Source organism: Amphiura filiformis, chromosome 7 (genome assembly GCF_039555335.1).
Source record: "Amphiura filiformis chromosome 7, Afil_fr2py, whole genome shotgun sequence".
Taxonomy (NCBI): Eukaryota; Metazoa; Echinodermata; class Ophiuroidea; order Amphilepidida; family Amphiuridae; genus Amphiura; species Amphiura filiformis.
In genome coordinates this window covers 67,784,555-67,856,643 of record NC_092634.1, presented here as the reverse complement: position 1 = coordinate 67,856,643, position 72,089 = coordinate 67,784,555, and the positions used below count along the sequence as shown (strand labels likewise).

At 34.9% G+C, this 72,089-nt stretch overlaps 2 protein-coding genes and 1 pseudogene across 6 annotated transcripts; 2 read left to right on the top strand and 1 right to left on the bottom strand.

The window, feature by feature from the left end:
- LOC140158033 (ATP-binding cassette sub-family C member 9-like) overlaps positions 1-4,786 on the top strand; it is a 46,746-nt pseudogene extending 41,960 nt beyond the window's left edge.
- Positions 4,787-17,956: 13,170 nt separating this feature from the next.
- On the bottom strand, positions 17,957-32,438 carry LOC140157534 (uncharacterized). 5 transcript variants are annotated; one of them, XM_072180752.1, is made up of 6 exons: positions 32,341-32,368; positions 31,491-31,581; positions 31,187-31,263; positions 25,465-25,617; positions 23,402-23,587; positions 17,957-18,075 (listed from the first exon to the last, which is right to left on the bottom strand). In XM_072180752.1, the coding sequence occupies exons 3-6, from the start codon at positions 31,239-31,241 to the stop codon at positions 18,029-18,031; spliced, it is 441 nt and encodes a 146-aa protein (XP_072036853.1). In that variant the 5' UTR covers positions 31,242-31,263; positions 31,491-31,581; positions 32,341-32,368; the 3' UTR covers positions 17,957-18,028. The 5 variants fall into 5 exon arrangements, with proteins under 5 accessions (XP_072036853.1, XP_072036856.1, XP_072036854.1 ...); XM_072180755.1 differs by having other exon boundaries at positions 25,465-25,572; positions 32,341-32,365; XM_072180754.1 differs by lacking the exon at positions 17,957-18,075 and adding an exon at positions 18,248-18,458 and having other exon boundaries at positions 32,341-32,371.
- A 69-nt stretch (positions 32,439-32,507) lies between these two features.
- LOC140157531 (ATP-binding cassette sub-family C member 9-like) lies at positions 32,508-55,572 on the top strand. Its single transcript, XM_072180751.1, has 11 exons — positions 32,508-32,663; positions 37,985-38,087; positions 39,287-39,397; positions 41,053-41,164; positions 41,796-41,923; positions 44,541-44,619; positions 46,078-46,186; positions 47,126-47,229; positions 53,394-53,527; positions 54,341-54,403; positions 55,194-55,572. Exons 3-11 carry the CDS (start codon positions 39,290-39,292, stop codon positions 55,329-55,331), a joined length of 975 nt encoding a protein of 324 aa, XP_072036852.1. The 5' UTR covers positions 32,508-32,663; positions 37,985-38,087; positions 39,287-39,289; the 3' UTR covers positions 55,332-55,572.
- Positions 55,573-72,089: the final 16,517 nt, after the last annotated feature.

Below are 72,089 nucleotides of genomic sequence, written 5' to 3'. Positions count from 1 at the left end.
TTGGCGTTTTATCCGATCGCCAATGATCGCTGTTACCACAACCGCGTATGTTGTATATGCACTGATTCAAATCTGCCACTGCACGAATTTCAGTATAGCTTACTCTCAGCTTGAAACAAGACGCACTCTATACATAAAGACCCATTCAGTGATCCCAGCGCAAGTGTAAAAAAAATTAAAATTGTTTATAAATTGCTTAAAAGTGAAAGATAAGTCATTCAAATTGTCATTTGATATTTTTGAAATGAAGAATTTGGCAAAAAACAACAACAAAGGAAACGGCAGTATTGATAAAGTAGAAACCCCATTCAAATACATGTAGCTAATTTATATACTGACAGTATGAGGTGACATGTGTTTACATTTGATACGCCCTCTGTTGGTCTGTGATCAAAACTGTCAGGCAAAAAACACTATAGTTTACATGGAAGAAGTTGATTTGTATTCATTAACTTTGGTTTCAAAGCAAATAATACAAAAAATGTTATCAATCTTGTTTATAAATGCATCAAGCTATATACATTATTATCACACAAAACTTCAAAGGTTTTTAAAAGTTGAGTTTTAAAGAGATTTATGTGGTCTGTCATAGACACTTCTGTGTTATTTTGCCTGACTTGAAACAACAGAGGGCGGTCTGAATGTAAACATGTGACATCATAGGTCACCTTATCTATAAATTACAGATTAACTGTTTTATTTTACACGGCTTTCGGCTGAACCACTGGCAGGTTTATATGTTAGCACATATATGACAATGACAAAGGTATCAAAATCCGAATTTTGATAATTTTCACGATCGTCCGGTTGAGCAAATCACTGAATGGGCCTTTAACAGAGCCGATTATTCATATTGCATTAATTTATCTCAAGCAATTGTCTTCATTTTCTCAACATTGGTTCAGCGCTGATTTATATTCATCGTAGGTGCTTATTTCGCTGGTCGCAGGAAGACAAGATTCGGCCATTCCAGTTGAAATCCACTCACCCCTATGGAAGACATGACTTAATTTCCCACACGGGGAACGTGATTTACAAATGGGGTTACCTGAATGGATGATTCCATTTGCAATCTACACCCGATGTGTAGGAGATTAAGGTTATGTCTCTCATAGTGGGTGTAACAGGGGCGTAGCCAGCTTTCTTGGTCGGGGGGGGGGGGGCAAAACAGCTGAAAAAAATTGCAGTTGCAACATGAATTTTTTGTTTTTAGAGAGACTGTACATGTTTTCGAGCTTCTAAAAATGCTTTATTGGGGCGATATGCGCGCGTAGCGCGTAACATTTTTTGAATTTGACACTATTTTTGCCCATGATCGAGACGAAAATTGCTTTATTGTGACAATGTGCGCGCGCAGTACAAACAAAAGCAAGCACCCCCTCTTCGTAGTTCGTGTTGCAAAATATAATGTAGTTCAAAGATGTAGTCGCACGGATTCAACTCTTCGTCTGATGCCAGTGATAGGTAAAGCCACACCAATATTTTGGCCAGCAAAGACCCCCATTGTATGAAGTTCCTACCATGTGGTTCCGATAATTATGACAATAATGAGGGAAATCTATGTCATTTTGACTAAACAAATGGAAATGTTTAAATTTTTAAAAGTACCCGGGTATATTTTCAATAGTTTTACATAAATATTATTATAAATCCAGGTGACATTTCTAGAGAATTATATAAAGATGAAGATGTTGATGTTGCTAGGCAACTTACCCACCTGTAAAACATTCTCCATATTTTGTGCTCAGGCATCGGGCGACAGTTTGGTATTTACGACAAGTGTTCTACTTGTATTGAGTATTCTACTTGAATAGCAAGCTGTATTATTATTTTTAACACATGTACCAATTGTCATGATAGTGAAAAAACTTTTCATATTTCAGTTATAAATATGGATGGATTTGTTCGATATATACGAATAATTTGTGCTTGAAAGTTGTGTTGATAATGTTCTTTTCTAATTGCTTTAGATAGCTTTAGTAGCTGTAGGGTCTTTTGGGAAAATGCCAAATATGCATGCAAAATTGTACGATTGGTTTATTGGTTATTGGAATAGCTTTTGATCTTTTAAGAAAATATCTCAAAGCTTTTTATGTTTAAGCCTGTGACTAGCATGTAGAGCATTAACCGCTAACTTCCCCCCCCCCCCAACCCGCCAAGATAATAGAGGCATTATTAGGGATACCCACATTGTGTATATCCTTGATACTCAGCCCTTTAATAGGTTAATAAAATGGTATTGCTTATTAAGAGTCTAATTGTACAAAATAATGCCCGCGTACTGGAATGTTGATGCGTCTAATGCACGAGCTCCGGAGGGGGAGTGGATTAGACGCATCAACGTATCAGTACACGTGCACTATTAAGTACAATTTCTCGAGCAACAACTAATACGCATTTATTAACCTATTTCATACACGAAAACAAACAAACAAAAAAACCCGTGATTTTGCTATTTTTAAAACAAAATTGTCCCAAAAATGTTGGAAAATACGAGCTAATATGAATGCATCAACCAACAAGAGCAAGCACTGCTTGAGTACGCATCCGTGCAATTATACACAATTTTGTTGTACTCCTGGGATTGTTCTAACGTTTGGTCTGATTGGTTCTCAATATGTAAAAGAGTATGAAATACAACTTAAGAGGGTACTACACCCCTGCCCAATTTTGTGCCTATTTTTGCATTTTTCACAGAAATTATAGCGCATTGGTGACAAGTAAGATATGTATATTATAGGGGCAAGGACTACAACTACTGCACTGGAAATTTTATTTCAACGCAGACAACAGTTGTGGAGTTACAGTCAAAAATGAGGGAAAACCAATATTTGATCAATAAATCAATAACTGCTTGCCTTGAGTTGCTGAATTTACAGTGCAGTAGTTGTAGTCCTTGCCCCTATAATATACATATCTTACTTGTCACCAATCCGCTATAATTTTTGAGAAAAATGCAAAAATATGCACAAAATTGGCCAAGGGTGTAGTACCCCCTTAAAAAAGTCTTGCTTTGTATTTCTTAGATGTTTATGCTAATCTCGTTGTAATTCCTTTTGATTATTGTTACAGATAGTCCCGTGTCTGAAGGTGGTGAGAATTTTAGTGTTGGTCAGAGGCAGCTATTTTGTCTCGCTCGAGCCTTCCTACGGAACTCACGTGTACTTATTATGGACGAGGCAACAGCGTCTATAGACTATTACACCGTATGTTAATCGTTTGTCTTCTTCGAAATTATTATTAAATAATTTTTGCTTAAATGGTGCCTTAGTATGTTATCAAATGTGAGGTAAATAACAACTAAACAATAGATTGGACCTATTGGGTCGTTTTAGCTTTCCCGTAAGTCAACGACATTCAATAATTTCTCATGTTTCTCATTCGATTACATCACATATAACATTTTTTGCAATAAATTGATATAAATTAGTTAAAGCTAATCTCAAAACAAGAGGGTTTTTGCCTTTGAATTTGAATCAATTGGACTCGCCAACCAAAAGTTTCATTTGCATTAAAATGAGGAAACGGAAAATGTTGTTATTAATGTAATATGAAAAACCTGAAACATCTCATAATAATGTTGGAGACATTTGAACAAATGGCATTTCATAATTTTGTTTATTTCAGGAAAAGATTCTTCAAGAGGTTGTGAGCACCGTCTTCAAAGACAAGACAGTTCTTACAATAGCGGTAAACCAGCTAATTATTGTTAATTTCACTTCCATTATGTCCCATTACACTACAGGTCCTATAAATGCTCTGTGTGCTGGGAGAGATTTAAGATTGTTTTCCCAAAATATCAAGAGCTATACCAATACCAGGCTTGTTTGTACTCATTTTACTACATTTTTCATGTTGATTCCAAAAATGGTCATGAAAATTCTGACATTTTTAAATTAAAAAAAATCAAGAATAAACTTGTCGTCTGCATTGCAGTCGACACCCGCGTTGAGAGAGTTAGGGTTTCATCAATTCGTTCTGCTAGGTTTAGTTTCTAAAGGAATTCTTTCCTTGCCCCTGATATGACAAGTTTACAAGTCATACAGCCAAAGGCAGTATATGACCCAAATGGAGAATTAGTTGCTGGGTGATCCTGGGCAGTCCAGCTTTCCAGAATGTGACCTTCTCCTTAGACAAAATGATTGAAAGTGTTGGTATTATAAAGAGGGACCATGCTGACAGCATTTCCCCAAAAGTCCATTATAGTTGAATGAGTTATTATCCCTCTTTTCAAAAGTTGGTGAAATATTTCTTTACTGTTTAAGACATCTTAAGCGTGATTGATCCATCTGACCATTGCGTAATGTTTTCGTCTGTCTGTTTGTGTACCATTGGCCGTCTTGAATTGTTTTTATGAGAAACAAACTGAAGAAAGACTGTGTCAAGAGCAGTTTGACCAATGGATTATCTGCCAGGAATCATGCATGGGTATAACATCATAGAGCAACATTCTTCATAAATATTGTGTTAACTTTCCGCTTGTAATCTGCATGTTAGTATATTTAATTTAATTTAATTAAGAATTTTTTATTAGATAAATGTGATATTATGTGAGTAAAACGCCTTTTATATTATAATTTCGAAATTATATTGATTTTGTTATTTTGTTTTTATATTTTAGCATCGGGTATCAACCATAATGAACTCGGATACGATATGGGTCCTATCAGACGGTGAGATTGTTGAGTGTGATACACCCGAGAATTTACTGGCTGACGTGCACAGTATATTTTATAATATGGTACAGTCAAACAAGTAGAGTGATTTGATATGTTAGGTGGCCCTTTCTGCATAACCTGGACAAAAATGAAATATTTCTAGACATTTGCTGTTTCTTATGTCAGCATCGTGTCTGCTCCATGGGGGCCAAAGGATGCATTTTTGAAAATTTATTTACTACAATCATTACCTTTTACAAACATGAGGCTATTATATACTGAAAACACCAAAGGTCTAGCATACTTGGTACAAAAGTTATGAAGTTTTGTTTCGTCTGTTTTCTTATGTATTTTATTGTTTTTTTACCTCCATATTTTTGTCTTTACCTCAATTTCAATTTTGCCGCCTTTGGCCCCCATGGACCAGATTGTGTCACATATGAACTCGGATACGATATGGGTCCAGTCAGACGGGGAGATTATTAAGTGTGATATACCAGAGAATTTACTGGCTGACGTGCAAACACAGTAGTTTGAGGAGTGTGTACAAGAAGGGTCCCATCTGCAATAGCAGGTGTCACGTATATACAATATAGAATACCGTTCTTCTAAAATGTCCGTAGGGACTTGTTGCACTGCGTCATTGGGCGGGGAAAATTTCATTGTGTAATTTCAAAGATCAAAAGTAAAGCAAAACCTTATAATGTAGCAAACAGGGCCAATAATATAAAACCTCATATCGATTTAATTGTTCGAAATTAATAGGATTAATAAGATTTGGTCATTTACGGGTACCTATGTAGTATGCAGTGGAAAGGGAAGTATTAGTGTATTGGGGGCATTTTTCTCTAGTTGACACATTAAGAAAAAAAAAGAAGAAGAAGAAGGAAGAAAGAAAGAAAGAAAGAAAGAAAGAAAGAAAGAAAGAAAAAGAAAGAAAGAAAGAAAGAAAGAAAGAAAGAAAGAAAGAAAGAAAGAAAGAAAGAAAGAAAGAAAGAAAGAAAGAAAGAAAGAAAGAAAGAAAGAAAGAAAGAAAGAAAGAAAGAACGAAAAAAAGAAAGAAAGAAAGAAAGAAAGAAAGAAAGAAAGAAAGAACGAAAGAAAGAAAGAAAGAAAGAAAGAAAGAAAGAAAGAAAGAAAGAAAGAAAGAAAGAACGAAAGAAAAAAGAAAACAAAAGGAGGAAAAAGAAGAAGAATTTGACCCAAATCGCACAGGCGATGTTTATATATTAAGTTTGGGCCCACTTTTCACATATGAGGTTTTTGCACTTGATCTTTGGAATTATATATGAGGTTTCCCGCGAAGTGATACATTGGACACCTCGATATTTTATAATATGGCACACTCAAAATTTTTTTATCAATGAAAAAAGACTTTATTGATATAAATTATATATAGCAATATCAGTAAAGGATAGTTTATGTAGTACAATATACAATATAAATAATCGAAATCTATATTGAGGCCAATTTTAAAATCTAAGAGCTAAGCTTGAAATTCTTTGCCAGTGTGGACGGTATACTGTAAACAAGCGCAAAGTTGGCACTTGCCTGTTATGCAATGTTGAAGTGAGTGGTTAAATAAACTAATACGAATGAATCATCAACATTAATAATACTATAATACTCATAAATTTGCAAAGTACGATTGTGTCCATATTTCATGTGACATGCATGTGGTTTAATAATTACAGCATCAAAATACATGACAAAATGCCGAATATCGATTCACCTCTTTGTTAAACGCATCATGGCTTCCCTGGAATTATAGAACAGTGATCACACGATAGCGAGCCAGAGGGAAGTATATCAATTATTTAACGGTTATATAGCGTGATATGTGAGCAAATGAGGGCGGTATACAGTGTTTGCTAGCGTACTGCGCCTGCTGAGCCTGAGGAAGATAATTATCCTACTATGATAATTTATGTTTAACGTGAATTTTACAAAGAGACGAATCAATATAAGATGCTCTTTCACATTCATTTATAAAGAACGCGCGTTGAGGACATACGAACTCCAGAACATACAATAAATATATTAATGTAACAACTTTTGTAAGCCTAAGGCAGCAGTGGTCACATCGTCACAATATTTGTATCCAAAATTACAGAATTTAAACAAAATACTTGACTAAAAGATGACAAAAGATGTGGGTTGGGTGGGCGTGGTTAATCAACAGTACTGAAGAAGAAAGCATTGTGTAAATGCATTAAACATTTAACTGCTATAATGTCGTGTAATTTCGTACGTCAATTTTAACGTCTACACGACAGCCATTTAATCAGTTTCCAAGCCAATGGCTTTGTGTTAATCTGGATAATGTTCTTATTCATCGCTATTCAGTATTCATTTATGCAAATTTATCTCTACATGTATAATGTAATAGGTACACACATACGTGCAGCACTTCAGGTAAGTGAAAACTCTATCCAAGAAGAGACGTTTATGGAATGAAAAACCAAAGTCATATCCGCAGTAGCGTACCGTGGTCAGTCCGTGCAGAAAAATTAAATTGTGCTGCATCCTTCATCAACAGCCCGAAAGGGTTAACATAATTTTTTTTTTAAATTCTCAATAACTTTTTATAATTAGTAACTATTTTTACATTCACAGTATTATATAGCAAAACCAGGTATAGTTTCATTTCAGAATTTGTGAAACCTTTTGTAATTAACGATTCTTCTTGCAGCCCATTCTACCCATCCTTTTTTTCTTTAATAATTCTTCTTGCCGCCGCATTGGTACCAATGACGATACACTTTGAACAAGATTTTAGTATTTTTATGCCAAGCAGTCCGTAGCAGGAGGTCAAATGTGACCGTACAGCTCGAATGAGTCGTAAATTCCCTAAATTGTATTCTGAGTTACAGTGTAAAATGTGTATGCAGGTCGTATTCATCGGCATCTCTAGCTGGCGCGACATCTATCTCATTTTGATAGTCAAACACCAATCAATAATCCTATTATTGAAGAGGATAATAAGCTTCTACCTTAGATGGCAATAGAATTTTTTAATAGCTCTGGTCTTTGTTTGCTTTGGCTAAATCCTGTTCAAGTGGTGGGTTACCAGGCATTGTATTTTGTATAGGTATGTATAACCAACAATTAACAATGAGAGAACTTTCTTGAACCTCGTTGACTTGGGGATGATTTGATATGACCGCCAATTATGACTGTTTGATATTTGTTGCCAGCAATGTGGAAAAAGAGACACACGTAGAAACGAAAAAAGCTACCATTTTGTTGAAGGAGCAAGGTTCAACAAACCATAACCCCGCTACTGGATATCGTTTGAAGTCAAATAATATACCATTTTAAAGCTTATGATGATATTTTCTAAACACAAAATAAAACAAATTTGACCGGGGGAGGAATTTACGGCAGGTCACAAATTAGCTGCCGTCGAATATGACTTGGAATACCATCTGCAACTTTTAACAGAATAATTCGTTTAGACTTGCGATTTCTTCCCTATTAGATGATAAGAAGACATCAACTTCAGCAAGCAGATTTCCAACGTCGCACTGTGTTTTGTCAATGGCTCTTTGCCCGTCCTCTACGTTTCCTGGAAGATTTCATCAATGGCGATGAATCAGGGTTTGCATTAAATGTTTTCACAAGTCTTCCTATAGACCTTGATGAATTTCAAAGACGCATAATTGCACAAGTTGACATTCTCAGGCATGACAGACCTCTCATTAGACGTTGATAGAGAGGAATTGTGGCCATGTGGAAGACTAAGACTAAAACTGTCAATAACTGTAAACGGTAAAGAAAGTAGTGAGACTTTCTTGTGTTTTGTATGTTGTTTTGATTTTAATTGACTTCGCGTAACTGCTTTTTGTAATCGGTTCACAAATGTAGCTCCTAAATCCTTATTAATAGTCACACGCCAGTAATTTTTCTGCTGCAGCAAAACAAGATGTTGATTGAGTTATCAGATAGAGGCATTTTTCAAACTGTATACTTTATTTTGATACACCCTGTATAGAATCCTGTCATCCGATTGGTTAAAGGTGGGAGCATTGTTTTATCTATGCCCTGTATTTGCGAGAATTTTATCAAACGAACTATTGACCGGTCATGGAAATGAACTATTGACCGGTCACGTGCGTCCCGATCAAACTGCGCAATCGCACATCAACGTACATCCATTCGGTATACAGAGCTTTATATTCGGGTTATGGTTAAAATTATAGCCCCGTGGTGATCTCAAAACCATGCTATGACCCTCACCTGCGCTTCGGGTCATAGCATGGTTTTGAAATCACCTCCTTGGAGCTATAATTTTAACCATGCCCCTCATAGCAGTCAATATTTGTATATTATTGTGTTGTTATAGAAAGACCGTACGGGTATTATTTCCTCAATATTAGCCAAGCTATTGTTGACTGTGGAACATAGCAATAACCTTTATGATCAAGTTTTCTACAAACACCCCGTGAAATAATGGACTAACCCTTGCAAAAATCTCATATTTGTGTCACCATAATCATGTAGTTTAGAGTGATAATCAAAATGCAGAAATTTTGAGCATTGATAAGGAAGTAATAAGTTTTAAGTAAAGCAAATGCTTCATTTGACTAATTGTTAACAGTGCCCTGAATTGGTGGACATGTAAAATACTAAAGAAGTCTCAATGTTTTGTAAATATCAATAGTGGGGTTAATTAATGACCAACAAAATACACACAAAAAAGATATGAAGGTGTTTATTTTTTCCCTACAAAATAATGGGTATTTTCAACATTTTAAAAATACGAGAAAATAATCTCGTGCCAAGAATGGAACAGTCCAAAAATATTTTAAAGCTTGCTATGCATTTTTATATTCTGCAAATATGTAATATTACATGACAGAAAAAATTAAGTGATAAACTATTGTGTTAATATTACATGACAGAAAAAAATTAAGTGATAAACTATTGTGTTGTATTGAAATATGTCATCTAAACATATGTGCCAAATTCAATATTTTCAAAATTATCAGGGGTTAGCAGAAGCCAATTTTAGGGGGGTCTGGTATCTTGCTCAGTGGGGATATGAGATTTTTTCATCACGCAATGGTTATGGGTACGGATACGGGTCCCTAGCCTTGAGTACGGGTACGAGTCCGAACCCCATATGTGAGTACGGGTACGGGTATGGGTATGGAAATTGTGACGGGTATGGGTTCCAGTATGGGTACATGTACGGGCCAGGGGGGTACGGAAATTGGGACTATAATACTTGTATGTGTCCCATCATGTACATGTATAAACATAGCTATTGTTATTTGGTGTAACATTAATTTATTGGCAAATATACATTTCTGTAAATACACCTTTTGATGTCATTTATACCACAACAAATAATAAAACTACATTCTGCACCAAAAAAAATTAGAGAAAATTATTATGTCATAATCATAATTATACAACATACATTTTAAGTTGTTTATGTGTGCCATGAGTTGCTGAGACATGTTTATTTGCTGAGAAGTACTCTCATTTACAGAAAATTGTAGAACTGGTTTTGTGGAATTAAACAAGTACAAGAAAAGATGCAATATCGGTGGTCTTGGTGAATCTAGCTTAAAGGTGGCATATTTTGGAATGCAAGTGAAAAAAAACATGTCTGTGTATGGTCACACAAACTGCGCAATACTAATTGCATTATTAATTTAGCAGTCAAGTAGGACCTCAAATTTGATCCAAAATTTGTAGACTTAAGGGAAGGGGTATGAACGTTTGGACAGTATTTATTGTGGGACATTAGAGCACATCAGACATATCGAATTGCATTCTGAATACGAAGAATGTCCTTCTGATATCAAATAATTTTGATTTTTGAAATTGCAATGTAATACACATTTTATGGCAAATCATTAAAATTGATATTTTTGATATTTAACAGTACTCGAAGTAAACATTGTAAATCTGATAACTTAAAGTGTATGTAGGTGGGATGAAAAGCCGACGATCAATTGAAAAATTTGACCTTTCGTATTGAAGATATGGATTTTTTTCCAAAACACCAAAAAAAAAATTAGGTCTTTTTGGGGGAAAAAATCCATATCTTCAATATGAAAGGTTGAAATTTTCAATTGATCGTCGGCTTTTCTTCCCAGCTACATACACTTTAAGAATATATCATTAGATTTATAAAATTTACTTCGAGGACTGTTATATATCAAAAATTTGAAAAATATCAATTTTTATAATTTGTCATAAAATTTGTATTATTTATATCGTGATTTTCAAAAATGTAAATTATTTGATATCAGATATACATGCTTCGTATTCAGAATGCAATTCGATACGTCTGAGGTGCTCTCATGTCCTCTAAAAATACTGTCGAAACGCTCAAAACGCTCATTCCAGATCTCTTAAATTAATTGTCAATTTTCCAAATAAGTGGAGCCTGTCAAGCACATCCACACAAGTTTTATTAATAAGATCATATAAATCCTTAATTTCTGTAAACGTGGTACGGTAAAGGAATTCTCTATTCATTTGACTCAGATGCACACGCCCAAATACTAGTACTAGTTAAGAGCTCTTGAACATAATTTTTTTTTTTTTTTTCTATACCTCAAAAAAAAGATTTTTCGGATATTTTGTGCAATGATGCATGTTAGGGTGTTGAAACGGCCAAAACCCAGATTCTGTCATTTTGGGCCAAATTGGCAGTGAAATTAGTTAAAAAACATGTTATTTCAAGTGTTCGCTGCAACTAAGCCATATAATGCTGGTACATTACATTAAGTTTTTGTAAAAGAACATCTATTCATCTGATGATCAGCATATTTAGAGGTCAATGAGTTATTCTTAAGGGTACGTGCAGAGCCCATCTGTCAGGTGTATTTTCACTTTTTCATAAAATGTCATTTTAGCACCTAAAATATCATCATGAAAATCAACAACCCGGTGTTGCCAGGATTTTGTCCATTCTACTGTGGGTAGTACAAGCTAGGTACTTTACATTTTAGTAAAAATTAGCTTGGGCAAATGTTACTTCTAAGTACAGTGTTGCCAGAAAAAACCGGTATTTTTGCAAATTGACATTTTGTCAAATTACGCCTTTTTGTCACAATTATGTGCATTTTGACAAATATTTTCCTTCAAGGTGAATCCAAACAACACTTTTTCGTCTTTGTAAATATCTAAATACTGAAAATTCAAAATTAGTGTTGCCAAAATTCTTGATAAAACACCCAATATTAGTATTTTACTGATAGTATGATTTGTTGTTGATGGTTTGGTTGGGAAATGATTATTTCTAATTTTCATACATCGAATGTACATAGTATAGATTGTTATATGAATGTTTAAACACCTGAGCACAAAGTAAGTGTTGCCAGAATTCTTGATAAAACACCCAAAATCATAATGCCACGATCCAATCCTCTCACGCTAAAGTTGACAACGTCACAATTTGGTTTACTATCATCAATAGCTTGTCCTAAAAAGCGTTTTCAAATTTTGACAACCCCACGGTTCTAGTATTATCTAGTGCAAAGTTATAGTCAGGGTAATTATGGGTATTAATGTTGTTCTTTGTTTTCTATTGAATTTTGAACTGGTCACTCAAGCCTAACTGGACTGGATCAATAATAATCAAAAATATTGATATCAATTTCAGCAATAATAAAAAAATCAAAAATATCGTTATCAATAATAAACAAATATATTATCATCAATATCAAAAATATTAACATCAATAATATCAATAATAATCAATAAACATCAATATCAATAATAATCAAAAATATTAATATTAATATCAATAATAATCAAAAATATTAATATTAATATCAAAAATAATCAAAAATATAAATATCAATTTCAATTTCAATAATAATCAAGAATATTAATATCAATAATAATCAAAAATATTAATATCAATATCAATAATAATCAAATAATATTAATATCGATATCAATAATAATGAGAAATATTAAACTCAAAATCAATAATGATCAAATATGTTAACATCAATATCAATAATAATCAAAAATATTAAGATCGATATCAATAATATCAAAAATATTAATATGAATAATGATCAAAAATATTAATATGAATAATAATCAAAAATATAAATATCAATATCAATAATAATCAAAAATATCAATATCAATAATAATTAAAAATATTGATATCAATTTCAGTAATAATTTAAAAAAATATAAATATCGTTATCAATAATAATCAAAAATATTAACATCAATATCAATAATTATCAAAAATATTAATATTAATATCAAAAATAATCAAAACTATAAATATCAATTTAAATAATAATCAAGAATATTAATATCAATATCAATAATAATCCAAAATATTAATATCATATCAATAATAATCAAAATATTAATATCGATATCAATAATAATGAGAAATATTAATATCAAAATCAATAATGATCAAATATATTAACATCAATATCAATAATAATCTAAAATATTAATATCGATATCAATAATAATTAAAAATATTAATATGAATATGAATAATAATCGAAAATATAAATATCAATATCAATAATAATCAAAAATATATATTAATATCAATATCAATAATAATCAAAAATATTAATATAAATATCAATTTTAAAATATTAAGATAGTTTTGATTATTGTTGATATTGAAATTAATATTTTTGATTATTATTGATATTAATATTTTGCTTATTATTGATATTAATATTGATATTTTGCTTATCATTGATATTGATATAAACATTTGTGATTGTTATTGATATTGATGTTAATATTTTTTATTATTGTTGATATTGATAGTTTTGATTATTAGTGTTATTGATATTGGTATTAATATTTTTAAATATTATTGATATTGATGTGAATATTTTTGATTATTATCGATATTGATAGTTTTGATTATTAGTGTTATTGATATTAATATTTTGAATATTATTGATATCGATGTTAATATTTTTGATTATTATTGATATTAACCCTATAACTACGAAGTACCACCCCAAGATTTCTTATCCGTCATAAAAAAAAATGTACGCATTTACGCTCCGACCTAAACTAATCGTAGATCCATTCTTTGCGCTCATATTAGTGTAAAAATGTTTACCAGCACCTTACCTGGGGGTAGGACTGACTGTCAAAGATAACCATAGAGGGGGGTGTTGGTGAGGGCCACCAATGGTTTCTACAGTAAAATAAATTATTTTCATTTCGCTCATGTAAAATTATTATAAGCTATTGACTTTTTACTTGTTAGTCTGAGGAGAAAATTCAGTCATTTTTTGTAGAATTTTTAGCCGAAAATCAATTTTGCCAATACGTTTGTACATAGCTGAAATTTTCCAAATTTGCATGGGCGCCCTCACATTATGACGTCATAGCGATATTATGAGAGGAATGTTTGTACTTATTGGTGTCACTGGGGTAGAGGAGACCCGTAGCTATACATTGATTCCAAATATAACGGTATATGACGTTTATAAGTGAAAATTAGGGGTTTGCAACCCCCCTTCGTAGTCCGTGTTACAAAATATGGCTCAGTAGTTCTACGGTTGATGTTAATATTTTTGATGATTGTTGATAATGATGTTAATATATTTGATATTATTATTAATATTATTGATGATAGTAAACCAAATTGATGTCAATACTTTTGATTATTATTTATATTGATATTAATATTTTTGATTATTACTGATAATGATGTTAATAGGCCAATAGGCATACATTGATATTATTATTAATATTGATGATAGTAAAAAAAAATGATGTTGATCGTTGACGTTGATCGTGGCACATATAAATATATATATATGTATGATTTTGGGTGTTTTATCAAGAATTCTGGCAACATTTACTTTGTGCTCAGGTGTTTAAACATTCATATAACAATCTATACTATGTGCATTCGATGTATGAAAATTAAAAATAAGCATTTCCTAACCAAACCATCAACACAAAATCACTAAAATGCTAATATTGGGTGTCTTATCAAGAATTCTGGCAACACTACTTTTGAATTTTCAGTGTTTAGATATTTACAAAGACGAAAAAGTGTTGTTTGGATTCACCTTGAAGGAAAATATTTGTCAAAATGCACAAAATTTTGACAAAAAGGCGTAATTTGACAAATTGTCAATTTGCAAAAATACCGTTTTTTCTGGCAACACTGTATTTAGAAGTAACATTTGCCCAAGCTGATTTTTATTAAAATATAAAGTACCTAGCTTGTACTACCCACACTAGAATGGATAAAATCCTGGGAACACTGGGTTGTTGATTTTCATGATGATATTTTAGGTGCTAAAATGACATTTTATGACAAAGTGAAAATACACCTGACAGATGAGCTCTGCGCGTACCCTTAAGAATAACTTATTGACCTCTAAATATGCTGATCATCAAATGAATAGATGTCCTTTCACAAGAACTTCGTGTAATGTTCCAGCATTATATGGCTTAGTTGCAGCGAACACTTGAAATAACATGTTTTTTTAACTAATTCCACTGCCAATTTGGCCCAAAATGACAGAATCTGGGTTTTGGCCGTTTCCATGGCAACGAGCCAATTTTTGAATTTTTTTTAGTCACACAAGTAGTCAACACCCTAACATGCATTATTGCACAAAATATCAGAAAAATCTATTTTTTGAGGTATAGAGCCACTTCTAAAAAATTATGTTCAAGAGCTCTTAAGTGCTCATACCATGCACATTAAGCTACATTATATTACCATGTAGTCCTCAATGTTTGCACTTGTGCATGGAGTGTATTCGGATGGGGAATATTACAATGATGAATAAAAGCTGTCATGATAATATTGATATTAAATATGATAACTTGAAATTCACCAAAAAAAAAGAAAATATTTTGAAATGTTTTCCCAGTTTACTGCTTTTTTCGTCAGTGTGTGCATGCGACATGTAGCATACATGTATACTGCACCAAAAAATATCCTTACACTTGGAAGCAAATCCTAATTTTAAAACTTAACCAAATTTGGAAAAAATTATTTGTTAAATAGATGAACTCATTCTGCACAATCTGACACCCCATTGAATCCAATGTGACACCCCATTGAATCCAATCTGACACCCCATTGAATCCAATGTGACTTCAAGAAGCAAAGTTACAAGCATTTGATTAGACGAAGGTCTAGATCCATGCGTTACTCCCCACCAAACCCCATCCATGTAACATATTTGTTTTGAGTACGATAGTGCATCTATTAAAAAACAAATACAAGGTGCCCCATAAAAAGGTTACATGTAGAAAATGAACCGCATTTTGTGATGGCTCAACATAACAATCTCATTTTGTCAGATATTATTTATTCATCCTTTTTCTAATTGTCTGCTAAGTTTCAACTATGTATCTTAAAAACAACTTAACTTATGAGCGCAAGATGACAGGGATGTCAAGAGTGCCTAACCATCAAAATATCGCACAACGAAAGTTGAAAACAAGCACAGATTTGTTCTCACATTTTTTCTTTATTACCTTTTATTTTAATTTGATTTTTCATGGTTCAACTTATTGCACAAAAGAAAGAAATTGAAAAAATAAATATTGCACAGTTAAAATAAATCAGTTTTAAAACTTCTAGACTCTTGGTGGTAACACCTAAAGGAAGATGATCATTAGAGAAGAACACGTTTTTGCTGAATGTGTTTTCGTTGAATTTAGGCTTTGTTGAGTTGAAATTACTGCTGTTTTATATGCTCTAAGAATATTCTACATTTCTGACTGAACTCTTGAATTAAAATTTAATGAGTTTTATTCTCTGTTCATCAGAATAAAACACTGAATGCATCAGTCATGCTATGGCTGGGCCTACTCCACAGTTGTTTGATGGGATCATTTATTAGTTTTTCAAACAAAACATCATGTACAACCAAATCTTAGGCTTAAACAGCTAAAAGTGATATCATGCTAATGTGTACAGATGCTTTTGAGTAATTCTCAACTTTAATTTCCCCTAATATTTACTTATATCGTATTTTTAAAGCTTTTTCGGATATAAAATGTATCTATTAATGACAAAATTGGTGGAGCTATTTAGTTACTGGAAATTACTCTTTCAAGCTTTTAATACAAATAATTCCTTTATTGATTGATAAAATATGTTTATAAAATTTCCTTGTTGATTGTTTCACCTATTCCAGCTGTTTTAATTGCAATATTAATCACCTAACCCTTGCAAATAAAGAAATATGATTCAAGATAAATAGCGCCATCTATAGTTTGCATTTAGTTAATAATGAAGCCAATTCTATATAAATCAAACAACCGTGACTCAAATGCTCCGCCAAAGGCACGGTGGCTGTGACGGTGGTTATGAGCCTCGTGTTGTATTATGTCATGTAAACAGCTTGCTCCGGAATGCGTGGAATGCAAATACACAAGTTGTGAACTTGACATTCACAGGGGTACTAGTAGAGGGTACATAAATTATGTCATGAAAGGGAAATTTATATTTTGTTAACATTAAGTTTTGGAATTGTGATTATTTATCCATATGTAAGGATACTTTTTGGCGCAGTATACATCTATATGGATGCCATAAAGTTTGCACAGGCTGGAGGCTGTATTTACATTGTATAGATATCTACATGTGTGTAGCACACAGGTACATTTTGTGTAGCCATGGGAAGATGTAACTTTTTCAGGGCTCTAGGCCAGGCTTAAATCTAGGGCACTTGCTATCTAGATCCATGTGTTACTCCCCACCAAGCCCCATCCATGTAACATATTTGTTTTGATTAAGATCAGAGTACTCACAGTGGAAATCATGAGTGGAGTTAACATTCATCTGGGAAGTGAGAGTAGAGCTACTCTCACTTTCCTACATGCCTGTTCTGTTTGGTACCCGTACCCATGGGTACGGGTACCTACTTACCCTTGCGTGACCTTTGACTCGGAACATGTCACATATCATGTTACATATTGGACAGTGATGCTTGTGACTAACTTTGATCAAAATCGGCCTGTTGCCAGAAGAGGGAAGAAAGAATCAGAAAAAGAAGAAAGAAACAGAGGCAGAAAACCCAAAAGCCCACAAATTTCCACTATTTACATAAATTTTGTGCAAAATTTTGTGTTTTGTCCTTTGAAATTCACCCCCCCCCCCGAAAAAAAATCCCGGAAAAAAATCCCTGGTGCCGCCACTGGCGCATAGACGATATGGGCATTGGCATCTTGGGACCAAACATAAAGGCTTATGGGATTTACCGAAAATGTGAATTACATGTTTGGTTTACAATATTAAACCATCAATCTTAAAAGATGATAAAAATACAAGAACTCGTAACCACGTCTCTATTTTACTTTTTTAATCTTATTTTTTTTAAATTTGTATCATTAGCTATAAATCACACGAAAAGCGGCACTCAGCCATAAAAAATTGCTTCGGCGAATGAGTCGTTGTACAAAAAATCTGAAATACAAGCGGAGATATTCAAATTAATATCAAAGTTTCAAACATTATTATGATATAATTAGGTTTTCACTGATACATGTCCCGGGGTACATGTATTGAATCTGCGGTTGGAATTTGTGGGAATGCCAAGATTTAAATTATCAGCATATCAGCAATAAAACGCAGAGCATACCCATCCAAACTTTAAAATAGCTGAGTACATCTCTCCTTGGGAAGAGACGCGTTGTTATGTCCACAAATCGTCCCCTCTTTCTGATATATTCACGAGGTATATGGAAGCAAACCGAACATAACATTTCACTTTTATCCAACGTCTCGAGTTTTATCCACGTCTGGTCATAACATCACCATTAACATTCACTATCATTAAAGTACATCACCTACATTACAGGAAAATATTACAAAATCAAAAAAAAAGAGCATATCAGAAACAATGTTTATGTACAAAGATTATACAGAAAAGGAATAATATTACAAACTGTTGATGGCAAAAAATAGCAAAATTATGATGATATGGTGCATGCATAGAGCCAACAATAAAAACCAGAATGAGAATGTGAATGTATAAAAACCTAAGCAAAACACTAACTTACCGAGAGGAGAGATGTAAAATAATTATGTGTGGTGGTGAAATGCTGTATGATAAGACAAAGATCAATATGGAACAAAAAGAGAGACAAAAGCAGCGCGAAAAGGGAACAAGGGCGTAAAAGGCAGAGACCTAAAGTGAGGGCGGAATTACGAAAAATGTCCGAAGCTGAAAAAACTGGAGGCACCGGAGTACCGACGCGTTATAAAAAACAAAATTGGTATGCCTATATTTATGATTCGGCGTTGATACCGTGCGGTTTTAAGGTGTGGAGTCGTCATCAATGAATCTGACTCACGATCCTTCCAGGGGTTTGGTGGGCAAGAAGTCTGGCTTCAAGAGCGCCCATAGATAAGTTGGCCGCAGAGGGTGCCCATCCGTATACAAGTGCCCATCCGTATGCCAAGGTTCTGGTTGTAGAATTGACTATTGAATCTAAAACGGTTGAGGGTCATGACTAGTTCCAGGAGACGGATTAGGTCTACTTTAGGAGGGGATTTGTTAGGACGGGTACTGAGGTATTGTTTGCAGCCCGGGGGGGCCACTCACATATTTGGTCTGTACGCATGCGTGACCAAAAAAACAAGGAAAAGGGGGTGTTTTTTTAGGCAAGGCAAGTTACGCGAGTGACGCATTTAGGGTCTAAAAACACTGATTTTCAAGAATAAGGGTAGTTTTCTGAAAGTGAACAACTTGTTTAGGGTACCTTTTCAAATTTTTGGTAAATTACGAGTCCGAAAGGGGTACATTTTTTCATTTTTACTGGCCAAAAAACTCATTAGGGGGTAAATTCTATATTAAATTACCTTATTAAGGGGCTAAATTTGCTGGTAGGGTAAAACTCGTTTAGGGGGTGTTTGAAAAAAATTTGGTCACGCATGCGTACAATGTCATATTTGAGTGATCCCCCCGGGGTTTGCAGGCACGAAGAGCTTCATTATGGTTGATGTTTGTGTAAAGAGCTGTGACATCCGCAGAAACTAAAAGGGTGTTGTCTGTGAGGGGAGCATTTTCATTGAGGGAGATGATGTGTTTAATGAAGTCCGTAGTGTCTTGTATGTATGAGGGAAGAGATTCAACGAGGGGGCGTAAATGATAATCGACGAAGCGGGAGACTTGTTTAGTGGGACAAGAACATCCACTAACAATCGGGCAACCAGGATTGTTGGTTTTATAGACTTTAGGAAGCATGTAAAATTGAGGGCATTTCACGTTCCTGGAATCTGGAGTACTAACGGGGAGCACTTGATCGTTAAGATAGCGTTTTGCGTTGTCATGATATGTTTTGATCACATGACTGACTAGCGGGTATTTCACATTATCACATCGTCGTCGTGTTTTATTATTACGGTAAGCTATCTAATTCCTATTAGTAGGCATGTCCACTAAAAATTGAAGTACTTTTAAATTGATTCAGACCTAACTTATTGGCTTGGAATTGATGAAAGAAACATTTTGGCGTTTAAATAATCTTAATCGGACGTTTCATTCCAGAGATATGGCCTTTCGAGTGTCACGGTTTTATAAAGGGCTGCTAGAACATGTTAAAAAGTTAAAGTCCAAAAAGGAATACTAACAGAAAGTGCAACTTTAAGGTACTTTTTCTTAATGTATTTATTAACTAGCGTTATCTGGAACATTATATTTGCTTATAACAACAAGAAAATAAGATCATCCTGAAAATTTAATCGATTTTGTTGACATACAACAAAAAATATAAGACCTCAAAACCCATGGTTTGTTTGGTGAAACCTCAAGCATGATCATAGATGGCTGCCATGGAAAATATCTCCATAGAGGAGATGAACAATAAGTGCATTATTTCAAATGAATAGCGGTAGTCTTAAACATTGTTCAATCTTTTAAGGTCAGCACATTTTATCTTCAAAAATTATTATATTTCATCATGGCATAAGTTTGGTAACATTAATCACTACCAATTTTGAGAAATTTGCTCCAACTCAAAGGTTATCTTTACTACATTGAGCAATACACTGTGTGTGCATGTGCCCACTATGGTTTCCGAGAGTGTGTGGTTCCCAGTAGTTTCTCTCCCTATGGATATAGGTACACGGTCTGTAACACAGACTAGGTAGTGAGTAGTGCACGGGGAAGTAAAAGATTTGAGATGGGCCGCGGTAGGCTTAAACATTCTTAAATTTCTTAAGGGCTGGGGTATGAGCGACCTTGAAGTTCCGGTATCTGAAGAGCGGAAGCAATGAGTTACCCCAAATCACAGCGGCAGGTAGTGACTGGGCCGCCGAGTGCTAATATATATTTATTTTGGAAGGTTCGTGTTTGTTTTAAATTTTGGGGCGTTTTTCCAAAATTTGATATTTTTGGTCATATTTCAAAAAGCGACATGCCAAAGACAACTCTTTGGGCACATAGTTTGTTATTGTTATTGCAGTTCTTTTCCACATACCTACGTTAACATTCGATTGGGTGATTTACTAATATTATATATTTTATGACTGCAATTTGGCGTTTTCAATGCGTTTTACACGTATCATGAAATTAACGCAAATATCTAGTCACGCTGCTTTTAGAATTTTTACCTGATCGTCGGCTTTTGCAGGCAACAGAATGCAGATTGGCTCACGATAGATGTCGTATTCCTCTATGTGGTTCACTCATTGATAAAATGAGTTTGCATTCCTTGTAACAACACACACATTGCCGTCTGGAAACCGGGTCTGGTACTGATTTTGGGACAGCCAATAGACTTCAGCGCCGTATCAAATCTCATAAAACCACACGATTGACGACTATGTGTTTATGTTTCCCGCACGAAAGCTTGTGTCTACATCTATTACTATACTTCTTTGGAAACGTTGACCTTTGACCATTCTTTGTATAACGCCCTGATATGACCTTGATATGTTCGCTTGATTGGGTACGTTATAGCATCCATTTCATTGAGGTGTTAGGACTTGGTCAGTACAATACTTGCAGGGATACAATAGTTTAACATGGTGTGTGAGCATGGTGAAAGACTTATTATTGATTAGGCGCGGACATATTAAAGGCACAGGTCCTTTGCGTGTATAGCAGAAAATTATAATAGAATGTGTGAATAGAATGTTTGGAATTTTGCAACTAAAATACTAACTGCATTCTGCATTCTGTATTTATTTATTTAGGCCTATGCCTATTTATTTATTTACTGACTTATTTATTTATTTTATTTATTTGGTATATTATTAGTTAGTTAGGCCTAGTTAGTAATATTCCATGATAGGCCTACGTCGGTTTATTATTGATTGTTGATAACTTGACAACTTGATTGATTGATCGATTGATAGTCATTTCACATTATATTCCTAGTTTATAGGCCAATTTGAATAACATCGTACATTAGATAAATAGACCTATCAGTATTGATTTATTCTATTCAGATCAAGGATTACTATCAAACTTCTCATAGCTGATTGTCAGTTGGCTCAGTGGTAACGCAGTAGGTTTTACAACACTGAGGTCCCGGGTTCGATTCCCACCTCTGTCTATTTTTTGCAAGGCTGAGAAAAAAATGAAATTTCTGGACTGCAAACTTATTTGGCGCGCGATCTGAGCTGGTCCTTTTCTGGTGGCTGTGTCTGTTACAGGCACACTCCCTCTGCATCCAAACCAGGTTCACGCTCATTACACCTCCCTTAACATCCTGCACATTTTGTCTTCAAAAATAGTTAAATTTTTATGAGTATGTAAGTTTGCTTGTCTGATTCACTCCAAATTCGGAGATAATTGCGTTTGAACACCTGATGCACGGAATGGTGTCACTTCAACCTGTTGTAGTTCTCATCTCATTAAATTTTTCATTAAAAAAGTTGATCTCTTCATGAAGGAAGGTCCTCTCTATTTACTGACCAAACAGGAAAAAGTTTGGTTAATGTTTTCTGGTGGAATCAGGAATTTCTTGAAACACCCTGATATAGGCCTACATTTGGATCAAAACAAGTATGTACGCCATTTAACAGGCCTGGGATTTCTTGTATCGATCACTTTCTCCATAGACAATACGTGTGTGAGTGCACGCACACAGTAAATGAAAAATCGTTCTAGTGGAAACTGTATTAACAGTGGTCATCCCTACTATTAGTTGATCAATTTCATGCCGGTTACTGTGTATCGCTAGTCACCGCTTTATAATTATGATGAGGTATCATGTAGTGTATTTTCAAGGTTATTTATATCATCTCGCTATACACTGTTTTGGCTTGTTAATTTCTTTGTCATCATAGTACCCCTCCAGTAAATGTATCCGTTCTAACTTGCAGGTTGTAATGCCTGTAATGCGATCGCCCGTTTGCATCGTCCTTCTTGCGCTTTAGAACGGACCCACTTGCCAATTTTCATTTTTTGCGTATATTTTTATGTTTTTGCCTTGTTTTCTTATTCCTTGTTCATTTGCCTGTCTTTTATTTTATAGTTTGTACTGTTTGTACTGTTTTAAGTATCATCTTTATGTGTTTTTTTATTTTATCCGCGGGATTTTATCTATAGTGGAGCACAGAGCACTATCGAAGATAATATTTAATGATATAAAAATTATTTGAACGTTTTCATATTATATTTGTCTTTTTTTCTGCGAAATATTAATAAATAGGAGTGTTTTTATCCTAAAAGATTTGTGAAATGAGATGCAAAAGCGGGTGTTTTCCGCGGATACACGGAGTGCCGGAACCAGAGATGAGTATTAAACTCCCTGGGATTAAACTCAACCATTTCACTCACCTAGACCAACAACAACCGTTATTGTGAAAGCACATTGACATTCAGCACTCCCACCGATCGCTTTATAATATAAATACATTCTGGTTACGCCAACTGTAAAATATGGTGGTCCATATTTACGTCCGCCGTTGAATTGGAATCCTGTGGGGGGATTATTAACTAGCCGATGTAATAGATGTTCAGCAGCTACGATGTAAAACAAAGAAGAAGAGCCTTGAAAATGTACATGAAATGACGTATAGGCTACAGTGTGGTCTTTGTGGAGGTTGGGTTGACTCCCCTACTGAGTTGGTTTGCTAACTCAAGCCCCAATGAAAATTTCAACCCCCTCATTCAGTGAATAATACAAGTAAACCTCTGTTCTTCCATGAGGCCCATGATGGATCACAGCAATAAAAAAAACCATCCAAATACATTATAACATAAAATTACAATGTAAAATAAAAACAGATATAAAGTACCTTGCGATGTTATATTAATCATATGTGGCCGTACACTACGAATGAGCTGTATAAACGTCGGCAAATTGTATTCTGAGTTACAGTGTAAATTGTGCGTGAAGGTCGTATTCATAGGCACCTCAATTTGGTGCGAAATGTTTCTGATTTGATAGCGCGAGTCAAACACCGTTTAAACCAATCAATAATCCAATTGCTGAAGAGGATAATCGTCTTCTACCTATTTCTATCGAATCATTAAATAGCATTAGTCTTTGTTTGCTTTGGCTAAATCCTGTTCAAGTGATGGGTTACAAAGCATTGTATTTTGTCTAGGTATGTATAACCAACAATTAACAATGAGAGGACTTTCCTGAACCTCGTTGACTTGGGGATGATTTGAAATGACCGCCAATTATGACTGTTTGATATTCATGATATTTATTACTAGCAATGTGGAAAAAGAGACAAATGTAGAACCGAAAAAGTACCATTCTGTTGAAGGAGCAGAGTTCAACAAACCATAATCCCGCTTCTGGATATCGTTTGAAGTCAAATGATATACCATTTTAAAGCTCATGCTATATATTTTCTAAACACGAAATAAAATAAAAATGACCGGGCCAACTTTACGGCTGATTCGTGGTGTACATTCACATATTCATATCCATTCTGCAATGAACATGTGGCTTTCAGTATTGTCTATGCATGATGGATTTTGGGGTTAGAGTTCCAGGTCCGTCAATATTGTTTTGGATTCTTGTTTCGTATTCCATGTGGAATGGGCTTTGGCTCGAATTTTTGGCTTTTCTCCCAAAAACAAAGTGCCTCTAATGATGTTATACTTGCATGTGATAGGGCCTATATTCTACACAGTGATAGTGGAATGTGTTTTCCTTCAAAATGTTAACTTGTTTGGCCTCGGATCAACCTTCAGGTACAAATGATACATGGTGGAATATGCTGATTTCCAGACATTTTCGGAGGTAAAATTTCGCGTTAGAAAAACGGAAATATCTTCGCATTATACGAGTTTCACCTACACACTATTCCACACATAGGTGGGTATAATCATCGTTAATATCATTTTTAAAATTTAAATTTAAAACATGATAAAGTGGGTTTTTTCTACTTGTCTGAAATTATCAAGTCTGTAGCTTAGTTTTAAACAAAAAACACGATAAGATTTTTTTTTTTTTTAAAGTTTTTGTGTGACTTTTTTGCTAAGTAACACGATCACTGGCTCCGTTCTGCCTGCTATCACAGTTACATAAAATAGTATTCAAGTTATAACTAATCGATATTAAAACATTATTTAAATCAAAATTACAACACGTTTTAAAGAATACCTGCACTGAGATATCTATAATACCGCTAGCAAAAAATAAATTGGACATTAATTTTCAAATCATAAACTCTATCATTTAGATCAACAATTAGTGTAATCATCCTAGACGATTGAGATAAAATATACCAAATTGAATAAAGTTTCAATGAACTATCAATTTGCCAATTGACAGCTCCGTTCGTGAAATATAGAAATTTGACGAAACTACCTTATTTTCAATCACACAAAAATAAGTTTCCTACTAAAAGTTCTTTCAGAGACACCCTGTATGTACTTACAGTAAGCTGCACTGTGTGATTCAGAAGTCACTGTCAGTATTATGTTATTCGCAGGACACCCATCACTACAAAGTGGCACCGACGAATCTTCTACTTTAATTTCATCACCTATATTCAATTTTGAAATCATGTCACAGTTTTCATTCTGACAATCTATGAGACATCAACAAAATTATGAAGAGCTTTACATTAGCAACAATGAGTTGTAACATCAACAAGCTATTATTTACCACAACAATGTTGCTTAACAATATGATATGCAGACTATTGTTCTCATTTGGGAAATAAATGCCTCACACAGTATTGTTACTGTGCATCCAACCACTGTTTGCTTTGTAATGGTGCATCCAACTGAAATTACTACACCTATAGCATCACAGCCTATTGCAATATCGCACAGGTAAATCAGAAACATGTGTTTGTGGACTTGTGGTTTGGAAACAAGCTCTTCATATACAGGGTGATTTAAAATGAACTGTACCCAACTTTAAAAAAAATTACTTACCAACATTTAAATAATTTGTGTTTGTAAGCTATAAGAAGATAGTATGTTTCCTATTATTGGTGAAAAAATCGTGTCTTTACCTCTAATGGTTTGAAGAAAAGTACATACTTAGAAAACATACCATGATGCACTCATGTCTACAGTAGAATTCACCACGACCTTTGCAGGACTTTTATTAAACCAAGATAACACTCATTGAAAACAGCTCAATTGATTAAATCAGATCTTCTTTGGTTGTACACATGTGTCTGTTTTTATCTGTGCGGTATCGCAATGAGCTGGTATTATAGTTTCAGTTGGGTAACCGATTATAAAAGAAACGAAAGGTAACAATGGTATGTGGACCTTTGTTCACGAAATGAGACAAAACTCTGCTTATTGTTAACCAACATTCTTGAAAATGAGCAACATAATGATTGTTGACTTATCACGGTTTGGAAATAATTTCTTCATATTTTTTGGTGTTATCTGTCGTTTACATATCCTTCCTAAAACATAAAAGTACGAACACTTCCAAACACCTAGATTAGCTAAACATTTAGGACATGTTACAAAACTATATTTTCTAGAATTTCAGAGAATACTTTAAATGTAGCCTATACCGTTTTTTTGTAGCATTCTTCAGAAGTGAGCGGTCCGTTATCAACATTTTCGGTCAAATCTCCATTCAATTAACACGGGCTAGTTGGCTAGCTATGCCTTGCCCTCACTCATATTTTACCAAAGTGCGAATATTTCTGAACATCTAACATAGCTCTAATTTTAGGTCATGTTAGAGAAATATATTTGCTAGAAGTTTGGAGAATACTTTAAATATTAGCCGGTTATTTTTCACACAGTGATGTTAACTAGGTAAATGCATATACTTCTAACATACGCTATTTGTAAAGGTCGCGCGTCAATGGTGAGAGCACTGCGTATTGTGTATAGGAAAACGGACAGTAACTGCAGTATGCCCAAAACGATGTTGCACACGGATACTATCTATTCTACAGCATTTTGCTCACTCAACTGAGCTCAAACACTTTCAGTTCAACAAAAATTGCGCGTGTTTATTTAAAATTGAAAATAAAATGAATTGATGAATAAATACAATTAAAATTAAATACTTACCGACATTTAAATAAGTTAATTTTACAAGCTGTAATAGGGTAGTAGGCTATGTTTCCTATTATTGGTGAAAAAATCAGGTCTCAAAATCAGTGTATGGATTGCACCAGCACCCTTTCTATTTGAATTCAAATTTCCCTCTAAAATTTCGAGTCAACGGGTCCTTTGTTCTACATGTATTATTTAACATGTTATCTTTGAAAACCTGACATTGTAACTGAATATCAATATTATTGATTTAATAATGCGAAATAACATTAATTTGTCTCGGTTTTGCTGTACATGTACGTAGTCACGGTAGTTGCATTTTGTTACTGCGGTAGAGAACACGGATAAACTTACTTCCGTGTGTTTGTCTAAAAATGGGGTGATAACTTGAAAATGCGATTTCTTCTGACTAAAACCACTTATTATCAAAATTAAAATTTTTTACTACAGAACACTTATCACTGCTTTCTATGATAGTTTTTTGATATGTACAATCTCCGCAAGGACATATTCTGAGCCTTTAATTAAAAGAACAGTGAAAAAAGACCACTTTCAATAATTTTGCTCTTAGATAGACCATGGAATAGGATATTCTTACTCCATCTGTCGTTTTATCTTTTCTGTTTCGGGAGCTCTATTGTTCAGAAACGAAAACGCAAGGGATTAAGTCAGATGGTGTGTAATTTGACTTCATTGTTTACGTTTGGGGCATCATGCTTCTCATTTCAAGAGGTGCTGTCAATCACACTTATATCTGTCAAAAAAGGTTGGATAAGTCAATTATATGCAACACTGGTGCTTCAACTTCAAGTGGGCAATCTTACTCATGTCTCTCATTTAACTAGGCAGGATAGGCCTACATCAGGTCCGAACGCAAATTGGATGTCATTCTGGTCTATATTACTGTGACATTTAAAAAAAGGACCCCTGCCTCTTCTCCTCTCGCTTTCTTCTCTTTCTAGTCTGTCTGTCTCTCCCTCTCCCAAACTCTGAAAAAAGACCACTTTCAATAATTTTGCTCTTAGATAGACCATGGAATAGGATATTCTTACTCCATCTGTCGTTTTATCTTTTCTGTTTCAGGGAGCTCTATTGTTCAGAAACGAAAACGCAAGGGATTAAGTCAGATGGTGTGTAATTTGACTTCATTGTTTACGTTTGGGGCATCATGCTTCTCATTTCAAGAGGTGCTGTCAATCACACTTATATCTGTCAAAAAAGGTTGGATAAGTCAATTATATGCAACACTGGTGCTTCAACTTCAAGTGGGCAATCTTACTCATGTCTCTCATTTAACTAGGCAGGATAGGCCTACATCAGGTCCGAACGCAAATTGGATGTCATTCTGGTCTATATTACTGTGACATTTAAAAAAAGGACCCCTGCCTCTTCTCCTCTCGCTTTCTTCTCTTTCTAGTCTGTCTGTCTCTCCCTCTCCCAAACTCTCACCTGTGTCATCTTTTGAATTATGTGGATATCTGAATTATATTGGATGTTGTATTTCCTTTACCCTTCAACGTGGAAAAATTAAAATAAACGGAATAAACTCATCCCTGCATGCTCTACTCGCCATCCTCTCTTCTCTTCTCTTCTCTTCTCTCCTCTCCTCTCCTCTCCTCTCCTCTCCTCTCCTCTCCTCTCCTCTCCTCTCCTCTCCTTGTCTCATCATCCCCACCACTCTCTCATTTCCCCTGCTTCGCAATTTGCAATCTTTAATCTGTTTAACCTGGTCAATGAATGACACCTAATATACAGGGTGTCCCAGAAAAAAATACCGAGTGAATAAAATTTAACGTAAGTCGAGAAATAGACATCAAAATCAAATAATTTAAAATGTAGCTTATTTTGTTGTGCATCACATACAAAAATTTTATTTTATTTTGTTGATTGGTTGCGAAGAAATGATCGATTATATAATGCGTGCATCAATTCAGTTCATTCCAAGTTTGATTAACAGGCGCTTTTTTCATACTCACTCACCGCTTCCCAAAGTTTGTGTATCTCATTAAATTTTGTCCACATCACACTATCTATTTTATAATCGGACGTTGTTATGTCATTCATGCTTTCACTTAAGATAAATAACAGTTTGTCCGAGAAAACTTTGATTTCTGCAATTGGAAGCTTTCCAGCTGCAATTCTTTATATTGTGCAAATTTGTAATGCTGTGTATTTTAACATTCCAAAGAACATTTGAGCCAAGAATAACAATGAACAAGTGCTCACAGCTTTACGTGTGATTTTTGATACCATCCCAGCAAACACAAAACGTTTTCGACATCATTCGCAAAAGGTTATAAAATGTTGTCAGAAAACTTTTAAATTTCGTGTTATATAAAGGGTATATTAAGGGTATAAAACGTTTTCATAACATTGAAAAACATTTTTTGATAATCTACAGACCAGCAAACACAAAATGTTTTACAGAAAACGTTTAAATGTCGGGTTATATAAAGCCTATGAAAACGTTTTAATAACATTCCAAAAACATTCTTGAAAACCTGATACAAAACATTCTAAACAGAATGTTATTTTTGGGTTGAAAAAATGTTGTGCGAAAAATGTTTGCCCAAAATATTTGCAATAACGTTTTAAATACGTTTTTATGACCTTTATATAACCCGACATTTAAATGTTATTAAAACGTTTTGAAGAAAACATTGTAAGAACATTTCTGTGTTTGCTGGGGGCAAATATTTTAACATGTTATTTAAGTGATGACAAAATATTTGGCAAGAAATGTTTGCAAAAATAGTTTACAATAACATTTTTGAAAACATTTTAGAAATATTGTTGTAGTGTGTTTTCATACAAAACGTTTTAAAACGTTTTCATGACCTTTATATAACCCGACATTTTAATGTTATTAAAACGTTTTACCTAAACCAAAAGCCAAAATATAACTTATTTAAAACGTTTTTGTGTTTGCTGGGATGTAACATTATTATGTTGAAGTTTTTAAAGATTTTTAAAGATTTAAACTAATGTGTGTGAGAATGTTTTAAGCCAGCTGGAATTCTTTATGCAATTATTCTTTATGCAACCTTTATATCAACATTAATGAAAAAATATATTTACAAGTACCGAGCATCATCTTATATGCAAGCTTTCGTGCAGGTTTTCAATTTTGAACAAAATCTAATTAAATGTTTTGCAAGAAACAGGTTGAAAGGATTTTACAGAACAAAATATGAAGCTCATTGACAGTTAACCACCAGTGTGCATTGTGTTGAATGATCTCTCTTTCAAAATTTGGAATGAAGTGAATTGATGCATGCGTTATGTAATCACTCATTTCTTCGCGATCAGTCAACGATTCCAGTAAATTTGACGTATAAGATGCAGAATAAGATGGGCTACACGCTAATGTTTAGATTTTTGGATTCTGATGTCTATTTCTCGACTTACATCAAAATTCATTCGCCCGGTATTTTTTTTCTGGGACACCCTGTACATTTAAAATAGATTTAAGTCTGGCAATTTAGCCTGAAGCAATTATTAGATTACCAATTCCAATGAAAGTAATCCAATTAGTTTCACTTCAACACACTTATTTGATGTTGCATATTACCAAGCTTTAAGGTGTATTTGGGACGAAAATAATTCCCCGTTTCATCTCTACATAATCATATGACCGATTTTTGCGCGATTGCACGAGCAAGTATACGTAATTCTTGGCAACACTGATTACTAGTGATTAATGTATATTTCTACGCTGTGCTATTTTCACGAGACACTCCCGCCTAGGCTGAAGTACCTATACACCCAACGCAAGTAAATTGAAGCCGTACAATTTATCGCGAATTTATGACCGTAAAATTTAGACACTTCTTTTGTCTAGATTGGCATCAACCCTATCATCTCACGTTTTTCATGTCAGAAATTAACATAACTCCCGAAACCGAAACAGAAGTTATCTTCGTTCAACTTTTCTGTAGGCAACAAAAGACTAGAATAAAAGGATTGTTCACATGTACCATGCTAACACTTCAAAATAACAATGAAAAACTGAAACCGAAACTGAAACAGAAAAGATAAAACGACGGCATGTCTCAATGCAAAAGGCATTTCGAGTAGTATATTTCCTCACATTACAATTTTTGTGAAGTCTCTACTTACCTCTAACCTCATAGGCAATAGCAGCCATCAAAACTAAAAGCACACGTTTGTTCATGTTGATTGATTGATTGCACACGCTGGTTTAAAATAAGATAAAGGTCACAAATGAAATATAATCATACGGTACCATATACCAATCAAGTAGCAAATGACAAACACAAACCAATACACAAACGTTTGGTTGAATTTCATGCAGTGTTTCTTTTTCCCCACCGCCGATAAAGCTTAAGCACCGAATTTAACCAAATTAAATATTGCGTAAGCCTATAGTGAAAGGCAAGCCACACATTTACATATAGCATACCATAGGTTCGAACTACCGGAGCTTGAAACGTAGAATATGTCAGAAATACAGAGTCTGGGCTAAGGCATCAATGCCGCTACATGGCTTCCATCTGGAGTGCAGCGATTGTGTCATACGTTACAAAGTGACAATGGATGATTATAACATGTCTGGCTACTTAAAGGATCTAAAATGAGCGTTTATGGCGTTTCGACAGTATTTTTTGTGGGACATGAGAGCACCTCAGACCTATCGAATTGCATTCGGAATACGAAGCATGTCTTTCTGATATCAAATAATTTTCATTTTTTGAAAATCACAATATAATACAAATTTTATGACAAATTATAAAAAATATTTTTCAAATTTTTATATATAACAGTCCTCGAAGTAAATTATATAAATCTAATGTTATATTCTTAAAGAGTATGTAGCATGAAGGAAAAGCCGACGGTCAATTGAAAATTTTGACCTTTCATATTGAAGATATGGATTTTTTCCAAAAAGACCTAATTTTTTTGGGTGTTTTGGGAAAAAAAATCCATATCTTCAATACGAAATGTCAAAATTTTCAATTGATCGTCGGCTTTTCATCCCACCTACATACACTTTAAGTATAAATCATCAGATTTATAAAGTTTACTTCAAGTACTGTTAAATATCAAAAATATCAATTTTAATGATTTGCCATAAAATGTGTATTAAATTGCGAATTTCAAAAATCAAAATTATTTGATATCAGAATGACATTCATCGTATTCAGAATGCAATTCGATATGTCTGATGTGCTCTAATGTCCCAAAATAAATACTGTCCAAACGTTCATACCCCAGCCCTTAAACAATATGAATAAATATAACACACAACTTACTTTGAAACTGGTTGTTAATAATTTCGCCGAGAAGCAAGCAAAATCCGTGTGTCTCGGAACGAAGTGATTGCTACATTACAATCAGGTCTGAATTATATAGTTTCTACAGAGCTCCATAATATTATAATTATTTTCTGTCAGTTGTGAACACGAAAGCGAATGGGTGGAGTATTTGGACATGCGCCAATTATGTAAACTAGGAGTAAAAATATTTTGCTTGCCATAACTCGACAGAGACCAACAGACCACAATTTTGAAGAACAAATACTGTTAAAATGAATACAACCCCTATGGATGTTAGTTGAGACAAAATATTTGAACATGTAAGTATAATAACATGTAACATATAATAACACTAATAATAATAATAATAATAATAATAATAATAATAATAATAATAATAATAATAATAATAATGATAATAATAATAATAATAATAATAATAATAATAATAATAATAATAATAATAATAATAATAATAATAGTAATAATGCATACATTTTTTTTTCTTTTTCTTTTCTTTTTTTTCTCTTCTCTTTTTATTTTTAATATTATTTTTAGCCTTAAACTAGTGGGGCTATAATAGAACGATTATACGGGTAGTTGAATGAAATGAAATAGCAACAATGTAAATCACGTGGGCTTACCCATTGAAATGCATAAATATGCACACATTTCAAAAGTACATTAAGTTTTCAACATGAACATTATTTCCAATAAATATCCTTGGTGGTATACTAGATTCTTAGCAAAGCAAAATTATGAAACACAATCGTCCTCCATCACGTTGTCTTTTGTTACTGTCTAACTCATCTGATATTATATTTACATACTGAAAAGATAGATATAGGGTGGCCTATCAACTTTATGCAAGGAAACGTGTGAAATACAGACAGAATGTGTTAAACAACTAATGTCATAAATGTAGGCACAAAAGTGGGTAAATTTTGATAGCCACAAATTACCACATACTGCAGTTACTGTTCATTTTCCTATACACAATACACAGTACTCTCACCAAATTTGCTGTGTAAATCGAATGCATCTTTTACTGACTATCATTCGCTTGTGTACCGCTCTCTTGCGAAGGGCGTTAAAGCTAAACCACTTGACGGATATTTTTTGTACTTGATGTCAATCATGAATAATGAATACATTACATGTAGGTTAAAAACTGAGTAGGTTGGGCATCTGCAAATGGTCGTACCTCCCTGATATGTAAATGACAGATAACACAAAAAAAAAATTAAGAAATTATTTCCAAACCGTGTTGAGTCTACAAGCATTATGTTTCTCATTTTCAAGAATGCTGGTTAACAATATGCAGACTATTGTCTCATTTGGGAAACAAAGGCCCACACAGTATTGTTACCTTGCCTTGTTTTATAATAGTTCTCCCAACTAAAACTATAATGCCAGCTCATTGCAATAAGGCACAGGTAAAACAGAAACATGTGTAGTGTGGATTTAACCAGAGAAGATCTGATTTAACATAGTTGCGCTGTTTTCAATGAGTGTTATCTTGGTTTAATAGCTTTTAATGGGGTTTAAGTCCTGACAAGGTCGTGGTGAATTCTACTGTAGACATAACCGCATCATGAATTTAAGGCCCACGGAAATCTTATGTAAAAAAAAGTAACAGCGACCAAACAAGAATGAATTTAACTGTAGAGTGAAAAAGAGTGAATTGGTGAAAAAAGGTTACCTACAGACCACTCTATTGTATTGAAATAACTAGAGTGATAAGTTAGCGAGTGAATAGTGTGTGCATTTGAGTTTCAAGAGACTGAAATTTCACTCCCTGATTGGAGAAGGAGCGAGTTATAAATACAATCCCCAAAGACAATCCATAGTTACTTTGCAAGCGGTGTAATACTAAATTTAATAAAACTTTCTTATCGTCAGCCTGTTACGCTAATTGTAAATTTGAGAACAAAGTACAAAATATGGTTCAAGCATGCATTTAAACATATTTATTCATATATCTTTGCACAAGAACAAATGATAATGATACAAATGAAAGGGAATAATTCGAAATAATTATAGTGTGATTACGTAACTGATGCATGCTTGAACCACAATTTGTTCTTTGTTCTCAAAATTACAAACAAAAATGACTTAGGCAATTAGTGTAGTAGGCTGACGTTATATCGATGTATGTAGATATTTTTATTGATCTCTAGAAGAGAAAACCATATTCTTTATTGCTGCCGAGATCGTATTTGGCGTTTCTTAGTTCATAAGCTTTCATTTGGTAGGGGTTTTCACCTTTTTAATTAACCCGAATATGCTCATTATGAAGGTCAAAGGTCATGGTCAATCATTAAAGGGGGTTGGTAGATGTTTGTTATAAAGGATAATAATATATTCTTCTTCTCCAACATTTTCAGCATATTTTAATTGTAATGTTCAACATACTCTACATGTATATATTTCAATACGATATCTTTCAATTGTTCAAACATTGTATTTTTCAATTGTTAAAACATTGTATTTTCAAAGCCCCTTTTGATTAAAGGGGGTTGGTAGATGTTTGTTATAAAGGATAATAATATATTCTTCTCATCCAACATTTGCAGCATATTTTAATTGTAATGTTCAATATACTTTAAATGTATATATTTCAATACGATATTTTCAATTGTTCAAACATTGTATTTTCAAAGGCTCACTTTGATCCACAACATGCTCATCCATCAGGAGAACAGTTCTTAAACCCAATACATTTGTACATTCATTTAATGACCTTTGAAGATTTGGGTACAAAACTCATACTCTGCAACTTGAGCTCAAATTTTGCACTATGATTGTGTAATTGAGGTTATTGGACCATGCCACTGGAATGAGGCTCTTGTGGTCCATAGCAGCTTCACATTGGGTTTCATTGTTTATGTGGATAATGCTGAATTAACTTTCTTCAAACAGCTGCATTCGTTCTATAGTTTACAGTCAAGTATCCCTTCAATATAGATGATATGTGTACTCTCTAAGCAACAAATTTCCTCGAATTCTAAGTTATAGGCATATGCCTGATTCCAAAAATCACAAACAAAACATACGTAATATCAACGTTTTATATTGTGGAATATCCATTCAGTTTGTATCTATTGCACTTTGCATCGTCGCTAAAAACTGTTAAAAAAATATTAAAATGAAACATACAAAGAAGCAAACAGTACAAACAATACAAAATGGAAATTTATTTGCTACTATCATTTTAGTACACTTGGAACTGCGATTTATCAAAGAATGTGGGTATATTCTAACACAAGTATAACAAACACAATAGAGAAGATATTAACATTTGTTTTTCTTACTTCTTTTACAACCAAGAAAAAAGGACAACAGTGTTGTTTTTTGTTGGTTTTCTAACACATTATAAAAAAGGAGAAACGTGGAAAAAACAATTAATTAAAAGCTGCTGTTTCTGTGTCTTTCGTAAAAACAATGCATATGTGGCGTCACTTTGTGACTTTGCTTGTGGGAGAAGAAGCAGATTGACAGAAAGAAAGAAAAATCTAGAAATTTTGCGGTCTTGTAAGACCACGAAGTCCAGATGAAATGACCTCTGATGACTTTGACTTGACTTTGAAAAAACATGTCTTTTCGTGAAAAATGTAGGTACTAAGTTTAATAAGCAATCTACCTAAAATAATTTGACCTTTGTTGACCTCCGATGACCTTGAAATAATTTCCATCACGTTTTGAATCAAATCAACATTACATAATTATACTAATCTTCATTTAAATTGGACAAAGAAGAGGAAGAGGAGGAAAAGGAAGAAGAAGAAGAAGTAGTAGTTCGGCTGGACTAATTTCTATATGTCTAGTTAGCGGGGCTAATCTCCAAAGTCTGCTTCAAAGACAGGAGGTCCAAATAATGCTCCATCAAAAGTTCTAAAAGAATTTGTCTACGAACTCAGTAAGCCTGTTGCAGATATTATTAATGCTTCTCTAAGGCAAGTTCTCTCTCAGTGGAAGGAAGCAAAGCAGGCCTCTTTCCATGTCAAACTAAGGCCAATTTCTCTTGCAGCAGGTCTTGCCAAGGTTGCTGATCGATGGGGTGCTTGATGCTATTCCGCCTTACATTGATCACAACCAATATGGTAATCAGAAGGGAATGTCAACCACCCACTGCCTCATTGATGATTACCATCATATGGTTTCTGGAACAGAAAAGGCTGGTGATGTTAGCACTCTTGTCCTTACGGACTATACCTAAACCTTTGACATGATTGACAACACAATTGCTGTCATCAGTTTGTTGAAGATGGGTGTCTTCCCTGCAGTTGTAGAGTGGGTGGTCGACTTCCTTACCTCCCGTAATCAAAGAGTTAATACAAGCAATCCTTTTCTGAATGGGTTACTCTCTCTGGAGGTGTTCCACAAGGTACCAAATCGGGTCCTATAACCTTTCTTGCCATGATCAACTATGCATTGAATGATGTCCAGAATACAAGTAATAGAGTTTGGAAATTCGTTGATGACCTGGCAATAGGAGAACATCGGGCATATACATGTAGTGATGACAGTGCAATCCAGGAGAATCTTGATGGCCTATATGAGTGGTCTATTAAGAACAAGATGAAGTTGAAGTTGAAGTTGAACCCCCCCCAAATGTTATGCCGTGCAGGTAGGTCTTTCCATTGATGATAATAAATTTGCTGTTGTTGAGAAGGATATACTCCTGGGTGTATAAAACAATTTATGTTGGAACATGCTGCTTCACTTTGGCATTCTGGTCTCACTAGTAACATGAGTAACCAGGTGGCACAGCTTGAGAAAATTCAGAGACGTGTTTGCAAATCCATCCTTGTGTTACAATTGGGCCATAATCTGTTTACGTAGCTTGAAATTTTAACGACACTGATGTTTCAATGAATGCCAGCCAACATTATTTGCTCGAGAAAGTATACTACCTAAGCAGATTACTAAGCTACCCTCCAACTTCAAACGTTGTCTGAGATGATACAAATCATCTGCAAGGAATTGGCCCATAAAGCAAGCACAAGCACAACTGTGAGGTTCTCATCCTGGTTCCCATCAAGTGAGTATAGATCCCACATGACCCTCAGAAGACCACCAAAATTCGGCTTGTTTAGATGAAGGACCAACTGATTTCAATCTAGTCCCTCACCCTTTCTCACCAACCTCCTTTAGCAACTTTTTTTTTTTTTTTTTTTGCCAGTCATTTTTGATATTGTTCCAAGTGCAATTCTTAGTGTGTTTATATTTATTCTCATGGGTTCTTTTTTTTTTTTTATGTCTGAGTGTTTTTTAAAAATAAATTTGAAAATATGATGGTTCTCTCTAGTTTTAATGTAAAATGTTTTGCAAATCAGCTATTGGCTGCTATGTGATTTTTTTTAAATATAAATATACATTATATACAATAAACGCATTAAATTTCGAAGAATAATGTAATCTATAAACTCAATAGTCTGAATGTAAACAAGAACTGTCTTTAAAAAAGACATGGATGAAGATTATGTTTCATAATTTTGCATTGACAAATACTTGGAATGCTAGTATTTTTTGTGCTTGACATAACTAAAAATACGTCGAATATCCGTTGAAATGTGTGTATGGATTTATCGCTCATTCAGTTCAAAGAAACTTTTTATATTCTTCTTTTTCTACAAAGGGACCAGAAACGATTTTTCGCCAGAATACTGCAGAAAATCGATACCAACAATGCGGCCTTTTTATATCTTCAAGCGAGTTAAGCTTGGCTGGGCGTGCAGTTGGTGAGATAATATAGTAATATCAATTGTTTTTTCCGTCTTTATATTCACTTGTCTTTATGTTCTTTGCTTTCGCCCTCGTACTGTGTATTCAAATTTATTTGTCATAACCATGAATGCATGATTTTTGTACTGCCAAATTTCCACAAAAGCATATGTTTTTCTCTGCGTATGTCACGTGTTTTTGTTAGTCACATAATATGTGTGTAACCTTCGATTCAATAATAAGCTCCATGTTCTTTTGACACTCGTACAAACATGCGGGCCACCTTTTTGCGTGCTAGAGCATTTGCAAAATGGAGGTTTCACGCCGGATATAATACCGCATTAATTAAAAACATAGTTACTGTAATGAAAAAAAAGGTGTAGGTGCGATAAAGTAGATAAAGTTCTTAGTATCTGATCCAGAAATTTCACTTACTTGTGTACGTTTCAACAAGACCTGTTGTCTTTATCAACACTTGATGAGTAGTGACTGCTATTGGCTGGCAACCGACACTTGAAGTAGTTCCAGCGTTGATCTTGGAATTGCCAGTTGGTTTTCCTCCAAGGGATTTTAAGATTCCTGTTTCAGAAACTCATCAAATATGTGAGATAATTGATATTGTCCTATCTCACATATTTGACGATGACGAGTTTCTGAAACAGGAATCTAAAAAATCCCTTGGAGGAAAACCAACAGGCAACTCCAAGATCAACGCTGGAACTACGTCGGTTGCCAATAGCAGTCACTACTCATCAAGTGTTGGTAAAGACAACAGGTCTTGTTGAAAGGTACACAAGTAAGTGAACTTTCTGGATCAGATACTAAGAACTTTATCTACTGAACTTTACAACGATTACACGATTTTAATAGATTGTGTGCTTTCTAAATGCACCATTAAAATATTGCCAAGTATGCCACTTAGCACCAGAAACAAATTTGTTCGATCTTTGGATCGACCGTCGATGCTGCTTCGATGCTTGTTATTAATGAAATAGCAACTAATTAATCAGAATTAATGCTAAATTTATACTTTTCAATATCAATACAGGTAAATATTTGTATGTTATCATAATTAACAATGGTCAATTAATTACATAATAAGGATCGACCAAGCATCGATGGTCGATCGAAAGATCGAACCAATTTGTCTCTATGGCCTTACTGTACTTTTGCATTCTGTCGACTTTTTATATTCGTACTTTTACTTAAATATCAGAGTATGTGCGGAGCTGTCATCGTATTGACTGTGGGCATCACAACTTCAATGGCATTAAATGGCGTACTGGATTCAAGTCTGGTTGGTCTAGCTATGTCCTATATGCTGATGGTACGTATGTATTTTACAGAATGGTGAACAACAGTTTTATAAAGCGCGAGTATTGATCAAGGCAAAAAGTCACTGTTAAAAAATTGACAGCGTCGCCCTCTGTTGACATAATAAAACAATGTTTATACTTGGATACTATTAAATTGGTCGATATGACGTGATCACATTAAGAAACCTTTTTTTTTTGTCAAGTCAGTATTCTGACACTCTTTCGTAATAGAGTAGCTTAGAGTATACAATGCCTCATTTCAAATATATAGTTTTAGTTTTGGTTTTGGTTTTGGTCACGTGGTTTCCTATTGTCCTGCCTAAACACTTGAATCACAAGATATCGAACTCTTTGTTTCTACCTTTTGTTTAAAACTAAACATTTGTGACAGGTAGTTTCGGTTTTGGTTTCAGTTTCTTATAAGTGGTGTGACGAATAAAATTACAGGATTTTCGAGTTACCTGATCTAAGTATACAAAAGAAATGTTTAAATTTCGCAGTGCAATATTCACGAGCAGAGAAGTCGAACAAAACAGTCTACATTTGAAAGCATTGATTTAGTTTGAAAGCATTGGCTTGAGACTACGAAATAGCCTAAGCTGATTTCACTGTGAAAATATATAGACCATCGAAATATTTGCATTCGACATTACAGAAGGGGCTACTACTGTAATTGTATAGGTGCTATAAACAAAATCGATTCATGTCCTTAATCCCATGTACCAGAATCGATGGAAGGCCATTATATGACCTCTAATAACCTAATGACTTTTACTGAAGCAATTTTTACTGCAAAAAGTAGAAGATAGAGGGGGGAAGATTGGGGTGTGTGTGTGGGGGGGGTGGGAGGGCAAGGGGGATATGGGCCGGAAGAGAGAGAAACATATGAGAGAGAGCATTGGAAGTGAAAGAGAAGGGGAGGAGAGCTCGAGATGAAGATATCGAATGTAGGGGAGGAGGAGGGGAAAGGGGTAATTTAGGAAAGAGGTGGTTATATAGGGAGGGAGCCCCCTCTTAAAGAGGTATGGGTTGTGCTTCCCGGGGATAATAAACTAATTCATAATCAAATCATCTCCATGCATCGTTTATGTTTCATACAAACAAACAAATTCCCCCCCCCCACCCCATCCTTCAGTATACGCGCATGTATATGATTTCTAGGCCTAGAACTCGTGAGTGTAATATGCCACCTACCTTCGACAGAGAGCATCAACTGTCGTCCGCGGGATAGATTTCCGATATCAATCATGATAATAATTATGTTAGCACAATAGGCTATTGTATACTTCTGGTTATATACCCTATACTGGGTCCTCCCAGCATAATAGTGTTATGATTGCAGATCAGATCAGCTCTACTTTTTAATCCCTTGATTTTTGGTTTCTGAACAAAAGAGAAACCAAAACTATATATTTGAAATGAGGGAGTGGCTATACGTTACACCCTGATCGGTACGGGCTGTAATGGCTGTGTCATGTGATCTGGATGTGACTCAAATGCATTCTTGCAAAGTATAAAATTTGTACTGAATCGAGGATTGAAACCTATTGAAATTTTAAATATAATATGAAGAGATTTCAATATAATATTTTGTGTTTGTAAATTGTTAAACTTAATATACATCATTGCTAGTTGGCCCTGTGTCTCATTCATTGTTTCTTCTCAGATCGCGTTACAATTATACAACCTAATTCGTTTCGGTGCAGACACTGAGATGCAGATGAATCCTGTAGAAAGAGTAATACATTATTCTCAAATACCGACCGAGAACTACGAAGGTATTCCTTTATTTTCTTTATCATCACGGTTTTTGTTGTCATCAACATCTCGTCATCATCCTTGTCGCCACCATCATCGTCATCATCATCGTCATCATCTTTGACCATAATCGTAATCGTCGTAGTCGTCGTCATCGTGACCATCACCATCAACGTCCTCGTCATCGTCATCGGCAACATCATTGTTGTGGCCATCATCATCATCATCATTATCATCATCGTCGTCATCTTCATTATCATCATCATCATCATCATCATCATCATCATTATCATTATCATTATCATTATCATTATCATTATCATTATCATTATCATCGTCATTATCATCATCATCAGCATCATCATCATCATCATCATCATCATCATCATCATCATCATCATTCATCATTCATCATCAATCCCTAATTCAACGTCCTCGTCCTCGTCATGGGTCGCCGTCATCATCATCCTAATTATCATTACCATGTCATCATATTGGTCATTATCTTCATCTTCATCTTCATCATCTTCATCATCATCATCATCATCATCATCATCATCATCATCATCACCATCAACATCGTCGTCATCGTCGTCATTGTCATTATCATGGAATTTTAAAAAAATCTAGTCTGTTTTGTATTTTTTTAAGGTAATGAGCCAACAGCAGACTGGCCGTCCCGTGGTGAAATGTGCATGGAAAGAATAGCAATACGATACGCTGAGCATCTACCACCAGTAATAGATGGTGTTACACTTTACATAAAACCAGGAGAAAAGGTCAAAAAGGCGCAAAAAGATTCCAACAAGCGTAACAAAGAGACTTCAGTTTCTTCAATGAAGCTTTATTTAAAGTAGTTTTTATTTAAGTTTTTACTTCTCTGTACTTTTCAGAACTTTCATTTTATTTGTCAGTTCTTTTGTTTCTGTTTTCTTTTGTTCCTTTTGTTTTTAAACATTCACCACTCTCAAACCAGATGTCTGGACCGTGGGGTTTTGAATAGGCCAGTTTGTCACCAGTAAAAACTGGACCTTCATCTAATCAAATGCTTGTAGCTTTGCTTCTTAAAGTCACATTTGATTCAATGGGGTGTCATAATGTGCCGGATAAAGTTCATATATTAAATAAATAACTTGACCCAAATATGCTTTAGTTTTAAAATTAGGATCTTTCTTTCAAGTGTAAGGATACTTTTTGGAGCAGTATATAATAATTTTGTAGGGGAAATTAGTTATCGTTACAGAAGAAACATTTCAGTGAATAACAAGCCTGTTAGCTAATAAGAGGAGGATTAATAAGAAGAAGGATTTTCTTTTGCCAATGTACCCAGCAAACACAGAACATTTTATAGAAAAAGTTTTATTGTCGGGTTATAACGTTGTAATAACGTTCAAAGCGATTTTTGAAACATAATATTATTTAAGACAAAGCAACAATATTTGTCTACAATATCTTACGATAACATAGTGACAACATGCAATGCTTTTTCACATAAAACGTTGTAAAAACGTTTTTGTATGACCTTTATAGAACTGTTTTAGCCGAAAATCAATCTTGCCTATAGTTTTGTACATAGCCAGAATTTCCCAAATTTGCATGGGCGCCCTCACATTATGACGTCATATTGACATTATGTGGTGAATGTTGGAATGTACTTCGTCGTCAGAGTGCTACACTATCGTAAGTGACATTTTTGGCCAAAATGAGATTTTGACGAATTATGGAAGGCCGTATAAAAACGCACATTTTAAACCAGGTTTTAAGTTTCAAAATTGCTTAATTATTTTTTAATTAATAAAATAAAATATCGTTAGTGCAATGCAATTTTAATTAATGCATGCAACACTATCGTATGTGCCACTTACGATAGTCTTGCACGCTAATTTTGTTTTTCATTTGCTGCAAGACCATCGTATGTGCCACATACGCTACTTTATTGAGCCTAAACAGCAAAATTACGGAATGCTACACCATCGTAAGTGCAACACAGTCTCTAACACATCACTGGCTGTGACGCTGCACTGCAAAAACAAGTGTTTATATTTAAACACCATATTGTGTTTATCAGAGCAACACTTAATAAACACATAATTCATGTTAATGGTCTAACACTAATGTTCATAAATTAACACTTGGTGTTATATTACAAACACTAATGTTTGTAATATAACACCAAGTGTTAATTTATGAACATTAGTGTTAGAACCATTAACATTAGTGTTAGACCATTAACATGAATTATGTGTTTATTAAGTGTTGCTCTGATAAACACAATATGGTGTTTAAATATAAACACTTGTTTTTGCAGTGTGACGGCTGTATGCGTTGTCATCATGCTGGCTAAGTTCATAGCTCCTGTGACTGGTAATACAGGCGATAAATCCGGTGTTTTTAGTTTTAGATTCATTAATAAACCTTGAGAGATAACATTACGGCAAAAGGTGTCTTGCTATTGTAAGTCTTATGTGCCAAAATAAATTAACACTTGTTAAGAAACATAAAATGACAAAATATTGGATATTTGAGCCCATATTACGCATATCCTAATTTAGCAATGAATACTACACTATCGTATGTGGCACATACGATAGTGTTGCACTCTACACTTGCAACACTATCGTATGTGGCACATACGATAGTGTTGCACTCTACACGCATTTCAATTTGAGTGTAACACTATCGTATATATGTGGTACTTACGACATCTAAATCAGTCAATAATTCATCGATTTATTAACTTTAACACCATTTATATAGTTTATATTATTAAAATCAAATTGCTTTAAATTCCCATGTCATTTTATGGCTACTTGGAAACAAACGGCTACGCAAAACACAAATATGCTTCTCCTGTAAAACTGTCCAAACTGCACTTACGATAGTGTAACACTCTGCCGACGACTTATTTTGGTATCACTGGATAGAAGAAACTCATAGCTATAACGGTATAATTATGACGTTTGTACAAAGATTTACGTTTATACGTGTTACAAAATATGGCTCAGTTGTTGTAGGGTTAAACTGTTTTGAATAAACCCAAAAACGTGTTTATAGCACATTTGCAACGTTTTAATAAAAATTTTGTGTTTGCTGTGTATGTGCCATACAAAAAGACAGTAAAATAGCTTTAATAGCTTTGCATGTTAGAAATTGTTAACCTTAATCATGACAAAAGGACGTCATTATAGTGTAGTGATGTAAATAAAAGTTCACCGCATTTTTACCATTCAAGCTCACCCTGTCATCTTTCAAGGGGAGTAAGAAAAGCGGCGAAAAGGACGAGGGAAGAAAGGATGACAATTTCTTATAAATTAGTTTTTAATACGTAAAAGATATACGGAAAGTATAACTAAGTCGATGATTGATACATTATCATTTTTTATATTTATAACGTAGGTTGGAATATGCGGCAGAACCGGAAGTGGAAAATCTTCACTTACTTTAGCTTTATTCAGACTGATACAAACATTTAAAGGTATACGCAAGTCTGTATGATAATAACTATAAGCAAGTGTTTGAAGTAATCTGTGTAAGAGACGTTTACCTGTGGCTATAATTTGTTTATATCCGCACCCCGGGTACTACTTAAGCAAGGGTTTTACAAATTAGGACTTAACGCAGCTGCGCTACTACACATAGAGTAAATCTTTGAATCACGACCAGTACAAATGTACAGGCTGAGTCAAAAAGAAGTAAACTCATGTTTGAGGGGCTGTAACTCGAGATCTGCAAAGAATCTGCTAAAAATAAAAATACCACTGGAAAGAGCAAATTCTATACGTCTAAATAAAAAAAGAATTGTTGCAATTGCTCACAGCAAACTTAAGTTATACTCATTTGAATACAACCACCCATTTTTGTAGCTGCACACGGCTGATTGATTTTCATCCATTTCAATTTCGACAAATCAGCAAAGTGCAAACAGGATTTATTGTTGAAAAGACAACTTTTGCTTTTAATTAATATTCAACAACAAAGTCCATGACGGTACTATAGTTTGTATGGGATACGAATTCATGTCTTTACGAACGATCCGGCAGAAGCTTGATTGGGGAATGTTGGGTAAAGGATTGCGCTGATCTTTGGTCTTGCTGTTAACGCATGTCTAACTCCAGCATTGTTCACTTGTGATCTAGTAGTTCGTGGTCTGCCTGAAGCTTCCGGCTGTCTGTCTCTTAGTGTCCCATGCACATTGAGCTTGTTCACATTCTTATATACTGCTCCCTTACATGAAACCCGGTTAGCTGTAGGAAATTACAGACGAAAAAGACGCTGCACTTCACGGGGACTCTTAGTTTCATGATACTTCGTCTACAGAAACGTGCGCTCCCGTGCAGTAAATTGTGGTGGCATGTTGTTATTTGGCCCGTTTTATTAAAATGTAGTGCAATGAGCTAAAATTCATATTGAAAAGAGCCCTTTAACATGTAAGAATTATTGATCGAAACCACACCTGCCACCGAACTTTATTTGCATTTGAATATCGCGCCTTACCAATCAATATAATACTGCCCCTACTTGGGAAGTGAAACCGTGTGCAGCTGCAAAAATGGGTGCTTGTATTCAAATGAGTATAACTTGAGTTTACTGTGAGCAATTGCAACAATTCTTTTTTTTATTTAGCCGTGTAGAATTTGTTCTTTCTAGTGGTATTTTCATTTGTACCAGATTCATTACAGATCTCGAGTTACAGCCCCTCAAACATCAGTTTACTTCTTTTTGACTCAGCCTGTATGATAATACAAACCCAAATGGCGCCATAGGTAAAATCCTAAAGCAATCCAGGTGGACAAAATCTCGCAAAAATCCTTCAAATCAATTTGGAAGTCCGGGAGAGAAATAATTCAGAATTAAATGCGCCAAGTAGTTCCTTATTTAGAGGCCGTTGGTAATATCCATTCATCATAACACCTTGTCATGCACTGTGTTACAGGTACAATCAAGATAGATGGAATCGACATAGCAGGGCTTCCTTTAACCACATTGCGTCAGAGGCTGTCTATTATACCCCAAGATCCTGTTTTATTTACCGGAACAATACGGTAACAAAACATTCTCTTAAATTCGACTTGTTTTTACATGACGAGTAATTTTCGTTGAAATCGTAGCATTTAATTTTTTGGCTCCTGTTTAGCCAAAAACAAAACTGACATGTTTATTAGCGAGCAAATTGGCCCAGCAATTGTTTCATTGCCTTGCACCAATGAGTCTCTGGTTCAAGCCCCTGCCGTTCCCATTAAGAACTGTATATGCATCTTGTTTATCCTGATCCATGTTTCCTGTGTTCCTGTGGGATCTCTTTCAAAATCGGCGATTTCATTCACCCAATGGAATTGGGGGAGTTGCACAGATTGGTGGATGTTATAAAGTGCGGATAGCTCAGCGGTGCAACCGGTCTTAATTGATGCGATCTGATTCTGATGATTCATCAGAGGTAGCGAAATTACAGCGCTTTGAATACTCTAGGAAAAATTCGTTTTATAAATCCAAAATCCAAAATCGTGAACTTTTTTGCAGTGTTTATGTAGAATAAAAGTAGATTTATGAAAACATGACAATTGATCCGCAGGGGGTTAAACCATACTGATATGTGATGTGATCAAGCAAAATCAGCCAGAAATCGGAAATATTGATTTTGAGATATAGCCAAACAAAAGGAAATATTTCCTTTTGTTTCCTGTTGTTTTGCAAACTCTTTAATTGCTCATAATCTTTTGAACTGGTTGTTCAAATCCAATGGTATTTTATGCAAAATGCAGCTATGTAAATGCTTTTAACTATCCTATAAGAAACTGAAAATTGAATATGACCGACTTCAGACTGATTTTACTTGATCACACCACATTATGTCAATTGGGAATTGCAAATTTTGCCGAGATTTCACCGACAGGCTAAGTGTAGAATAAAATGTTATTGACAGAAATTAGCCTCAATTATTTTCACCTTTCTAAGATTTCATTTTGATATTTCTTTTCATGTAGAAGTAATCTTGATCCGTTAAAACGTAACACCGATGGAGAGCTTTGGGAAGCCTTGCGTATTGCTCAGCTGAAAGATGTTGTATCCAGCTTTGATGCCGGCTTAGGTATGGGTCACAACCTAAAATCACGCCTTCCCATGATGCATTTCTGAAATTGTACAAAATTGTATTGTATGGAAATTTACTATAGTCTTGTTGGATTTTGCAGAGACATACGCGAATCAAGTACTAACCTACTCCGGCAAAGCGCTTACACACACGTAGGTTGGCGTTTTATCCGATCGCCAATGATCGCTGTTGACACAACCGCGTATGTTGTAGGCTATATGCACTGATTCAAATCTGCCACTGCGAATTTCAGTATAGCTTACTCTCAGCTTGTTACAAAATGCACTCTATATTTAAAGACCCATTCAGTGATCCAAGCGCAAGTGTAAAAAATGTTTATAAATTGCTTAAAAGTGAAAGATAAGTTATTCAAATTGTCATTTGATATGTTTGAAATGAAGAATTTGGCAAAAAAAAACCCAAAGAAAACAGCAATATTGATGAAGTAGAAACCCCATTAAAATACATGTAGCTAATTTATATACTGTCAGTATATAAATTACAGATTACATAAAGTTGTGTTTCTTCTTTCATTAAAAAGAGTGCTCGATCCTGTGAAGGAGAGCGTGTACATAACATTAAAAGAAACAAATTTATTCCATGTTCACTACGATCCGTTTCGCCCGAAGGCTCCTCAGGTGAATGAGAGAAATGTAGAACAAACTTAGAGTCATGCGTTTATCGCGTTCCTTAAACATGTTTAACGTATAAAAATCAAGCGCGTTAAACATGTTTAGGAACTGCGATGAAACGGATCGTAGTGAACATGGAATAAATTTGTTTCTTTTAATGTTATAAATTACAGATTAAATGTTTTATTTTACACGGCTTTCGGCTGGACCACTAGCAGGTTATGTTAGTACATAAAAGACAATGACAAAGGTACCAACATCCGAATTTTGATAATTTTTACGATCCTCCGGTTGAGCAAATCACTGAATGGGCCTTTAACAGAGCCGATTATTCATATTGCATTAATTTATCTCAAGCAATTGTCTTCATTTTCTCAACATTGGTTCAGCGCTGATTTATATTCATCGTAGGTGCTTAATATTTCGCTGGTCGCAGTATATAATCACGCGTGCAAAGTAAATCGAGGAGAGCGTACACACACGCAGTCAAGGTTTGTCGATACGCCAGCTGCGAAATCACAACAAAAAAAAAAAAAAAAAAAAAAAAGGCAAGATTCGGCCATTAAGACATGACTTAATTTCCCACACGGGGAACGTGATTTACAAAAGGGGTTACCTGAATGGGTAATTCCATTTGCAATCTACACCCGATGTGTAGGAGATTAAGGTTATGTCTCTCTCTGTCTGGGTGTAAGGATTTCAACAGGAATGACCCATTAGCTGCTGTGAGTTTGCTTTGCTTTATTTTAGATTTGTAACATTATAGTACTGTGTGTATGTGCGCACATAATTTTTAAACATTTCATGTTGGTGGTTGTGGGATGAGGTGGTTATGGGTGTATGTATAATATGGAATCATAGGGATATTTTTCAAATTTAGTATGTCTTTATCTGTATGCGTCCACGCTTAACCATAGAACTACGAAAGGGGTTGGTGTTCCACCCCCAGAATTTTTTATCTGTCATAAAAAACGCACGCGTTTACGCCCAAACGACCTGAGGTAATCGTATACATCCTTTGCGCTCATTTTGGTGATACAATTTTTACCTCAGCACCTTCCCCGGTGGAAGGACCGGCCGCTTAATTTCTTTCTGCAACCATAATGGGCCGCAATTTATCACTAACCGCAAAGTCCGAGGCAAGGTTCAATATTGTCAGGGTTAGGGTCTTATGGTTAGGGTTAGGGTACGGGATAGGGGTTAGGGGTTAGGGGTTAGGGTTAGGGTTAGGGTTAGGGTTAGGGTTAGGGTTAGGGGTTAGGGTTTAGGGTTAGGGTTAGGGTTAGGGTTAGGGTTAGGGTTTAGGGTAAGGGTTAGGGTTAGGTAAGGGTAAGGGTTAGGGTTAGGGTTAGGGATTAGGGTTAGGGTTAGGATTAGGATTATATACGTATTTATTAGTACTAATATACTACTGTCTGTTCAATTAGCTTAGATTCTTGAATTTTTAAGATATTTGAAAAAATACAAAATTGCGGTCAAAGTCATCAAAGAAAAGTGTTAGCACAGCCTTAGACCTAACGTGATTTATACTTTTCAAATTCTAAAGTTCAATTTAAAACCCCATTTCTTTTCAATTTTGGTCTTTTCCCGCGATATTTTCAAAACATGCCGTACAACGTCGGGTACCATAAACTTTTTTGAATCAATCCATTTAGAGCAATGGGGACGCCGGACGATATGTCACAATGCGCTGAGATAGTATTTATTCGACCATCCGCATCAAGAATTGTCCAGCAAAATAGCTATATTTGTCAGTAGGCCTATTTCAGATTTGTGTTAAAATCCTACTGTTGAAACATTACCTTATTATTTATGAACTACATGTAAGTTTTCTAAAATAGACCCAGCTTATATAAATACATGCCTTGCGTATTTATTTATTTATTTATTTATTTATTTATTTATTTATTTATTTATTTATTTATTTATTTATTTATTTATTTATTTACTTATTTATTTATTTATTTCCTTTGCGAATTTATTTTGCGAATGGATCTGAGAAGGTGTAGGCATTTAGGCCTATTATAAAACTACACATTTATGTTCAATTAGTTATTTCGTTTTGTTTGTTGAATACAAACTATGAGAAGGACAAAAGAACTTTTGTACAAGAAAATATTATTCAAAATAATCAGGTTACAGAAAGCAATTTTTGAAAAGTCACTGTATCTGAAAATGTCAAGCGAATGCTGATTCTTGGGAAGGAATGATGGTATTAAACAAAACTCAATTTACATTGTAAACCAGTTGAAATAAGATGGAAAAAAATGTTTAGGAAAAAATAATGCTCAGAATAATCTTATGCATAAAACGTAATCGCGCCATATAATTTCGTGTAACAAAACCGGTGGACCATCATCACCTATAGAACCTATCCAATAACCGGAACGGTATAACAATAGAGGCCCTGCATCATTTTATCGACTGGCTCCAAACAAAGGATTTGAACCGGTGTCCTTCACCGTAGTTATGGCGGAGTGCAGTTCATTCAATCAAATGTTGTCATCAACCTATTTGATCGTAGTGCAGGGTTATGTGTGTGAGACGAACTGTCACGGTAGATTGCAATCATGCTTTTGTTGAATGCATTTGAGTAGTCCGCCATATTTACGGGATGATACGTCACATGCAAGGCCTCTATTGAAATGACAGGACAGATTGGTGAACAGGTTGTTTTGCTATATTGGATAGGGTCTATGCCCTAAGTTGAGAATGGACCGTCCCACTCGATTTGTAAAAAGGTCGCGAACCCTTTGGGTGGACCCAAGTAACTGCCTAAAATGAAGCAAAATTGAAAAGAAATCGTGTTTTAAATTGAACTTGGGAATTTGAAAAGTATAAATCACGTTGGGTCTAAGGCTGTGCTAACACTTTTCTTTGATGACTTTGGCAGCATTTTTTAATTTTTTCAAATATCTTAAAAATTCAAGAATCTAAGCTAATTGAACAGACAGTAGTAATACTAATAGTATATTGTGTGTATGCACTTTATTCCGTAATCAATAAGTATCATAAACAAACACCTTTCTGGCACAACGAATCATAGCACAGTCGTGTAGGCATTAGACTATGGATACATAGATTGTGGGTTCGAACCCCCAGGTAAACCGTTGTAGAATTTTAATTCTATCGATTGCTTTTTATTTTATTAAGTAAGAGGAAATAATAATGGTAATAAACTCGTGTTATATCTAGCCTCATAGGCCTATAATTACATGTATGTACTATGTGTTATCGCATTGCGGCCCATTATGGTTGCAGAAAGAAATAACGCGGACCGGCCATCAAAGATGACTATAGAAGGGGGGGGGGGCGGTTTAAGTGGGGCCAAAATGATTTTCATTTCGCTCTTGTAAATATATTTCAAGAGTACTGACATTTTACTTGTTAGGTGAAAATAGTCATTTCCTTTTATATTTTGGAGAAAATTCGGTGAAAATCGCATTTTTGTAGAATTTTTAGCCGAAAATCAATTTTGTCTATACTTACATAGCCAGAATTTTCCAAAATTGCATGGGCGCCCTCACATTATGACGTCATAGCAACGTTAGGTCGAAAAAGTTTGTACTTATTCTGGTATCACAGGATAAAGGAGACCCATAGCTATACATTATTACCAAATATAAAGGTATAAGACGTTTATAATTACAAATTGAGGGGGTCGCAACAACCCCCACCCCTCTTCGTAGTTCGTGTTACAAAATATGGCTCAGTAGTTCAAAGATGTAGTCGCACGGGATTAAACTCTTCGTCTGATGCCAGCGATAGGTAAAGCCACATTAATATTTTGGCCAGCAAAGACCCCATTGTATGGATTATGAAGAAAACGTTCCCACCATGTGGTTCCGATAATAATGACAATAATGAGGGAAATCTATGTCATTTTGACTAAACAAATGTAAATTTTTAAATTTTTAAAATACCCGGGAATATTTTCAATAGTTTTACATAAATATTATTATAAATCCAGGTGACATTTCTAGAGAATTATATAAAGATGAAGATGTTGATGTTGCTAGGCAACTTACCCACCTGTAAAACATTCTCCATATTATGTGCTGAAAATTAGGCATCAGGTGACAATTTAGATTAACGACAAGTGTTCTACTTGTATTAAGTATTCTACTTGAATAGCAAGCTGTATTATTATTTTCAACACATGTACGAATTGTAATGATAGGCGAATAAAACTTTTCATATTTAAGTCAGAAATATGGATGGCTTTGTTCGATATATACGAATAATTTGTACTTGAAAGTACTTGATGTGGTTTTTTTTAAAATGTTTTAGATAAAAATCAGTAAGAGTAATTCATAAAAATCAGTGAGATTTCAATCCCTCTGATAATTCATGTTGAAAGGTTATTGTAATAATTATATATTTCACATAATGTGGCTTTTTATAAAACGACACAAAACTTATTAGCTGATTCACATTTCGTTAACTGATATTTATATAAATGCAAAGGGGGTATTTACATTTCATAGCGAATTTGCAGTAAAAGTACGTTCCGTCCTTCGGAGGGGACGTTAAACCGCAGGTGCCGGAGGAGAGGGTAAATACACATACATGTATATCGCAGTCCGTTTCGAAAAAGAACACGGTGATAACCATTAACCGCCTAGGTAGTAAAGGGATTATATAGGGATACCATATAGTAGAGTGGTTAACCATTATGGGTATCCTTGAAGCTCTGTCTTCCAGGCTAAAAAAATCGTATTGCTTAATCGTTTAAGGGGGTACTACACCCCTCGATAAATTTTTGTATATTTTTGCATTTTTCTCAAAAACTAATAACACAGTGGTAACAAAAGTTATGTATATTATAGGGGCAATGAATCCAATTATTACACTGAAATTTCAGTGACCCAAGACAAGCGGTACGTTATTTATGATAAGAAATAATGTACCGCTAGGATGTACCTCATTTCCTATCATATATACTGAACCGCTTGTCTTGAGTCACTGAAATTTCAGTGTAGTAATTGGATTCCTTGCCCCAATAATATACAAAACTTTTGTTACCAGTATGTTATTAGATTTTGAGAAAAATGCAAAAATAGTCACAAATTTACCACAGGGGTGTAGTACCCCCTTAAAATAAAGCTCGCGTATTGGAATGTTGATGCGTCTAATGCACGAGCCCCGGAGGGGTAGTGGATTAGACGCATCAACGTATCAGTACAAGTGCACTATTAAGTACAATTTCTCGAGCAACAACTAATACGCATTTATTAACCTATTTCATACACGAAAACAAACAAACCAAAAAACCCGTGATTTTGCTATTTTTAAAACACAATTGTCCCAAAAATGTTGGAAAATACGAGCTAATATGAATGCATCAAGCAACAAGAGAAAGCACTGCTTGAGTACGCATCCGTGCAATTATACACAATTTTGTTGTACTCCTGGGATTGTTCTAACGTTTGGTCTGATTGGTTCTCAATATGTAAAAGAGTATATAAAGGAAATACAACTTAAAACAAGTCTTGCTTTGCATTTCTTTTCTTTTGATTATTTTTACAGATAGTCCCGTGTCTGAAGGTGGTGAGAATTTTAGTGTTGGTCAGAGGCAGCTATTTTGTCTCGCTCGAGCCTTCCTACGGAACTCACGTGTACTTATTATGGACGAGGCAACAGCGTCTATAGACTATTACACCGTAAGTTAGCCATTTAGCCATTTGTCTCCTTCAAAATTATTAAAATATTTTGTTTTGCAAAATAAACAACAATATATCTTTATCAATATAGTTTTATCTTGGACCTATTAGATCGTTTTAGCTTTCCCGTAAGTCAACGCCATTCAATAATTTGTCATGTTTCTCGTTCGATTACATCTCAGCAAACACAAAACGTGTTTGACATAATTCGCAACATGTTATAAAAGGTTTTCAGAAAACGTTTAAATGTCGGGTTATATAAAGAGTATATAAAGGGCATAGAACGTTTTCATAACATTTAAAAAACATTTTTTGATAACCTACTGCAAATATTTTAACATAATGTTATTTAAGTGTTGACAAAATATTTGGCAAACATGTTTACAATAAATAGTTTACAATAACACTTTGAAAATAGCCTGTTTTCATACAAAACGTTTTTAAATATTTTCATGACCTTTATATAACCAGACATTTAATGTTATTAACACGTTTTTACCTAAACCAAAAATATAACTTGTTTAAAAACGTTTTTAAAACGTTTTTGTGTGTGTCGGGATCACATATAACCACAGATATACCCAAACAAAATGTTTGCAACAAATTGATACAAATCAGTTTCAGCTAATTTCTAGAGGGTTTTGGGCTTTGAATTAATGGGACTCGCCAACCAAGAGTTTAATTACATTAAAATGAGGAAACCCGGAGAGGAAACCTAAAAAATGTTGTTATTATCTAATATGAAATACCTGAAAACACCTCATTTAAAATATTGGAGGCATTTGAACAAATTCATAATTTTATTTATTTCAGGAAAAGATTCTCCAAGAGGTCGTGAGCACCGTCTTCAAAGACAAGACAGTTCTTACTATAGCGGTAACATATTAATTAATTATTGTAACACTCACTTCCACTATGCCCCATTACGCTGCAGAACCCTTAAAAACGCTATGTGCTGGCCAGATTCCTCAACATTAAATGTCCAAGTTTTGATATCATTTTCTCAAGAGCTAGCTTAAGAACAACTAAACCAATACCAGGCTTGTTTGTACAATTTGACAATTTACAATTCTTTCAATTTTTTCCAATTAAAAAATAGAAATACATTTGTTGCCTGCAGTCGACACCCGCATTGATGGAATTAAGGTTTCATCAACTCGTCCTGGTAGTTTTGGTTAGAGGGACCATGCTGAAAGCATTTCCCTATTATAGGTCATTATAGTTAAGTGAGTTATTATCCCCCTTTTCAACTAAAAATTGGTGAAATATGTCATATTGTTGAAGACATCTTTAGCGTAATTGATCCACCTGTCTCTGTATATAAATCTCTTGTCCATCCGTAATATTTCCGTCTGTTTGTGTAGCATTGGCCGTCTTTAATTGTTTTGTTTTTTTGAGAAACAAACTGAAGAAAGACTGTATCAAGAGCAGTTTGACCACTGGATTATCTGCCAGGAATCATGCATGGGCATAATGTCATAGAGCAACATTCTTCATAATTATCGTGTAAAATTTGAGCTTATAATTTGCGTGTTATTTAATTAAATTAAATATAATTTAAGTAAGAATTTTTTATTAGATAAATGTAATATTGTGTACATAAAACGCCTCTTATATTATAAATTCGTAATTATATTGATTTTGTTATTTTGTTTTTATATTTCAGCATCGGGTATCAACCATAATGAATTCGGATACGATATGGGTCCTATCGGACGGTGAGAATATTGATTGCGATACACCCGATAATCTACTGGCTGACGTGCACAGTATTTTTTATAATATGGTACAATCAAACAAGTAGAGTTATTTGACGTGTTAGATGGTCCTTTCTGGTCACATCTGGACTGACCTGGACAAAAAAAATAAATATTTCTAGACATTGCTGTTTCTTGTGTCAGCATCGTGTATCGACCATTTGTGATGCGATCAAGCATCAAATCAGTCGGAACGTGGAAATATTAAATTTTCAGTTTCTTATAAGAAAGTAAAGAGCGTTTACAAAGCTGCATTTTGAATAAAACCCCATTGAAATTGAATAATTTGTTCCAAAGATATGAGCAATTAAAGAGTTTCCAAAACACCAAAAACAAAAGGAAATAGTTTCTTTTGTTTGGCTCAAAATTAACATTTCCTGATTTTGCTTGATCTGATCGCATCACATTATGAACTCGGATACGATATGGGTCCTGTCAGACGGAGAGATTATTAAGTGTGATACACCAGAGAATTTACTGGCGTGTACAAGAAGGGTCCCATCTGCAATCACAGGTGTCATGTGCAGTAGTGGTCATGTGTATACAAATACTTCCAGTTCTTCTGAAATCTCATTATGTAATTCCAAAGATCAAAAGTAAAGCAAAACCTCATATTGTAGCAATCAGGGGCTAATAATATAAAACTTCATAGTTAACGATTTAATTGTTCAAAATTAATAGGATTAATAATATTTGGTCATTTGCGGGTACCTATGTAATATGCAGTGCAAAGGGAAGTATTAGAAGGTGTATTTGGGGGCATTTCCTCAAGTTGACACATTTTAAATAAAATACCCAAATTGCACAGGCGAGGTTTATGTAACTTTTGGCCCATTTTTTAATATTTGGGTTCTTTTAATTTGACTAGTGGAATTATATGAGGTTTCCCGCGTAGCGATACATTTGACACCTCGATATTTTATAATATGGCACAAGCAAATTATATATCAATGAAAACAAACTTTATTGATATAAATCATATATAGCAATATCAGTAAAGGATAGTTTATGTAGTACAATATAAATGATACAATTTCAAAATCTAATAAGCTTGACATTGTTTGCCAGTCAACCATTGACCTTTCACTAATAACTTCAGACTGATTGATCCCCGGTACGTCGAAATATACATTTTCTGAATTCTTGTGACCTGGAGATTAGTAATGCTTTAAACCAAATCAGAGCATTTTAAGTTTTGACTCATGTATAACCTTTGACCTCATACTTCTTTATTCCCTGCAATGTATAATGTTACGTTAAGAGCTAATACGAATGAATCATTAACATTAATAATACTTATAAATTTGCAAAGCACGATTGTGTCCATATTTCATGTTTATACATGCATGTCGTTTAACAATAAATTACAGCATCAAACACATTGTTCATTATGAGTTTGACAAAATGCCGAATATCGATTCGCCATTTTGTTAAACGCATCATGGTTTCCCTGGAATTATAGAACAGGGATCACACGATAGCGAGCCAGAGGGAAGCAAATCAATTATTTTACGGTTACATATCGTGATAAGTGAGCAAATGAGGGCGGTATACAGTGTTTGCTAACGTACTCCGCCTGCTGATCCCGTGTCCCATAATTGAAGAGAATTTCATTATAACATGAATTTAATACACAGACAAATCAATAGCCTATATGATACTCTGTCACATTCATTTATAAAGAGCGCGCGTTGAGGACATACGAACTCCAAAACATACAATAAATATATTAATGTAACAACTTTTGTAAGCCTAAGGCAGCAATGGTCACATCGTCACAATATTTATATTCAAAATTGATGGTTTTAAATAAAATACTTAACTAAATACAACAGATGTGGGTGGGCGTGGTTAAACTGGCACATCAACAGTACTGACGAAGAAGACACATTGCGTAAATTGTTAAAACGCTTGACTGCTATAATGTCATGTATGTGTGAATAGATTTTGGGATTTCGTACGGCGACCATAACTTATACACGGTAGCCATTTAATCAGTCGAAAAATATTCACCATGGTAATAATGCGATCAAGCAAATCAGTCGGAACTCGGAAATATTGATTTTGAAATATAGCAAAACAAAGGCTGTTGTTTTGGGAACTCTGTAATTGCTCATAGCTGTGGTACTGATTTTTCAATTTCAATGGGGTTTGCTGCAAAACACAGCTTTGTAAATGCTTGTTACTATTCTATAACAAACTGAGAATGTGACATTTCCGAGTTCCGGCGTGGGGTGCACTCCCATATTTTGCCAGGGGGGTGGTCCATACAACCCCCCTATGACGCCTGTATGTGGGTTTCTGACCAAATTAACCTCATATTTGACCGTTTTAGCCCCAAAAGTGCCAATGTTTTGCACGCTTGCACCATATTTCATCATTTTAGCTTCTTTGGTCAATTTTTTTTCACGCGCTTCGCGCGCATTTGTACCATAAACTTATTTGGGCGCCAATAGGGGCTGGATTCACTATACTTCAAGAAATGTATTCTACCCCGACTGATTTTGCTTGATCGCTCACATATCATAATATATTAGCGCAGGTGTAACAAATGTCTCAATTAGATCGATTGTCAATACGTACGATACGCCTCCAGCGGTTGCTTGGGAGAGGCTAACATACGCACTGCATCATGGGAAAATGGCAACAATAAAATCTCGCGTTACACGAATACAACATAGGAACACATGTCTATGATGTTGCATGCCTACTAAAACAACATTATTATCATTAATTATAATATAGAACATTATTATTATCACAGTCGCGTAAAATTTCAATGGTGTTGAGGTCAAAATTTGGATTAGCAAAAGCAACCGCTGGCGGCGCATGGTATTATGAATTGCGATAATTAGTGATGTTCTAACGATATCTTGTTAATATTGTCATAAGTATAATAAAGTCCCCCAGTTCTTTCCCATATTATACGTAAAAATGCTTACAAGTTTGAAAAGATAAATAAGTCACATGCACACAGACCATGTATAAATGTACAAATTCAACGTAAGAACATTCTTTCATATCAATAATGAGTAAATCACTCGTACCCAAACAATAAGTTCGTATAATAAATGACAATACATCAAGTAGACTAAGTAGCCCACTAAACCACGTTGTTTGGTCAATAAGGCCAGTTGAAATCCATGCACCTCTACGGAATACTTTTATTCTTCCACACAGGGAGTGTGAATTTCAAATGGAGTCACCCATTTAGGTAAATCTACACCCTCTGTGTAGTAGATTAAGTAGACATGGGGTTATGTATTTCAACTGAAATATCCCCTTATCATGAAATTGAGGCACTTTAACGGCAATCGCTGCCCTCGTCTTGAGATTCGAAGTACAGAAAATCCTGGCGGATAAACAATGAGAATAAAATAATATTTAGGAGTAAAGAATACCCAGGACTATGTAAAGTTAAAGGCCTATAATGAAAGACAGAGATAGAAAGACTTAATCGCGTCCGACGTCAGGGCAAAGGCGCTCCGTGATTGGTTGCCAACGTGCGCAGTACAGCATTTTCTATTTAGTTGTCAGAATTTCAGACGCGAACTAGTCTTTTTATCTCCGTCATTCATTATATACACTGCTCAAAAAGTATCATTACGCTAGAAAAAGTCGCCATGATAAAAATCATAAAGAATAGATTGAGCACATTAGTTAGCTCACTGAAAGCAGCATTTCATACTGCAAATTTTGACACCTCATTTGAGTGGCCCAGTATAAAAACGGCCCATGGCACATTTTTGAAAAATAGTCAAAGGTCACCAAAGGTCATCCATACAAACATAACACATCATGAATGTAACTCGGGAATGTTGTCAATTTAATCTTTTAAGCATCAAATTTCTTATGTATTTTATTGAACATTCGTACATTTACAGTGACGATTTCTCCCAATGACGAAAAATGTTCCATGGGCCGTTTTTATACTGGGCCACTCATTTGTTTCTCCGCGATCTAATGAAAGAAAGTTACAAGCCTTTCAATGGTAAAGGGTCGGATTTCAAAAGTTATAGAGGTCCATATACAACGGATTCTGCATAGATTCCTAGATGAATATCCAATTCGCGCCAGTTCACTATACACAGCTGCTATGTTTGTCGCATGGTTGATTAATACCTGTAGATGAAAAGCAGACTTGAACTCTTTTTAACCTGTGGGACACATTGCAGAAAATATCTAACAACTCGATCAAACCAGATACAATCCTAGAGGGTCTGCGCCGCATCCTTTTGAGAAAGTGGAACAGCAATAACCAAGAAGCACTAAGAGACCTCGTCAGAAGCATGCGACGTCGCATTACATCAGTTGTGATGAGTGATGGAGGGCACACTAAGTATTGAAGGATAAACTGAAGTAAACTGACGGAGAGTAAAGAATGAAAACAGTAGTCATACTGCAGTTACTGTCCGTTTTCCTATACACAATACACAGTGCTCTCACCATTGACGCGTGACCTCTACAAATAGTGTATGTTGGAAGAATGGGCACTTGCCTAGTTAACATCACTGTGTGAAAAATAACCAGCCAATATTTAACTTATTCTCCAAACTTCTAGCAAATATATTTCTCTAACATGACCTAAAATTACAGCTAGGTTAGATGTTCAGAAATAGTCGCACTTTTGTAAAATATGAGTGAGGGCAAGGCATAGCTAGCCAACTCCCCGTGTTAATTGAATGGAGATTTGACCGAAAATATTGGTATCGGACCGCTCACTTCTGAAGGATGCCACAAAAAACGGTACAAGCTACATTTAAACTATTCTCTGGCAATCATTATGATAAGTTTCTTATATAGTATGCCGAAATTGGGTACTGTAGGTGATTGACAAAGGGTCGCACTTTTGTGTTTTAGGAAGGATATGTAAACGACAGATAACACCAAAAATATGAAGAAATTATTTCCAAACCGTGTTAAGTCAACAATCATTATGTTGCTCATTTTCAAGAATGCTGGTTAACAAAAAGCAGGCCATTGTCTCATTTCGTGAACAAAGGTTCACATACCACTGTATCCTTGCGTTTCCTTTATAATCAGTTACCCAACTGAAGCTGTATTATAGCACCTCATAGCGATACCGCACATATAAAACAGACACATGTGCACAACCAGAGAAGATCCGATTTAATCAGTTGAGCTGTTTCAATGAGTGTTATCTTGGTTTAATAGCTTTTAATGGGGTTTAAGTCCTGCAAAGGTCGAGATGAATTCTACTGTAGACATGACTGCATCATGAGTGAACAAAATGTATCTGTTATAACATTGGATTTGTACATTTGTATAGGAGCTAACTACAACTTTTGAAATCCGGCCCTTTATCATTGAAATGCTTGCAACTTTTCTCAACGAGATCGCAGTGCAACCAATGAGGTGTCACATTTTCGCAGTATAAAATGCTGCACTCAGCGTGTTTATTGATTTGCTCTATAGACCACTTGGCATGTGACGTCAATGACCGGCAGTATGCGCGCGCACTATGGCAATTTCCATTGTTTGTTGCCCTGCAGTGTGCGTACGCATCGTAGTCTGCTAAGGGCACGTGCATTTTAAATCGCCCGCCACATTTCATATAGTACAGGAAAGCCATTGAACAGTGTAGCGGCTCATTCGAGCATATCGATAGACAAGTCCCTCGCCTTTGTTGATAAAGAGTGATGTCAAGTGGTCTATACCCTTTGGTTTCTTAAATTTTCTCGCCAATTTTGTAATTTAACGACACTTTTTTAAGCAAGGTAGTACATCAAGTAGATCTATACATTTTAAACACCACAACAAATCACGCATCATTTCGCTATAAACTCTAAGCAGAGTGAGCCCCTAATTTTGAGATTGGGTTTTGCATTCGTTCTTAACCGAATAATAGAAGAAAAATAAATTGTGGAAATTTGGACTTCAAAAAATAAGGAATTCATGCAAAAGAATAAAACGTACATCTCTGTCTGGCTTATAAGTAGGGAAAGGGCGTATTTTGAAGAAAATGCTCTGTATTTGCCAAATATGGAGATTAGTGTTACGCCTAGCCTTCAAATAACTTGCACATATTAGGCATATTATATTGTGTGCTTACCACTAAGAACGCAGCTCCAATCATGGCCGCTTTCATCCGTACATCTAGATCCATTGGAACTGTGAGGTACGCATCAAAGAAACAAGTTTGCAATCAACAGATATGCTTCGAAATCGGATAACTGGAAATGTTGGCAATAAATACCATTGTCTGTCAATTGGCAAGATTTTACTTCCGCTTTATCCCGTGGACACTATTAACGCATATATTAACAAACACACGAAATTACCCCAATATTGTTTAGTTTTAAAATTAGGGTTTTTTTATCAGTAGACAATGGAAAACTATCGACCATTGATATCAGATGAGACTTACATGTTACTCCAAAATTGTCGGCTTTGGTAAACCATTCTTTTTCAGCTCCTCCCCAATGTTTCTTGATTTCACCAATTTCTTGTTGCTCATCCTCGCTCATTATCTGAAATATTAAGAGCCAATATTATAAACAAAATTCATTCTGTACCAACTTTAATCTTTACCCAGAGCATCCAGTGTACATGTTGTAAAAAAACAATGCCTGTGGCCGGATAATTCAAAACGAATTGATTTAAGCCAGATTTGATGATTTAAATGTATCCATGAAGAAAGTATAATATTTCAAAGTAACATTTTTTTCTACTCATCGCTCTTCACTTTTGAAATTTGACATTTTTTTTATTTTTTTAATGCTAAATGTTGTCATTCAAATTAATATTAATAATATAGGCTATATTATTAACGTATCAAAATATGGGAAAATTTTCACCAGTTACATCTTTAGAACCATTTGATTGTCCTTATTGAGTTTAATATTGTCAAGAAGTTGTGTCTTAGATAACTATATTACGATACCTTTTTGTGCGCAATTCATACGTCCAGCTATATTGCAATCTTGGTGAACCATAGAAGATTATCTTCCCAGAATCCTTTGCAACATGAGCATCACATCATTACAGCAAATGGCTATTACATGTACAGGTTTCCGTCATATTCAGAAAAGACTGGCTAAACATGGTTCAAGAAATAACCTATTTTGCAAGATCTATATGTGCCGTGTTCATTGAAATACTTTTTGTAACCATCGACCCATCTTGCACTGGATAGGAAGTCAGTACAGCAAATTAAAATGGAAGAGATGCATTGTGGGAAGTGTACGATACATTCCCTGTTGGGGAACCGACAAGCGGAACAAAATATAAAGCATAAGCATGTTTCTATCCTCTTTTGTATCATTCGTTTTTAGCAAAGATTACCTTAAATAAAGTATCCGTTCGACAGCACACCGTCTGACATTGGCAGCATGGACCCCAGATGTTGAAAAGTACATTTCCATCCGGGTCTTTAACATGTACATGAGGATACCACTTACTGATTCTGAAACATAAATATACAATGGTTTATAAAATGAGGTTTGATATCCACATTGAGCTATCTGATACTTATGCATAGTCATATTTGTGTATGTGCAGGTGGGATCTTCAAGCCTAGGTGTCATGTCTCAAAACATTAATGTGTGCACCCAGCTAAAATTATTTCCCTTATCATCTTCGGAAAACCAGTAATCAATATCGTGTTTACTACAGCCTCACCTCTACTTTTCTCGATACCCCCCCCCTCCCCTTTGGGGAGGGCGAGTTAGTGTAGTGGTCTTCTCACTCGCTTCTCACCACTGTGGCCCGGGTTCAATTCCCCGCGGTGCCACATGTGAGTTTGGTTGCCGATCCATGCTCGTCCTCGCAGAATTTTGAATTTTGAATTTAGTAGCCTCTGAGCACTATTGGGTTTAGCCTGGCTTCGGCCGAATGTTATAAATAAATAAATAAATCCCTGGCTACATGATGTTTATGTAAACAAAAAGGTTTGAGCCCCCTCCCCCTGTTCTGAAAACCTTGTTACGCCATTGGTATCGGTACGCCACCAGAGTATCCCTGTTAAGTGTCGTTACACAATTGACTTCAGTAAAACCTAATTGAAGTCTAGCACTAATAATTGTGACGTGTCATGTCAAAAGCAGACACTTTTGGGCAGGTTATCAATAGTGAGGTTTTTAGATTTCTTAAATGTAGAGATATTTTGCTCCATAATGCCATTTTTCCCAATGTAATCAGACATTCCTAAGCGAAGATATTGAGTTCGTAAGTTATGGTATTATAAAATTGGAAATTGAGATATCGGCCTTTAAATATATTATTGACAATGTTGAGAGTAGGCATTACCTTGAAAAATGTCTCAAAAAATACAAGATGCCAGTTATATTTGGGTCTGAAACTATCAGATAATATTTTTAACATTAATAACATCACAAATTCGCAACAAACCCAAATTATGAAAAAATCAGCCCCGGGCAGATTTTTGGTTATTTCTCCATTTACGATCCTGCCCAAAAGTGTCTGCTTTTGACATGACACGTCACAATTATCTTCACAGCTCTTCAACTTACGCGTGTTGTATTTTGCCGACTATTGTACCAGGCGGTGCTTCTACCGTCATTTCGTCGGAGCAACTATCGATGTGGGCATAGTGGCAGCTTTCTGGGCCAGCACAACACTTAAAAGGACGGTTGATACGAATTACTTCCTAGATGAAAATACAGATCAACTCTATTTTAACATATTTAATCATGTTAAGATACATTTATTGAGAAAACATAATAATTAAAAATGAAAGCTCATCTTTAAGGATATTTCATAATATCCGGATCTCAAGTGGAGCAAGGCAATGCCTTACTCTGATCTAAGATGAGTTGTAAAAAAGGCAAGGGATGAAATCAAAACTCGACCGGCGGTTCCGCCCGGTTCCGTCCGGTCACCATTGTTTAGAACAATAGCAACCGGACAAAACCGGACGGAACCGGTTGTCAACCGCCGGTCGAGTGTTGATTTCGTCCCCAATTAATCTCTTACCTGACCATTGGTATCCGTTATGACCATTGCAAAGCGTCGTTTGCTACCACACCAAAAACGCCAACAGAATGTTGACTCTATAAACAAATCAAAAACATTCCCTTATTACGAGAGTTAAAGCGTATTACATTACAGCGTATGTTAGAAATACATTAGGGATTTTTAAATATAGGGATTTTTAAATTTTATGCAGTTCTTCTTGGCAGAAACTTCTCAAAGGAACTCTTTGAGTTTAGCAGCTTCCGAAGGTTACTTTCTGTCCAGCTTTCCAGATAGTAACCTTTTGTGAATTATGTGTCAAATGTTGACTGTTAATAACAAGTGAGTGTCATGCTGTACGGTACTCCTTTTTCAGATTATTTAAGAAATCGCATTTAGCGTATTATCATCAAGCACCGTATTTAGCGTTAGCTTTGGACACTTATTTGTATTCTTTATTTTCCACCCAACTTACCCGGGGGAAAATAAAGAAAGGATTTTTGTTATTTTAAGTTATAAATCATTGCCTAAACTTCACCATAACCGTAACCTATAATCTAAGCCATAATCCTTATACTAGCCATAAACCATGCCCTATCTCTTGACACGACCCTGACTCTAATCGTAACTCGAAAATTAACCCTAGCTTAAAGTTTGTTCGGTTTATATATTAAGGCGGAAAAAATAAGACTCATAACACCGTGTATTGATATAAGAATGGCATGCACGCGGTTTGGCGCAATGATTACGCTAGTTGTGCGTTGCGTACGCAAGCGTGTTTTGGGACTTTAATAATACGCGCAGTAACAAAAGCCGACAAATTTCCGCCTAATAAAAGCCGAACAAACTTTAATACTACCCATATCCCTAACACTAACCATTACTTTAACCCTAATCTATCCTAAAACTAAATCCTGACTAAAAACCTTTTTTGACTATATGACTCTTCCGACTAATGTGCTGTTCCCGTTTTGATATGCGATGGAACAACAATGATTACCTTCATTTGCAGCGTACACCTGTTGTCCCATTGCGTTACGTATCTGGTACTGGTTTCTCATGTCAATGTTTGTAAGTGCTGTAATGATAAAGGTAAATATTGGAACAAAAGGCATTTTATGTGCGTAAACAACAGGGGGGCTGTTTGTTTGTTTTCTTGAACTTTACCCCTTTTGTTGTCGCTATATATATATTACTGGTTGAAAAATCCGTGAAAAATCTGTGTTGGTTTTTCAACCGATCACATATAGTTATCTCCCAAATAAGGCTGAAGCATGCATCAGTTACGTAATCACCCTAATAATTTCTGATTATTGCCTTTAATTAGACTCATTGTCATATGTTCTTGTGCACAGATTGGTGAATAAATAGGTTTAAATGCGTGTTTGAGCCATTTATTTTGTCCATTTGGTCCTATAATGTAAACATTAAGTTGTAACATACGTATACATAGAATAATTGCTTGCGACCTTTCTTGTGAGGGTTCATGTTTTAATGCAAATTGAGGCAAAAGAAAATAAAATAAATACATTGACCATACGTATTTTTCAGACGTAGGTGGAAATATGATCAAACTGGATAATATATAGATCTAACGTTATGATATGTTAGTAAACATGTCAAAAAAAGTAACTAACCCCCTTTAAATAATGGCCATTATTCAAAAAGGGGCTATTGTATTGCAAATCTGTAAAACGCGTTGGAAGCAGAATTTATTTCTGAGCATTTTGACACCTCATTTGATACGATAGCCCAGAAAACAATAAAACACCGGTCAATTTAATGTAATGAGGTCCAGATTTGAAAGTTGCACTTACATACAAATTTTTACAATACAAAAACACTCAGATATCATTACACAGATTTCCTTCCATTACACTGAATGCAAAATCAATAGAATTTACTGCAACTTTCAAATCTTGGGCTACATTGATTTAAATGTACGCTGTGACGTCAATACTTAGTCAATCGCTACAAATGAGGTGTCAAAATGTGCAGAAATAAATTCTGCTTCCAACGCATTATACAGATTTGTAATACAATCACCCGTTTTTGAATAATGGCCATTATTTATGGGGGGTTAGTTACTTTTTTGAGATGTTATATAACAGACCAATGGCTTCAGCCAACACTCTCATCTGTGAAGACACAATCATGTGATACAATCTCTTGTTTGTGCGCATTACGGTGTACGTGTCCCTCTGGGGACCTCTTGTAATACAGCTACACGAATCGCCTAGACTGGGTTTGGATATATCTAAGTGCTTTTTCAAGTCTATCGTATTTGATTTTTTCCCTTTGATTTCGCCATTCAACACGTTGAAGTACTCTCTGACCACTCCGTGTGTTTAAAGTAAAGATAGAAAAACAATTTAGAGCTTGTTTATTCTTCTTTTATAGCTACTAGGATTTTGATTCAACAACCGGGACAAAATAAAAAGTAACCGCAGGAGCAAAAAATCCTCATGCATGCAGTTGTATTTTATTTCAACAATTTTACTTAAATTTTCAGAAAAGAAATGATACGGACCCTTCACGGTGAAGTGTAAATATGGAAGTGTTTTGCGAATACGAGCATAAATGAACTTATTATTATGCCTAAGAAGATGTATAAACAGAAAAGAAGAAGACGAAGAAGAGGAGGAGGAGGAAAACGATGATGAAGCATATGACGATGATGATGAGGGAGGAGGTGGAGGTGGAGGTGGAGGTGGAGGAGGAGGAGGAGGAGGAGGAGGAGGAGGAGGAGGAGGAGGAAGGAATGAGAAGAATAAAAGAATATGGAAGGGCGGCAGAAATGAAGGAGGAGAAAGAGAAGAAGACAAATTATAATATGAAGTGGGAAAGAAGGAGGAGAAGGGAGGAAAGAAACACAATAGGAAAGGAGAAAAGGAGAAGAACAAACAAGTTGTTTGCTTCTCAACTACTACATTACTCTTACCTTCAAAAATTTCAATCTGTTGATAAACAAGTAGTTGATCTAGATGTGTAAGGTATTCTAATCCCGGGGACAAACGGGTACATTAGAAGGTAGTGACATCCATTCTATTGGGGGATTGCCTAATTCACTCTCTCCTGAAGATTCGGGCTGTTGGGTCACCTGAACGTTAATTGTAAGAAAACAAGTATCTGATATAAACATTTTTCCGATATGCATTTATATCTGACTTATAGAGCACCGAAAATCATTGATGTTCGTTGATTTATTTTTATTTTAAATTTCAGATGAAATAGAGATAAATTAATTGTGTTAGAAAATGACAATATACTTATGTTGGGTGCAATTTAATTGAAAAAGTATTGTCTGATCCGTGTTGGAATAATTAATTAACATTATTAATGGGTCGGTAACCCACCATTGCACAGTATTTTTATGGGCCTGAGAGCAGATCGCGCCCAGGCAAAAATTCAGGCATGAGTCATGCCCATGAACATTTCAAGATCTTGCTATGAACATGCCAAGAACATGCCCCATTTTCGATAGTAACGGGCATGAATTTTCGTGAATTTGGGAATTGTTGATGGGTTGTTCATGCTCACACATGAATATTCATGCCCTTGCATGCCTTTTTTTGTCATGCGTTTAGTCAGAGCCTTGACATGTTCAGGGCATGTTCATGGATAACTCATGGGCATGAATCGCAGTCAATGTCAACTTCTCACTACTTCCATGCCCATAAATTCCTTATTCATGGGTAATTCATGGCATGACTCATGGTCAATGTCATATTTTCTCTACTTCCATGCCCATTACAATTTTAATGGGTTCAAAATTAACCATCCATGAATCCTTGGTGGAGGATTTTGATGCCAATATATGAAACAAAAGAATCAGAATGTCTTGCCATGTTCATGGCATGAACAAGCCATGTTCGTGGCATGATTTGCATAGCAACCAGTAGCGAATGTTAGGAATACTAATTTAATGCCTGGGCGGACACATCAAATTGCACTCTGAATACGAGGAATGTCCTTCTGATATCAAATAATTTTGATTTGTTTTTTAAATTCTCGATATACTAGTAATACAAATCGTATGGGATATTATTAAAAATGTATATTTTTTATATTTTTTTATATTTATTAGTCCTCGAAGTAAACTTTATAAATCTAGTGATATAACATGTTTACTTTACAAGTTTACTTTACAAGTAAATCTAGTGATATGTACTTTAAGTGCAGGCCTATGTAGCTGGGAGGAAAAGCCGTCCATGGAAATTATGACCTTTCTTTTAAGCATTTTAGGAATTTTGGGACAAATGTATAATCTATGCATATTACATAAGCTTTTACTAAGTAAAAGCTTATGCTCATATCATGGATGACTTTTCCTCCTATCTACATACACTTTACGCGGTACATTAGATTTATAAAGTTTAATTCGAGAATTGTTAACTATTATAAAGTCTCATTTTTTTCATTATTTGTCATAAAAAAAAGGACATCCCTCGTATTCAAAATGCAATTCGATATGCCTGATGGGCTCTCATGTCCCACAAAAATACTGTACAAATGTCGCTATCCTAGCCGTTAACTAAATATTTAAAACTTTCTTTTGCAGTTGAATACATGAATACAAAACCCACCCAAGTCCATGGGAAGTGATTTTGAGAGAAAAACCTGTGTATCATTTTAATTCCTTAAGTTAGATTTACCTGGTCAATATGGTAAGTTTAACGTGCAAATGAGTTGATTAAACTGTATAAAGTATGACGATTAGCATTTTAGGGACTTTGTAGGGTTCATTTTAAATTTTGGACTTGGGTGTTTTTTTGAATCATATACAAAGACAACAACGTTGGAATGAGATTACCACTAGTAAGATAATACAAAATAAAGCACACATGTATGTATAATGTTGATAAGCATTATGCCATGTAATATAAACCACACACGTTCCTTTATTAAACCCATTTATTTTTCAAAAGCCACTCTCCAGCAATGAATGTGTTACAAGTGGACTTTTATACATACTGGATTTCAATCAATGTGTTACAAGACTCAAATCACGGAATTGGGTGGTTCTTTCATACATGCTATTTCTCACATGCTCAATAGACACAGATGATGAATTTGAGTTGTTCTTTCATACATATGACAGGCCTATGTATAGCAACAATTTCTCATGCTTAACTCAATTTGGCCAGCGTATGGACTTGGGTGGCTTTTGTATTCATATATTCAGTTATTTCTCTGCATTTTATGTGGCTAAGAAGACATTGTACTCCTATATTCGCCGTAGAAGTGATGTAAAAATCGGATTAACTTCTATAGCGGAATGGTAAAACAATTTTGAATATATCAAACTTCACTAGCACGTTCACACAGTACACGTAGGTGATGAGTGCAATCTGTTTAGTGCAGCGCGATATATACATAAATTGTTTTACCATTGCTATGTTAGTTAAGGGGGTACTACACCCCCTTAATATTTGTGAATAATTTATCATTTTGTATATTTTATATTGTTTAATATCTGTATTATATATGTAATAGTGATCTTGATGATGTGTTTTAATAAGTTAAATTTAATTTGTATATAAATCGTATATGATGTATGGATCTTGGGTATGGATGATGCGTGTTGAGGGGATGAAAGGGTTTAACAATATGCTTGGTGAGTTGGGGTGTGCGTGTATGTAAGTGAGGGGTGAGTGGAGTGTATGTTGTTTCATGGTGGGAATGTGTGTGCTTGTATGAAGATGAACGTACGTGCTACTTATATAGTATTTTATATTAATATGAAATTTCTGTTTTTGTGCAATAGTGGGTCTGCAAATTATCACGATGTGTTTTAATAATTTATTTCCTAATAATATTTTTGATAATTTATCATTTTGTATGCTTTTGTGCAATAGTGGTCTTGATGATGTGTTTTAATAATTTTAATATAACTTGTACATAAATCATATTATAACGTTTTATTGTGAAAGATGTATGGAGGATGTGTGTTGAGAGGGTGAGAGAGGAGTGCATGTGAGAGTGTGACTGTATGAGGAAGAATGCAGGGTTACTATTTTATTTATTATACATATTTTGTCTTTTAGTAAAAGATCGTATTAATTTTAGTTTTTAGTCTATGTACACTAATATATTATATTTTAAATTAACTTGTGTTTGTTAGTAATATTTTTAATATCCACACGGACATGTGGAAGAACAATATTGTATTGAACATGTTTTTACCGTGTATAAATAAAGCTATTATTATTATTACCCCTGCCCAATTTTGTGCCTATTTTTGCATTTTTCTCAAAATCATAGCGCATTGATGACAAGTAAGATATGTATACAGCCTGTCTCAAAACAAATTGTGCAAGTGAAAAGCACCCTCTATGGCAATTAGAAAATACCGTTGTGACATGAAGCTTACATCAACGTCAAGGGCGGAGTCTTAGCTCTCAAATGCCGTTTGGTCTGTTCAATTTGCTTGTTTTAATCTCGAGATGTGCTTACTTAACAACGAAAGGGTAAAATCACAATTGTGCCACTTTTACTAGGAAAGAGGGCTGCACATGTAAATCAATGATAGCTGATGCATGGTGTTGATGCGTCTAATGCACCCCCCCCCCCTTCGGGGCTCGTGTATAAGACACATCAACATCAGCGCGCATGCATTATTTTGTCTAATTTCTCTCCCAACAAGTAATACGCGTTCATTAACCTATAATAAGTTTGTAATATTTGTTTGTCTTTTGTCTTGAGTGACAAAGAAAATAGTATTTACCATGATAAAATCATTGACATGCACATGTATTTAATTTTACAGTAGAATGTGAAATATCTATTTCTCTTTTAATCTGTTTTAAGTGGAAAAGAGAATCATATAATGGCAGTATCATGACAAAATAGTAAAAACAGTAAAAACCATTTTTATTGTTGTATAATTGATGCATTCTTTTGATTTCACGAAGGAACTCTTGAGAAAACGTGATGCTATCATTGATTTACATGTAGAGTCCTCTTGATCTTCCCTAGTAAAAGTGGCACTATTGTGATTTTACCCTTTTGTTGTTAACTAAACATATCTCGAGATTAAAATAAGCAAATTGAACAGACCAAACGGCATTTGAGAGCTAAGACTACGCCCTTGACGTTGATGTAAGCATTATGTCACAACGATATTTTCTAATTGCCATAGAGGGCGCTTTTTACTTGCACAATTTTTTTTGAGACAGCTGTATTATAGGGGCAAGGACTACAACTACTGTACTGGAAATTTTATTTCAGCACAGACAACAGTTGTGGAGTTACAGTCAAAAATGAGGGAAAACCAATATTTGATCAATAAATCAATAACTACTTGCCTTAAGTTGCTGAATTTTCAGTGTAGTAGTTGTAGTCCTTGCCCCTATAATATACATATCTTACTTGTCACAATTGCACTATAATTTTTTGCGCCCGGTATTGAAGACATATAATTCATTTCAATTAGTCTGCGGCTTGTTCCTTCACTTTTGTTTCTCCACTTATGGTTTTTATGGTAAATTAACACAATGGTATCTAATTACAGTAAAATCTAGTCGTTGAAGAGCTTGTTGACATTTCCATTAATGTATATGAATAAAAAATTGAGTTAGACATGAGAAAATGTTACTTTCATAAAAGGCTATCATGTGTGTATACAGCAGCCCCAAATTCAATCTGAAAATGGTTCAATTCAGCGTGGGCAAGCCCAAGTCCATGTGATTGTATGGGGGGGCATACATGTGAGTTAAACAATAACTAAGGTCCATATGCATGATGAGGGTGTCGGCATATTTTTGTTGCGTTGGTGGGGTCCGAGTGAGGGTTGGTGGTGTTTGAGGAGGTGCAAGGGATGTGTGGGTGGGGGTGGGGGTAGGGGTGCGGGGAGTGTGTGGGTGACAGGA

What these genes read in the sequence shown, in the direction of transcription:
- LOC140157534 (XM_072180753.1), bottom strand. Translation starts at nt 31,241, where the DNA reads ATGAACAAACGTGTGCTTTTAGTTTTGATGGCTGCTATTGCCTATGAG. An exon ending in TATTGCCTATGAGGTTAGAG is followed by an intron (nt 25,618 to 31,186) that starts GTAAGTAGAGAC and finishes GATGTCTCATAG; the next exon opens with ATTGTCAGAATGAAAACTGT. An exon ending in AACGGTTGTTGTTGGTCTAG is followed by an intron (nt 18,076 to 23,401) that starts GTGAGTGAAATG and finishes CTTGTATTTCAG; the next exon opens with ATTTTTTGTACAACGACTCA.
- LOC140157531 (XM_072180751.1), top strand. Translation starts at nt 39,290, where the DNA reads ATGTGCGGAGCTGTCATCGTATTGACTGTGGGCATCACAACTTCAATG. An exon ending in ACATAAAACCAGGAGAAAAG is followed by an intron (nt 41,924 to 44,540) that starts GTCAAAAAGGCG and finishes TTTATAACGTAG; the next exon opens with GTTGGAATATGCGGCAGAAC. An exon ending in ACTGATACAAACATTTAAAG is followed by an intron (nt 44,620 to 46,077) that starts GTATACGCAAGT and finishes ACTGTGTTACAG; the next exon opens with GTACAATCAAGATAGATGGA.